The sequence below is a fragment of the Cricetulus griseus genome (genome assembly GCF_003668045.3).
Source record: "Cricetulus griseus strain 17A/GY chromosome 1 unlocalized genomic scaffold, alternate assembly CriGri-PICRH-1.0 chr1_0, whole genome shotgun sequence".
Classification (NCBI taxonomy): domain Eukaryota; kingdom Metazoa; phylum Chordata; class Mammalia; order Rodentia; family Cricetidae; genus Cricetulus; species Cricetulus griseus.
Genome location: NW_023276806.1, coordinates 257,580,600 through 257,641,547, shown reverse-complemented (window position 1 = coordinate 257,641,547; position 60,948 = coordinate 257,580,600). Strand labels below are relative to the sequence as shown.

The 60,948-nt window shown below is 50.8% G+C and overlaps 2 protein-coding genes across 3 annotated transcripts; both read right to left on the bottom strand.

The window, feature by feature from the left end:
• Positions 1-516: 516 nt before the first annotated feature.
• Rab44 (RAB44, member RAS oncogene family) lies at positions 517-19,683 on the bottom strand. The gene is made up of 12 exons (XM_035451949.1): positions 19,603-19,683; positions 17,092-17,266; positions 15,674-15,820; positions 15,174-15,264; positions 14,614-14,709; positions 13,600-13,787; positions 11,463-12,892; positions 6,341-6,422; positions 5,749-5,863; positions 4,827-4,928; positions 2,872-2,948; positions 517-1,679 (listed from the first exon to the last, which is right to left on the bottom strand). The coding sequence occupies exons 1-12, from the start codon at positions 19,670-19,672 to the stop codon at positions 1,589-1,591; spliced, it is 2,664 nt and encodes an 887-aa protein (XP_035307840.1). The 5' UTR covers positions 19,673-19,683; the 3' UTR covers positions 517-1,588.
• An 18,630-nt stretch (positions 19,684-38,313) lies between these two features.
• On the bottom strand, positions 38,314-54,599 carry Cdkn1a (cyclin dependent kinase inhibitor 1A). 2 transcript variants are annotated; one of them, XM_035451019.1, is made up of 4 exons: positions 54,360-54,599; positions 49,897-49,993; positions 40,292-40,747; positions 38,314-39,631 (listed from the first exon to the last, which is right to left on the bottom strand). In XM_035451019.1, the coding sequence occupies exons 2-4, from the start codon at positions 49,919-49,921 to the stop codon at positions 39,582-39,584; spliced, it is 531 nt and encodes a 176-aa protein (XP_035306910.1). In that variant the 5' UTR covers positions 49,922-49,993; positions 54,360-54,599; the 3' UTR covers positions 38,314-39,581. The 2 variants fall into 2 exon arrangements, with proteins under 2 accessions (XP_035306910.1, XP_027250250.1); XM_027394449.2 differs by lacking the exons at positions 49,897-49,993; positions 54,360-54,599 and adding an exon at positions 45,603-45,694.
• Between the last annotated feature and the right edge of the window lie 6,349 nt (positions 54,600-60,948).

The following is a 60,948-nucleotide window of genomic DNA, read 5'->3' as shown; positions in this document are numbered from 1 at the left end:
AGGAGTCATGTTCTGCTACTGGCCTCATTAGTTTCCTGGAGCATTAGTACAGCAGGACCTGCCCCTCCCCTCATAAGTGTGTGAGGGGATGTCTGGAAGGAGAAGGCAGTGAGGTAAGGGAGAGCCAGTGAAGAGCTCTGGAGAAGCAAGCCTGGTGTCTGGGGTCATTGCATCCAGGCTGGAGTGGAATGGGTACCTAAGGGCATCTGACCCCATTTTTGGAGGCATCAGATGCTGGAACCTTCTGGACCTGATCAGGCATCACCAGCTGCCCTGTGTGCCAGCTCCCTGCCTCTGAGGCCTTCCTAAATGGTCAAAGAAGGTGCTGGGGAAGCATGGGACTGTGGCCAACAGGTGAGAATGAAGCAATGTCCCTGCCTCTTGCCAGGACTCCCCACCACCCCCACTCTCCACTTGGCCATTTGCACTGGTTCTCTACAACACTGAGGCTTCCTCAAGTTCAACACCCTGTCTCCAAAGAGGTACAAAGCGTCAATCCCACCCCTGGTTCCCATGCTCACACAACTGCAGAGCTGGGCAGAGATGCCCCAACTCAGAGGTCATCCCTGACCCACCAGACCCTGGAACCAGCGTTCCACCAAGTTTCCAAGCTGCAGTCCACACCCCACTAATCATAGGCATCCAGTGGCCACTGAAGACCCCAAGCTGCAGGGGAAGAAGCAGGATCCCGGTGCAACCCTCCATGGGAGTGGCAGAGAGCTCAGGGCATATCAGGGCTGTCAGGATGACACTGGTCTCAGGATTGGATTCTGCAAGGAAGAAACCTGCCTCTGAGAGGGGAAACCGAGGCAGACACAGGAGTAGTGGGAACTGACAGAAAGTGTGAATTCAGAGTTGGCACCAGATTCTCTGCAAGGTTTACTTCCTCTTCCAGATCAGATTCCGACTGTACAAGGCATCCCTAAGCACTGAAGAAAATTCAAAACTACTCAAAAGGAAAATAGCATCCCCATGTGTGTCCTGTGTCCCAGTTAGTTTTTATGATCAATGTAACACAATCTAGAGTCACCAGGAAAGAGGGAAATTGAAATGAAGAATGGCATTTGCCAGGCTGGCCCACGGTGGGCCTGTCTGTGGGGTGCAGTCTTGCTTGATGATTGATTCAGGAGGGCTCAGTCCACTGTGGGCAGCACCATTCCCTAGGCAGGTGGGCCTGGGGTGTATATAAAAGCCGGCTAAGCATTAGGCAGTGTGTGAGCCAGCAAGCGGTGTTCCTCCACGGTTTCCACTTCAGTTCCTGCCCTGACTTCTGTCAATGATGGACAGTGACCTGGAAGCATAAGCCAAAAGAACCCCTCTCCTCCTCTGAGCTGCTTTTGGTCAGTATTTGTTGCAGCAGAAATGAAACTAGAATACCCTGGTGTCTTGTCACCAGGTGAATGAAAGATCTGGGGATACTTTCCTTGGATGGAGTTTCTAGACTTGTCCTGCCACCCACTCCAGCCATGTTTGCTTGGTGGAGTAGAGGTGACACTGTCTCCTGCAGGGCTTCTCTGCCAGGGCTGTGTCCAGGAAGCAGAATGGAAATCAGAGGAAGGGACAGTCGGTGATGGGACCAGACTGGTGATCATCGGCAGCAGCCGGCTCTCTTGGGTGGCTGCTGGTGGGTCACTTCCACCATCGAGGCCTTCAGGCGATCCTCCTGCATCTTAAGTGACCTGTATGACAATGTCCCCAAGTCACTTCTCCCTCTGCAGGAGCAGCATGAAGAGCTGTGGGGTAGTTGAGGTTTGGGTCTGGGAGGCTCCACCCCTTTGTGAAAAGATGGGGCTGTGGGACTGTGACCTTCTGTCTCTCTTTCTAACCCACTGGGTGCCTGTCTATCTCTCTCTCTCTCTCTCTCTCTCTCTCTCTCTCTCTCTCACACACACACACACACACACACACACACTGTCTCTCACACACACACTCACACACACATACACACTCTCACACACACACACACACACAATTTCTCACACTCTGTCTCTGTCTCTCTGTCTCTCACACACACACTCTCTCTGTCTCTCTCACACACACATACACACACACTCTCACACACACACAATTTCTCACACACTCTGTCTCTCTGTCTTTCTCTGTCTTTCTCTCTCTCTCTCTCTTTCTCTCTCTCTCTCACACACACACACACACACACACACACACACACACACACGAGCAAATCCAACAGGAATAAAGAAATCACATTCCAGGGCTTGAGTCTGAGACCTGGGCCATGGATGGACACTCTGTGTCACAGGAGGGAGGTACATGTACCTAGGAAGCCTAGACTCAAGGTCAAGAGCAAACCTGGGGCTGGGAATGTACTCGAGATTATCTCCTGTAGGCACCACACGGCTAATCACATGCCAGGCACGCTGGTGGACTCCGATGCCCTTCCTGGCATCTGTCTCAGCTGTTCATTGAGCACACAGTGGGTGCAAGGCCCCATATATAAAAAGGGCTGAACAGACAGATGGACTCCTCCCAGAGAGCAAGAAACATATAAAATTAGTTAGTCCAGAAGGGCACAGGCTCAAGACAGAGGCACAGGGAAAGTAGCAGGATGTCATGAGAGACAGATAGACAAAGAGTCAGAGAAATGGGAGACAGAGACAGAGGAAAGGAAGGCTCCACAGGGCAGAATGGCAGTGCAGACAGTGTGCACTATTGGGGGCATTTGGCATTCACCCTAAGTCACGAAGTCACCAGAAGGCCGGGGCAGGAACCTTATTGACAAGAGAAGGAGGTGAGAGAGGGTATGAGGACAGTGCATGGGTCTGTGACCAGGGTCTTCCTTGGCCACTTCCTGGAGAGGGGCAGAGCAGGGCGGGGCTGCCCTGGAGCATTCTGGGTATGAGAAGCACTCACCGAGCCAGGTTCATCAGGGGCTCCAGGATGTTGTGACCCAGGACAGCGCTGCACTCACCAAAGGAGACCCCCAGCTCCTGCAGTCACACAGAGTGGCTGAGAGGCCAGCTCCAGCCCTGCCAACCCCTCACCAGCCACCCTCATTCCCCAGCTGGACCTCTTTCCACCAACCACTGCAGGACACGGGGTGCCATCCTGGAGACTTCCCCCAGACTTGGAGTAGGAGATGGACCTACTGCTTGACTTAGAGAAACACATGGGAACTTTTTTTTTAATGCTCAGGATTTTGTTTGTATGTTTTTCTAAAATATACGAACTATATCCCCACATGAGGTCCTGGGTTCAATTGTCAACAACACAAAAGCAAAGCAAAACAGTGAATTTGGAGAGATGGCTCAGAGGTTAAGAGCACTGGCTGCTCTTCCGGAGGTCTTGCGTTTAATTCCCAGCAACCACATGGTGGCTCAAAACCATCCATAATGAGATCTGATACCTCTTCTGACATGAGGTCATACATGCAGTTACAGCACTCGTACACATAAAATAAATCAATATAAAAAATAATAAATGCCTATAACCTAGCACTCCAGAGGTGGAGGCAGGAGGATCAGGAATTCAAGATCAGTCTCAGCTATGCAGCAAGTTTGAGGCCAGCCTGAGCTACATGAGACCTTGTCTCAAAAAAGTCAAGAGGCTAGGGAGATGGCCGAGCAGGGAAAGGCACTTCCTGCTGAGGTGCACAATGATTCAGAGACAACTTTCAGGAGTGCGTTCCCTTCTTCTACCATGTGCGTTCCAGGGATCTAACCCGGATCATCAGGCTTGGTGGCCGGCACTTCTACCCGTGCCATCTTGTTTCTTTTCTTTATCTCCCCCCCCCTTTCGCTTCCCTCTTCTTCTTTTATGACCCAGTGTCACCAATTCATCTTGAGGCCACAAGTCCTTAGGCTTCAGCCTCATTTCCCTTCCTATAAGTCAAGGGATTTTGCTGACTTGAAGCTGGGGAGCAGGTTGAGGGGCCACTGAGATACCACAGGAAGAACATCCAGGTTCCAGGTTCTGACTAGAACCCCGCATCCATCTGTCCTGACGGGAGCCACACGGAGACATTCAGAATTATCTTGGGTCCCACAGGACACACACAGGACCCTTCATGGTAAACACTGGCCTCTCACACGAGCCTCCCATGTATAACTGCCAAGCTCTGCCAACTGTCCATCATAAACAACACTGTGAGGAGCAGCCTCCTGCCAGTCTGAGTGGATGCCCTAGGAGGGGTCAACTCTGGATTTCCCAAGGACTGCTAATTCTTGATTCTCTGACAGCATAAATTTTCAGAGAAGGAACTCTTAGAGGTGACAGACTACTGTTCTAGAGAGGGGATGATCTGCCAACTGGAGCCACAGTGGCAAAGGGCGGGACCGGGAGTGACTCTCTCCCTAGGTTTTAACTTTTTAAGAAATTACACACACACACACACACACACACACACACACACACACACACACATATTTGCTTTTCTATAATGTGGTTAGAACTCATTTATAAATAATAGCATCTCTCGTCTGGCAGCATAGCTTTTGAAGTCGTCTTCCCAAGGAGAATGTTTGAGTCTTAAAATAGAATAAACGAGAAGGGAGTATGTTAATTAGAGACCAGAGATAAAATTAAGATTTGATTGGGGATTTCAGTGACGCTTTTAAAACTGCTTTCACTCTGAAGATGTTTTTCACGTGGGTTGGAAACGAGTGGGAATCTGCTAATTTCACGCAGGGTTCAAGGTGGCGCCTGCCGGCACAGCCTGGGTTTGAGCCCATGGCGCATCTACAGGGACTGACTGACTGGTCAGCCCTTGAGGATGGGGGAGGCAAGAACAGGAGGGCGGGAAACTCTGTGTCCCCGTTCCCCCCCCCACCACCCTGTGTCATGCCAAACATTGCTGTCCTGGTACTCACCTGAGCCAGTCTTCTCCCGGCTTCGGTGGGCACTTGCCTCTCCTCCTCGCAGTCCATCTTGTTTCCCAGAAGGACCATGGCCACCATGTCTGCACCTGCATCCTGCACACAGGACATGTGTGCTCAGCCATCCTCGGTGGATGCCAGGCCCAAGATAGAAGCTTCTAGAAGTTTCTAGAAGCCATCAGGCATCCTGTCACCTGGACCCTCTCTTCTCCTTTCGGCTTACAAGACACTTTGCCTACTTTCACGGCTAACCTTGTGGGCACCTCCCCCCTGGAAGTCTTTCTGGGTTGTTCCTGCCCACTCTTCACGACTGTGTGTCTCTGATTGCCTAGGCTGCCTCAACACTTGTGTCTGGTTGCTTTTCTTTTCTTTATGTGTATGTATGTCTGTGCATATGTGTGTCATGTGTGTGTACAGGTGGCCACAGAGATCAGAAGAGGGGGGTCAGATCCCTTGGAGCTGGAGTTACCAACAGTTGTGAGAAATCCAACGTGAATGTGGGGAGCCCATTGCCCATCCTCTGGAAGAGCAACAGGACTGCTAGTCTCTCTAGCCCCGTAAGAGCTTTTCAAGTCATCATCATCATTAGAGTTTCCAGCTACTGACTGCTCTCTTCCAGGTGCCAGAAGCGGTTGTTCCAGTAAATCTTCCCAGCTCCCCACGAGAGAGACAGAGGTTCTGGGAGGTTAAGCCATGTGTCCAAAGCCACTGAGTGGGGGATGAAGTGGACAGACCCAACTTAGCCTCATGTGGGGCTCATGCCCTGCAAAATCCCAGCATAGAGATTAGGTATGTGGGACCTGGAGCTAGACACCGTTAATGTGAATTCCCACCCAGGAGACCTCCTTAAGGGATGCATAAACAGTTCGCTTTGGGACTAAAACTGTGGCCAGACTGCAGCCCCAAACACACTCACCTGCAGACAGTCCAGCCAGTAGCGCACATGGGTGAAGCTCTCTCGGGAAGTGACATCATACATGAGCACCACTCCCTCCGCCTTTCGTAGCAGCTGTCGTGTGAGGCTGTGGTACCTGCCCAAAGGGTCTGCATGAGGCCACCATATCCAGAACCTGCCCACCCCTCAGTCCTAACCTGGGGGTGGATTTGATGTATTTGGGGTCATTTAGATATTCTCCCATGTGTTCTGACATCTGGGTCTCTGCTTCGTGGATGAGTTTATCTGTAGAACAAGATTCCAGAAATGCACTGCAGAGTGGAACCTACATGGCCTTTACATTTCCCTTACTGTGGTCCGTGTGTTAGATGGAAGTCCTGCTGTCTAGAAGGTTGGTCAGGGGAGAATGGCTCCTCATCACCCTAGGCCTGTGCAGAGTGCTGGCACCTGAGCTCACAGCCCCTCCTTCCTGATTCCCTGAGTCTGGATCTCAGGGTCTCATTGCTTCAGTGGGTAGACCTTGTCCCCATCACCCAGGATGTAGGCCACTCTTTCCTCCCACACTCTGAGCACAGCTCCAGTCCCTGACCACTGGCGGGGACAGTCTGGATACCTCTCTTGTCCAGCTGTGTCCCACAGCTGCAGTGCGAAGGTTTTGTTGTCTACCATCAGGGTTTTGACACGAAAATCCACTCCTAGGACACACAGAAAAAGACAAGAGGCCTTGTACTCTCCTCCCAGGACAGCCAGCCCCAGATGCCCCAGATGTGTGCCCACTCCCAACCCCAGCCTTAGAAGGATGGAGCCAATGCTGGGCTCCTCTCTGCTCTCCAAAGGTCCCCACAACCAAGTGTCACACTTCCAAGCAGCCTTCCCAAGCTGGAGAAGGGACCCATGGAGTCACGCTGTGTGCTCTGGGACTCCCAGGGCAAGTCATCTCCCATCTTTGAGCCCCCCTTTCTCATCAGCAAGGTAGTATTTAAAAGACCCATAATGGCTGCTATGGAGGGTGAAATGGCCTGGGCCTAAAGGCTCCTGGGGGTTTCTGCTAGGTCACCAAGGTGACTGCGTTTGTCATCCCTCCACAGGCTGAGTCCCACAGTCCCGCCCTTCCCTGTAGTCACAGCTGCAGAGCCAGTTAGACCCTGGGATATGGAGTTGATAATGAGAGTCTGAGCCCCTTCCAGCCTCCCTACCTGTCCAAGAAGCCCTCTGGATGAGAGAGAAGCAAGAAGGGGAGGGGGGGAGCTGGAGAGATGGCTCAGCGTTTAAGAGTCCTTACTGCTATCGCAGAGGATCTGTTCAGGCCCCAGCCCCCACAGTAGGCAGTTTACACAAGCACCTGTAACCCCAGTTCTAGGGTATTCAACCCCTCTCTTAGCCTCCATAGGCACCCGTACAGAGATGTGCATATCCGCATATAGACACCCAAAAATAATGAAATGAATCTTTTTCTTAAAGGGAAGGGGATGATTTGTTCCAGTCCCCACCCCCCTTCCTTTGGTGCCCACTGCAGCCTGGCAGCTCCTGACACCCACAATTTGGGTGAGAGGTTTCCATGGTGACCCCTGTTAAGTACATGCTTCTGCCCCCTAGTGGTGGCTTGCCCCCAGCCCCAGTCTCCTCCAAGAAGACTGACCCTGCAAGGCAGCTCATGAGTAGCAAGTGATTTTTCTCTACAGCCTTCCTGAGGCTCTTAGGAGCCCAGGACTGCAGGGTCCTGAGCCTGCCACATTCAACTGCACACCCACCAGGCCATTCACCAGTGGCTCTCAGTCACTCTGTCCCCTCCCCTCTTGATTTCTGCCCCCTCATCTACCCATCCCATGTGCCCCAAAACTCCATTCAGCTAAGCCACGGAGTCTTTGTTGGACACTTCTGGTTCAAGGGCGCAGCCCACATTCTAGCAGCAATCCAGGGCAGAGCCAGGCACACAGGGGTCAAGCCTTCCCCGTAGGGCCTAAGCTTTCAAAGTGGGCTTTGCCCTGAGCTTGAACCTTGGGGCCAAGTGAGGGCAAGAAACCTAACTAGGATTTAGTCCTCTACCACAGCAGGGACAAATTGAGAATCACACGTGGAGATCTGTGTCTCCACCCCTGCCCTCAAATGCATTGGGCAAGTTTTCTGATTTCCCGAGAGGGGCTGGGATGGAGTGGACACCTGACTGGCTATGCAAGCATGCGCTGTCTGAACTGTGTGGAACTGACACAGCTTCATGGGGCTGGGGAGATGGCTCGGGGCTTCAGCACTTGCCATGCAAGCCTGCAGACCACAGAGCAAACATCCAGAAAGCCACGTAAATGCTGGGTGGGCATGGCAGCCTGCCCGCCATCCAGTCTCAGAAGTCAGAGATGGGACTTCCCAGAGCATGCTGGCTAGTGAGACCAGACATATCGGGTAGCTCAGAGCTTAAATGAGAGACTCTTCCTCAATGAATAAGATGGAAGAGCGACCTCGGACATTTCCCCAAATCAGATTTGTGCCTCCACATGCACGCATGAACACACACATACATAACACGCACACACATACATAACACACGCACACATACGAAACACATGCTGTAACCCCAGCCTCAGGTGGTGGGGACAAAGTCAGATCTCTGGATCTCATTGTGTCTTACCCACTTCCAGTGAGAACCTGTCCATTAACATCAGAGCTTAAATCTACTAAAACTCTCAATAAATTCTGACTCTGATTCATATTGCCTCCTATGGCAAAGTCAGGAATCCCAGCCTCACCTGAGGGAAGGTTGCAGAACGAGCCCTAGTCTCCAGCCCATTTCCATAGAGGCTGACAGGTCTTTCTGCTGCATGATAAGAAGGGGGGATGTGACAGTTTTGAGTATGGACTTGACACACTAGAATCACACAGCCATGAAGCACTGTCTAGAATAGGTTGAACTGTGGGCATGCCTATGAGGGATGTTCTTACCAGGGTAAACTAAGATGGGAAGACCCACCCTGAATGCGGGTGGCATCGTTTCACAGTCAGGGCTCTGGGCTCAATGAAAAGGAGACAGTGAGCTAACCCCCAGCAGGAATGTGTTAAGTCATTTTTCTCCTGACTGTGAATGGGGTTTTTTGTTTGGTTGGTTTTGTTTGGTTTTGGTTTTTCAAGACAGGGTTTCTCTGTATTGCTTTGGAGCCTGTCCTGGAACTCATTTTGTAGACCAGGCTGGCCTCGAACTCACAGAGATCCACCTGCCTCTGCCTCCCGAGTGTTGGGATTCAAGGCGTGCACCACCAATGCCCGGCTCTGATTGTGAGTATAATGTATCCAGCTGCTTCAAGCTTGGATGCACTGATGTCCCTACAACAATGGAGTAAAATAAATCCTTCTCCCATAAGTGTCTTTGGTCAGGTTGTCCATCATTACCATAGAAACCAAGATAAAGAGGGATGTTGTCAGGGATAAGACATGAGCAGAAGATGCCAGAGACAAGTGGGCGCTCAGCAAACAGTAGCTTAAGTTATTAATAATGGTGGCCGCATAGACCCTGTGGTCCACCTAACAGTAGCTCAGGTCTTCTTTGGGTCCCTCTCTTTTTAAGGACACTGAGTCTTTAACGTAGCACCCTGGTTACTTTTCATTGTCAACTAGAACAATCTGGAGTCACCCAGGAAGAGGGAACCCCAACTGAAGAACTGCCTCCATCAGACTGGCCGTGTCTGTAAGTCTTACAGTGTAAGACAATGTCTTGCAAATCAATGAGGGAGGGCCCAGCCCACCATGGGTGTCACCATCCCTAGACAGGTAGGCCTGGACTGTATAAGACAGTTAGCTGGGCATAAGCCAGTAAGCAAGTAGTCCTCCATGGTTTCTGCTCCAGGTCCCTGCCTTGAATTTGTGCCCCATTGTCCCTTAGTGATCGGCTGTGACCTGGAAGTACGGGTTGAAATAAACCCTTTGCTTCTCTAAGTTTCTTTTGATCATGAGGTTATCTCACCGATGGAGGTCAAACTAGGATATCTGGGAAGGATTCTTGGGCAGAGAAACCCTAGAGCCTGCCAGAGGCCACCCTGCAGCAGATGTTAGGCCATCTGCTTGGCCCTGGTCCTAATTAGCCTGTACCCTGGACTGACATGAAGACACACCACTTCCCCTTGGTCCCTCTTACAGGAGCCACTGAAATATCATGCTAAAATGTTTATTTATGAGAACAGTCCAGGAGTAACATGGACTGAGCACATCATGCATGCCAGGCATTATTCTTGACACGTGTGAGCTCACACCTGCGGCTGGAAGTGGGGGCTCCTCCCATGTCCACTGTCATATAAAGATGTGGGGACCAGAGGGAACTGGACCTGGGCTGCCCCCTTGCAAAGGTCCATGAATTTATGGCTTGGTGCCCAGCCTACTGCTATTGGGAGGCAGAAGAATTAAGCAGTGAGGCCTGAGGGCTGGAGAGATGGCTCCTCCATTAAGAGCAGCAGCTGCTCCTCCAGAGGACATAATCTCGGTTCCCAGCACCCACCACAGTGTGTAACTCCAGTTGAAGGTGATCTCACACCCTCTACTGACCTCTGAGGGCATCAGGCATCCATGTGGTGCAGACAGAACACCCACACACATAAAAAATTTTTAATTAAAAAAAAAAAGAAGTGAAAAAAAAAGAAAGAAGTGAGAGCATTTGGGAGACAGAGGCAGGCAGATCTCTATGAGTTCAAGGCCAAGCTGGTCTAGTGAGTTCTAGGATAACAGCCATGGCTATATAGAGAGACTCCTGTTTCAAAAAAAAAAAAAAAAAAAAGGGAGGCCTGGCTGGCACTGAAGTCTTCTGGTCTTTAGGTATATGTCTAATGTGGATTATGGGACCTGGGCTCTCTTTTCTTCTCTACCCCCAACTCCCACCCATTGTGATAGGGTCTCATGTAGCCCAGGCTGACCTCAAGTTTGCTAAGTAGCCAAAGATGACCTTGAACTTCTGCTCCTCCGGTCTCTACCTCCTGAGTGCTAAGATCACAGGCTTGTAGGACCATGCTCTGTTTACTGGATGCTGCAATCGCAGCCCTGGCTTCACACACTAGACCAGCATTTCACCTCTTTGGCTCCCTCTTTCTCTCTCACTCCCCTGTAGCACCGTGAGCAGTTTGGCTCCAGCATATGTCTCCTCCATAACACACTGCACTGCCACAGACCCAAAGGCCACAGGACCAACGGTGAACCAAAACCTCCCAAACTGAGCCAAAATAAACCTTCTATAAGCCTTAGGGCTTTGTGACACAAAGCTGACAGAGGAGTCAAGCAAGGCGTCCAAGTTCACAGCCACAGTAAGTGCTAGGTCTAGAATTTAAACCCAGGCCCCTGAGGGTCCTATCTTGCCACATTCTGAATATACTCATGTAAGATACCCAGCTTGTGTTTCCTGCCAGGACATGCAGACAGACCTGGGGCATGTTGTGAGCATGTCCATGCTCTACAGGGAACTGCCTACCACATGGGCCAAGACTAGCCTGTTTTCATCCTCCGCTAACACCAGGACCTAAATTGCACAGTGTTTGCTCCTGTGGCACCTATAAGCTAGCCAGATCAATGCAGCGAGAGCAAATTACCTGTAATTAGAGATGATTAGTGAAATGCTAAGATTTTGCCCATATAAAATAATGCCTCATGAAGGCCCGTGGCCAAGGCAGAACCTGCCGCGTCTGGGATGGCTTGCTCAGGGACTGCTTTAGCATGCTGGCCCTGGCCTAGGACCTCTCCTTCAGTGCTAGCTCCCCAGGGGGCCTTACCTACGGTGGCTGTCAGCCCAGTGGCAAAGGCATCATGATGCAACAGGTGTAGAAATGAGGTCTTGCCCACATTGGAGTCCCCCAAGAAGATGACATGGTAGAGGTAGTCGGGGTCAGCCTGAGGCTTGCCAGCAGTGAGGTCCCCAAGGGAAGTCAGTTCAGCCTCCCCCGAGTCTGTTCCTGGGTCCTCCGGCCTGCTCTCTGCCCCTGGTTCCATGGGCTGAGGGGTGCCAGGCTTTCTCTCCACCTGAACAGGCATGGACATGGGCCTGGGCTGGGCTTCCGGTTCAGCCAAGGTGAGGAGGGCTTGTGTGGTCTCTGGGGCTCTTACTGCAAGCCCAGCCTCAGGCCCCATAAGGGGAGAGCCTCTAAGAGGAGACATTTTACTAGGAGCAGGAGCCTGTGATATGTCAGGCAGGGGATCATCTTGCTGGGGTGACTCTGGGTTCCTGGCTTCCAGGCCATGAGCCTCATGGGCCTGTTCTGACCCCACGTCCCCCTGGCCTCTCTCTCCTGAGTTTCCTTCCACAGGCCTGTGCTGCTCTTCAGGACTCTGGAGGAGGTGGGTAGACAGGCTGTCCAGCCTGAGGACCTGGCCATGGGCTTCTTGGAAACCCCTAGGCTGACTCTCCTGTCTAGTCAGCTGTGCCTCACCCTCCACTGGCATCTCTGTGGGTACCTGGCAGTTAGTGGAGTCCCCCAAATCCACAGGCTCCAGGCTTGGACAGGGCTCTGTGGCCCCCTCGGGGAGGGTCATGGCTCCCTGGGACTGTAAGCCCAGCTTCGGGTCCTTCGTCAGGACCTCTCTTTCCATAGGCAGCTTGGCTGGATCAGGTCCAGGCCAGAGGCTCTTGTCACTCAGATTTAGGGCCTGGGACTCTTTTCTGGACCCAGGTGGGGACTGAGGAGGAGGAGAGAGGCCCTGAGGAGGAGGCTCAGCTTCAGAAGCCAGCCGCACTCTGAAAGCTGCCGACTCCACACTCCCGGACTCCCCAACCTGGGCTCCTGGCAAGCTCCAGAGGAAGGGGGACTTGGGTCTAGCTTCCAGGTCAGGGGTGACCACAGGCTGCTTAGAACTGCCACCCTGTCCATCCTGCCCCTCCACTCCATTCCTATCTTTGACACTGGGAGGCACCCGGGCGGGGCTTCCTGGGCCTGGGTCTGGATCTGAGGCTGGCTCCTGAGCAAACTGTAAAGCCCCTATATTGGAAATGGAGATCTGCCTAACAATTCGGGGAGTCTGGGGGCCTGAGGTGCTAGTCGGGGTTGGGGGTGGGCTCCAGCAGAGCTGCAGGGCTTGGTGGGACCGGTCTCCAAAGCTGTTCAGAAGCTGGTCCCAGTCGTCATTGTCCCCAAACAGCTCAGGCAGTGGGGCCTCCTCAGTGGGGACAGCCTGAAGGTCTGGGGCCGTCTTATTTTCTCTGGGGACACTGGGAAGGAATCGGGGGAGTGAAGGTCAGGGAGGTAGCAGTTAGTGGAGTCCCCCAAATCCTGATAGCATAACTTTTCCTGTGTCTGGCTCTCCTCCAGGGCTTGCTGAAAGTCCCTTCCATCCCATTCCGTACCTCAAAACCCACATGAAACTTCACCTCCTCCAGGAAGCCTGCCCTGACCAGGTAAGCCTTCTTGCCTCTGAGCTGTTACAAACAGAGCAAGTACCTGCCTGGGACCTGTGTGTGTGGGAGTGTGAATGAGAGTGTGTGTGTGTGTGTGAGTGACTGTATGTGTGTGTGTTGTGTGACTGTATGTGTGTGTGTGGCTGTATATGACTGTGTGTGTGATTGTGTGTGTTTGTATATGTGTGTGTGACTGTGTATATATATGACTGTGTATGACTGTGTGTGTAATGTGTGTATGTATGATTATATGTGTATGTGTGTATGACTGTGTGTATGTGTGTGTGATTGTGTGTTATGTATGTGTGTATGTATGATTATATATGTACGTGTGTGTGATTGTGTGATTATGTGTGTGTGTGTGTGTGTGTGTGTGTGACTTTGTGTTAGTGTGTGTGATTTTGTGTCTGTGTGTCTGTGTGTCTTTGTGCTGAGATCTAACTAGCTCCATGCAGAATGGGCTTTCCTGGCTCCCAGAAGCCACTGCTCTCTACCCAAGTCCGGAGAGGGCAGCTACTTACCTTGGTTCTTCCTCTACCTGCCAGGACACTCGGCCCCTGGCAGTGTTCAGATGTCCCCTTGTGACCTGCAGCTGTCCCCGCACCTCTTCTAGCTGCCCAGCCAGGTCGCGCTCAGCCTCCCGAAGCTGCAGGTTCTCCCGGCTGGCCTCCTGCTGGCTGCTGCTGAGGTGGAGGAGCTGTACCTCCAGCTGTGGAGGGTGGAAGAGAGGAGAGGGTTGAGATATTCCTCTAGGGTGGCAAAGAGCCTCCAAATCCTTGGTGAGGCAAGGACATTCTGCCCCCTGCCCCCACTGCCCAGCTCCTGAAGACCATGCTGGGAGGGGAGGTCACCCTGTGGGGAGGGGGGAGGAGTAGTGGGGAGGACACCATGATCAGAGGATGGGAGGTCCTCACTGCCCCCTCCCCAGGCCACGCCCTGCAGTTGCTGCTGCTCCTGATTCCATCTGGACTGCAGGGGCTTCTGACCCAACAGTGCCTCAGAGGTTCCCACAGGGAAAGAACACAGTCACAGCAAGACCTGTAGCATACAGACGATACATTGGCCTCAGATGACAATGGAGCCCTGTGAGTTCCTGTTGCCCTTCTGGGTCTCACATGGTCCAGGCTAGCTTTGAACTCCTGATTCTCCTACCCCCACCTCCAAGAGCTGGAGTTACAGACCAGTGCCCCCATACCCAGCCTGTCCAAAGCTTTTCCTCTTCCAGTTGTCCCCATACGCAACGTCATTTGGCATGTGAGGCCTCAGAAATGCCGTGGGGACAGACACCTCCTTCTCACAGATGCTGAAAACCTGAGGCTATGGAAGCTCTAGGCTCATTTCCCTGGGTCTGCCTGGCTCTTTATGGGACCTGATCTGACCCATGGCAGTGTCCCCAGGGCACTGGGGAGAGAGCCCTGATCTGGCAAGGAACAGCCCAGGGAGTTCTTGGCTGCCTGTGGCTTCAGGGGACCTGTCCAGCTGGGAACAGTGAGAAGGCTGTCTGGGCTCTGGGCTCCCCAGAAAGCCTTACTCACCTCTCTCTGGCCCTCTGCCAGCCGCTGAACCTCTTGCTCCTTGGCCTTCAGAGCCTCCTGCATGTGGGTGCTGAGGGCCATGCCCCGGGAGTCGCTCTGCAGAGAAAACGGGTCAGCCCTGCTCTGCAGACTCCAGAGTCAGCTCGGCTGGGCTTGCCCTCCCCACCTCACTTCCACCCTGGCCTGGGGTCCAAGGGCTGAACAGTATCGACAAAGAGGACTTTGGGGTTCCCCACTTGGGCCTGAACTCTCACAAGGACACTGAAGCCCAGAAAATAGAAATCAGTCCAGGCGAACATTGACACCTCGAAGAGATGGAACACATGCCTGGCAGGCTCGTCCCATCTCTGGGGAGCTGCAGGGCAGGGGGCTCCCCGTGGCCTCTGCTGCCCTGCTACTTCTTAGCCACTGCTTAGTCTGGAGAGGCTACTTCTTAGGCACTGCTTACTCTGGAGAAGCTACTTCTTAGGCACTGCTTAGTCTGGAGAGGCTACTTCTTAGGCACTGCTTAGTCTGGAGAGGCATTTATCGAGGGCAGGGCTGCAGCCCAAGGCACTCACCTGGGCCTGCAACTGCTGCTTCTCCCTGCGGATCTGCTCCTCTGTCTCCTCATAGAGCTGTCTCACCTTGTGGAGATGGTCAGAGTGTCGCCTACAGTGGCAGGAGGTGGGCACCAGACAGCCCCTCAGGACCTCTGGAACTCCATGCCTGGAGTCCTTCTACCTTGCTTACCCTCAATGGTCTCAGACCCCTATTATGTATGTCACTCTGGGTCTATGACACTGGTTATAACCTCTATTGGTGTCCCCAACCCCCACCATATTTATGGTCCCCATTGTCCGGACTCTCTACCCCTACCACCCTCAGTCACCATCCTGGCCCCATGACTCAGGCCCTCATGACAGGGCTGTGGCCCTGACAGTGACAGGGTCACGAAACAGGCCCCCGGAGTTTCTTCCTCCTCCAACTTAATTCTGCCGATGTAGTCACTCCAGAAGGGAGTAGAATCTCATTTAGGATTTCACAGTGTGTAAGGAACACCTGCCATGTCCCCACTCACTTCCTCAGTGTCCACTCCAGTGCCTCCCGGTCAGCCCGAGCCTCCTGCAGGCGACTGCTCATCTTAGCCAGGAAGCCCTCCAGATTGCCTGCCAGCTGGGGCTCCTCCTGCCGCAGTTCCCCCCACAGTTTCCAGAGCTCAGCCTGCCTGGAGTATGGGAACCTCCAAAGGTTAGATACAAGAGGGCCAGGAAGTGGGGGGCTTTCTGTATCCCAGGCTAGCTTCAGACTTGCTAGGAAGCAAAGGATGACCTTGAACTCCTGATTCTCGTGCCTCCACCTCCCAAACACTGGGATTACTGTGCCCTCTGTTATGTGGTACTGGGGTTGGAACCCACATATGGAGTTAGTTATATATTCTAGGCAAGCATTCTACCAACTGAGCCATATCCCCATCCTTAGTTCTAGTGACAACACTCCCAGAGACTTGGGGACCTGAGAGACAAAATACTACAAAGCTTAACTCAAGTAAGTGCCACCTCTTCCTGAGACATTTCTATATGTGAGCTGGCCCTTCTTGAAGCCCCGCCCCGTACCATTTGTTTCCTTGTGAATCAGCAGTTAATGGGGGTGGGGTGGGTAGACTTGGGAGTCAGCAGCTCAAGACTTCCATCCACTCCTCCCTTCTCCCGTTTTGGAGTTGTGTGGTTTCTGCCTTTACCCTCCCTGTGCTCGCTGGGAAAATACGAAGGCCAATACTTGCCAAGCAAGATTGTTTGGGGAATGAGAGACATGCCAAGCGTGGGTGCCAGCCCTGGGCCCTGCCCACGGTAGGCACTCAGTACACACCACTTTCACATGGACTTAATTAAGTCATGAAGACAGAGGCCCAGAGGGGGGTAAGGGAACAGGGCCAAGCTGCCAAGTGGGTAAATGGCTCCCTGCTCCACCTGCTCTGCCAGCCTACGCCCCAGGTCCCTCCCAGCCTGTCCCACAGCAGCAACCCCACCCTCTGAACCAGATGGGAGCAATCTCATCCCTCAGGCCTGAGGGTGGAGGAGCTAGTGACTGACTGACCAGGAGGGAGTCCCTGGCTGGCTCTAGCAGGCCTTGAGGCTATGGCAACTCAGGAAGGGCCTCTCTTCTCAACACATAAGAAAGCCCCCATACACCCAAGGCCTGAGCCCAAGACACACACACACACACACACACACACACACACAGAGCAGGAATTGGCCTCCTGTCTCCAAACCCACCCAGCCCAGAGCACTACCATGTCTGAAGTCACCCCACTGAGGAACCCTTAGGTAGTCTAAAAGTGATGCTCCAAACAGCTGATCTTTCTAGGGAATGGAGAGAGGGAACCCTCTAGGCACGCTGTAGCAAGGAACAGACTTCACATACTATCAAGTGGCCAAGCTTGGATCTGCACCCAGCCCTACCCTGAGCCCTCACCCCTACCAACTGGCAGGGCCTTACTCAGAAAGGGAGTGGTCAGTCCCCATCTGCCCTACAAGAGCCAGGAAGGCCTCCTTCTCCTCGGCATCAGCCTCCTCGAGGGCAGGCAACTTGAAGGTCACAGATACCGGTTGGGAGAGCACCAGCCGCTTTCTGCGGAGCCTGCGGGTGCTGGGGCTGGAGCCAAAGACACTTTCTGTGTGACAAAGGGGGAGAGGGGAGAGATGAGGCTCTGGTTTCCTTTGAACCCCACCCCCATATTTAAACAGGGGCACATTCATGCATGCCTCAGATCATGGGAGTCTCATGAAATGGAAGTGTCCATTTCCCACATCACCTGAGGCCCAGGGATGCCAAGAGACTCTCTGGAAGTCCCAGGGCAGCTCCAGGGTAGCACACAGGTTTCATCCACTCAGGAAGTATGCATTGAGCAGTCACTTCGAGCTGGTGACAGACTTCACCCACATCCCAGGCCTTGGGGAGGTGACATTCTAGCTCAAGGGTTAAAAAGGACAAGTCTCGTGTGTCTGTGTGTCTGTGTGTGTCTCTGTGTGTGTGTGTGTGTGTGGTGTGTGTGATTGTGGGTGTGTCTCTGCATGTGTCTGTGTGTGTGTGTGTGTGTGGTGTGTGTCTGTGTGTGTGGTGTGTGTGTGTGTGTGGTGTGTGTCTCTGTGTGTGATTGTGTGTGTGAGTGTGTGTGTGTGCTGTGTGTGGTGTATGTGTGATTGTGTGTGTATGTGTGTGTGTGTGTTGTGTGTGGTGTGTGATTGTGTGTGTGAGTGTGTGATTGTGTGTGTGAGTGTGTGTGTATGTGTGTGTGTGTGTTGTGGTGTGTGTTGTGGTGTGTGTTTGTGTGTGTGTGTGGTCTGTGTGTGTGTGTGTGGTGTGTGTCTCTGTGTGTGATTGTGTGTGTGTATGTGTGTGTGTGTGTGTGGTGTGTGTGTGGTTTGTGTCTCTGTGTGTGTGTGTGTGTGAACACACATGTGCAGCACAGTGTGCCTGTGGAGGTCAGAGGACAGCTTTCAGGAGTCCCTTCTCTCCTCTCTCAAGTGGGTTCTGGGGATTGAACTCAGATCATCAGGCTTGACATCAATCACCCCCTAAGCCATCTTGCAGGCCTTTTTTCTTATTCTTTTTCATAAAACAAATCTGTTAAGTGACCTCAGAAATAAAGTGGGGGAGGGGCTGCAGAGATGGCTCAGTGGTTAAGACCAGTGGCTGCTCTTCCAGAGGACCCGGGTTCAATTCCCAGCACCCACATGGCAGCTCACAATTGTCTGTAACTCCAGTTCCAGGGGATCTGAAACCTTCACACCAATGCACATAAAATAAATTTAAATAAATTATTTTTTAAGGAATAAACTAGAACCCAGGAGGCAGAGTTAGGAGGATTTCTGTGAGTTCAAGGCTAACCTCATCTATATAGGGAGGTCCAGACCAGCCAAGGCTACACAATGAGATCTTATTTCAAAATAAGATGAAACAAATAATAATAATAAAATAAACAAACCAGTGGTTTCCACTGCGATGGAAGTGGGGGCTATGTTAGAAGGAGAGGGAGCCCAGGAGTGTCCTGAGGAGATGACAGAAACCCTGAGATGTGACTTGCATGCAGGGCCTGGAGTGGATTTCTAGAGGACACTTTGGGCAGAGAGAACCCCACCATACACGCCAGAGTGAGGAGCTAGTCTGGTACTGCAGGGGGACAGATGGTGGTGGGTGAGCTTGAGAGGCTGGTAGGATCTTTATGGTATGTCCCAGAACGGGACAGCGGGAAAGCCACAGGGAGGGAGCAGGATTGGCTTCTTCCTGAAGATGACGCTTGGGGACTCTGTGCACACAGCACCACCCACCCCCAGTTCCAGGCTGGTTCCTCCACTCCACTCCCAGCTTCCCAATCACCAAAACATGGGCGACCCCAGACTGTGAAGACTGATACCTGGCCCCTCTGCTATGCCCTACACCCTAAGCTTTCAAGCCCTGCAGCCTCGGGAACCCAGTGGACCACATGATTGCTCAAGGCTGAGGTATCTTGTTGAGACTCTGAGAGGAGGCCGTCTCCCCTGCTCTAGGCCAAAATGCCTGCCCCACCCACTGAAAGGCTCATTGGGGGAGATGCCCTGATTTCGGGGTCCCTTCTGAGTGGCAAGTGATGGGAATATTACTCCTACCCCCACACTGGTGCCTCCACCTACTCTCTGTCGCCCAGATACCACCCTCTGGGACCTGGAGCCTGGAGTTGATTTGACTGAGGCTGGAAATCGACCTCCTGGGCACTGGCGGGGGGGGGGGGACGAGTGGGGGGGCGGACGGTTGAAGCCCCACAGTCTCCCATTAAAGCCAGGAAGCAAACAGTTCCAGAAACTGTTTTTCCTCTATATGAGAATACCAGGCAGGATCCTAGGGGAGCAGCTGGTAGCTCTCAGGTGTAGTGAGGGCCCCCCGCCCCGCCCCGCGCCCCCCCCCCCCGCCTGTCACACAGCCCAACGCTGTGCTAGAAGCCTCGGGGGCCCTCCCAAGACAGACACATACTGAGTCCAGAGCTGAATTCGTCCAGCGACAGGCGGCCCCTGTTCTCCACATCTAGCCAGTCAAATATCATCTGCAGTTCCTCGCTCCCCAGGAAGCTGAGCTTGGCCCCCTGGAAGGAAGGGATGAGTCAGTTGGGCTGTGCACAGGAGAGGAGGTGTCTGTCTTCAGCCACCCTGCTTTCCTTCTTCCCCAGGCAGGGTCACTCAGGGCCTGCCCTGTGGCAGTTCCCCACAGGGCACTAGGCATCCTTAAGTAGGGCCCTGAGCAAGCTTCATGTCACCTCCCTATCGCCACCCAAAATCTGCACCTGTGTGTCCCCCCTTGATGTGTGTTGGGGGACATTTGAATGGCATCGGGCATTTGTTTGATTGATTGATTGTTTTGGGGACGTGGAAATGGGGTCTTTCTATTATGTAGCCCTGGATGTACTGGAACTCACTATGTAGGTACACCAGGTTAGCCTCAAACTCAGAGATCCTCCTGCTTCTACTTCCAGGCCCTGGGATCAAAGATGTACAGTGCCAGACAGTGGTGGTGCACACCTTTAATCCCAGCACTAGGGAGGCAGAGGCAGGTGGATCTCTATGAGTTCCAGGCCAGCCTGGTCTACAGAGTGAGTTCCAGGACACTCAGGGTTACACAGAGAAACTGTCTCAAAAGAGGGGGGGAAGGAAGAAAGAAAGGAAGGAAGGGAGGGAGGGAGGGAGGGAGGGAGGGAAGGAAGGAAGGAAGGAAGGAAGGAAGGAAGGAAGGAAGGAAGGAAGGAAGGAAGGAAGGAAGAAAAGTTTTAAAAATTGCTGTTATGAGCAGGAGAGATGGCTTTGGTAGCTAAGAGCCTAGGTCAATGTTTCAGAGAACCCAAACTGGGTTCCTAGCAGTCAGGCAGCTTACAACAGCCCTGTAACTCTAGCTCCCAAGGATCCAACTCTCTCTCTGCAGGTACCAGGGCTCACAGACACAGCTGTGCATGTGTTTGTGGAGTCCAGAGAACAGTGTTAGCCATTGCTCCTCAAGCACCATCCAACTATTCATTTTTGTTTGAGAGTCCCTGACTGTCCTGTGGCTCTCCAATTAGGCTTGGTTGGCTGGCAAGCCCTGGCGGCCTGCTCTCTGGTTCTGGGAGTACAAGCGTGTCTCCATAAATGCTTGATTCGTGAGTCTATTTTATAGGCCTATATCCTCAGATATTGTAGAATATTTCTCAAGTGAAAGGAGCCAAGTGGAAAAGTTTAGGAAGCCCTGCCCTAGACCACAGAGTGTAGCTAATTCACCTCACAGAACTGATTAAGGCAGAGTCACGTGTGAACTTGCAGATTCTGCACAGGAACATGGTAGATAATTTCTGTCTGATGAGACAGATAACTCCATGATTTATGGCCTGTTGGACTTTCACTAGCTGAAAAAAAAAAAAACTCAGCAATCTGACTCTAATCTGTCTTTGTTAAATTGCCCAACTTTTTAAAGTGCTCTTTGAACCATGCATAACACTAATTAACACGTTAAATAAAATCTCTGAGGGTTTGGGATGTGGCTTGGTAATAGAGCACTCATCTAGCATGGAAGGAAAAAGCGCTCCCACTTTGACACGAGCCTGTTTTGTGTTTGCCTATAGGTCATGATTTTTACTTTCTGAACAATTACCCTCTCATTATCCTAGAGGGTGCAGGGCCTGAGAAGTCAGCACTCTGTTGCTAGAGCTGAGAGAAGTTTCTTTCTCTGACTTTTTAGTGTTGTTTGGTTGTGTGTGTGTGTGTTGTTGTTGTTGTTTTGGGGAGGGGGGTTGGCTTTTTTTTTTTTTTTTTTTTTTGGACAGGGTTTCTCTGTGTAGCCCTGGCTATCCTGGAACTTGCTCTGTAGACCAGGCTGGCCTTGAACATTTTAAATGACTTCTGATCCTTGACTTGGTTTCTCCGTTAGGACCTTGTTCTAAGCAATCTGTGTGCCCTGGACTTCCCTGTTTATGGCTTACACTCCACATTGCAGTGCCCGACCCTTCAGTCTTTGGGAAACTGAATCAAAACACATGGGGAGGCATTGGAATCTCTCTGCCCTTCATAGGAGATTCACAAACCAACGAAAACTTGTCCTGACTCTCCTTACATGCCAGAACATTCTAGGACTTTTGCACAGGTTCAAAGGAGTCTGCCTTCCTATGCTACCAGGATAGAACTGGAAAAATCAATCATGCAACCCAGTACCTCCTTGGGTGTCATTTTTCTGTAAAGGTCCTTTCATAACCAGCTGTGACAAACTGGCTCTCAGGGATAGTCCGGAGCCTGAGCTGTGAAACCCTCTCAGGAGACTAGGGCAGTGAAATAAGGAAAAGTCATTTCCAGGCAGGAAAACTGGTCAGATCTACAAGGGTCACTAGCTGGAGAGAGAGGTTACATTTGTAGTTTGACATGGGATGAAGATTGAAAAACTATCCCAGCATTGGCACTCAAAGGCCCACATTCCAGGTGTCCCTTAAGTCCTCGGGAAGCTGGATGACTAATCTGGATCAATTAGACTGGATTTAGAGTCACCTGGGAGATGCCTCTGGTTATTTCTGTGAGGGACTTTCCAAAGAAGGTTAGCCAGGGGAGGCGACCCACCTAGAATGTGGGTGGTACTGTCCCATGGGCCAGGGTTTTGGCCTGAATAAAAAGAAGAAAGCAGCCAGTGGGACAGTAGTGGTGCACGCCTTTAATCCCAGCACTCTGGAGGCAGAGACAGGCAGATCTCTGTGAGTTCGAGGCCAACCTGGTCTACAGAGTGAGTTCCAGGATAACCAGGGCTACCTGGAGGACCCTGTCTAGGAAAAAAAAGGGAAGAAGAAGAGGAGGAGGAAGAAGAAAGGAAGCTGAGTACCAAGTGTTCCTGCCTCTGCTTCCTGTCTGTGAACACAATATGACCATCTGCCTGGAATCCTGCCTTCCCCACCATGATGGACTGTGAGCCACAATAAACCCTTTTTCTCTTAAGTTGCTTCTGTTGGGTCTCATTTCAGGTTCTCACTGCTACAGCAAAGAAAAAAAGGAATTAAAACAGCTGGTCAAGCTGGGCGTTGGTGGCACACGCCTTTAATTCCAGCACTCGGGAGGCTGAGGCAGGTGGATCTCTGTGAGTTCGAGACCAGCCTGGTCTACAAGAGCTAGTTCCAGGACAGCCTCCAAAGCCACAGGGAAACCCTGTCTCGAAAAACCAAAAAAAAAAAAAAAAAAAAAAAAAAAAAAACCCAGCTGGTCATCCAACAAAAACAACTGGCAACACCAGGAGGCTTTAAAAGCTCCACCTACGATGCCATGTGGAAATTTCTAGACAGAAGCTAGTTTTGGTCTAAGTGTTGATTTTGCAGCTTAAACCTAAGGAGGCTCGTGTGTTTACACCCTGGCTTCACCTATAGCAATAACTAAAGTCAATCCAACCATCTCTTCTACATCAAGAAATATGGAAATTATTTATAACCACAAGAAAAATGATCTGAAACTTGAGAATAAGACAAAAAGGTAAGATCATCTGTAATTATATAGAGTTAGAGGCTGGCCACACACTGTCCAGACCAGGGGAGTGGACTGGTCATCTCATTGTTTTTCTTTTGTTTCTGAGACAAGGTCTCATTATGAAGCCCTGGCTAGCCTGGAGCTCAGTATGTAGATGGCCTCCTTGATGAAAAGGTCTAGACTCAGGCTCTGTGTGATGTAAAGTGATCTCTGAATCTAAGCATCCTCCTGGTAGGCAGGATGACTACCTCGTGGCCAGAGTCGTATGTCTAGGGAAGCTGACATGAGCAAGACTCCAGAGGGTCCCTCTGCAGCTTACTCTGACCTGCCTGCATCAGAACAGAGATTCCTGGACCATTGAGCTGGCTATAGATTGTGCAGAGCTCCAGGGTTGCAGCTTTTTGCTTCATCACCCCTATTGGGTGGGACCTTAGATGATACAGATGCTTCTGGGTCATTCCAGTTCCTCTAAGTCCTCACCCCTGCCACTGTCAGAAACCCCAACAAAAACTCATTGGTTCAACCAAGTTGACCTTGGTCTGGCGTGGAGTCCCTGCTTGGAGCTAGTAGCACTGTGTGTGTGTGTGTGTGTGTGTGTGTGTGTGTGTGTGTGTTTTGCACCTCCCCAGAAAAAGTCTCTCACATACTACCAAGCAAGCATGATGATCTGGTTTGATCTCAGGAGCCTTGTAAAAGCAGGCTAGATTTGGGTGTCTCATCTGTAATCCCAGCTCTTCTACTCCTAGATGGGAGATCAAAACCAGAAAATTGGCCAGAAGCTTGAATAGCACAGTGGCAGAAGCAAGAGAGACCCTACGCCTACCACGACCATACCTGTGCACGAACACACACATATACACAAACACACATATATACAAACATACCCATTCACAAACACACACACACAAACAAACACAAACAAATACAATTATGCATAAACATACACACATGCACAAACACACACCCACAAACAAACACACACACACAAATACACTTATGCATAAACACACACACATATACAAACACACACACATATACAAACACACCCACGAAAACTCAAACACACACACACACAAACACACCAATGCATGAACACACACATATACAAACATACACCCATGCACAAACACACACACACAACATACACACACAATCTTATTTTTTAAAATCCCAGATTTACTGAAGTCACTCATTAATTTAAGAGTTTCATCTAGGAAATATGAAGTCAGTTTCTGGCAAGGATTTACAAGCTTTTGGACATTAGCCATTTTTTTTTCCAAATTGAACTCAGCAATCTTACCCTAACGCCTTCCTGTCAAACTGCTTATGAGTATCCGAGCTCAAGGGCTCTGGGCACTAGTCATGGCATTTTACTGTAATCCCAAGTTAATTAATAATAAATTAGATAAGATCTGTTTTGGCTGGTGAGATGGCCGCCCAGGTAAAAGTGCTTGCCTCGAAGCCTGACAACCTGAGTTTAACCCTGGTGGAAGGAAGGAACCAGTTCACACAGGTTGTCCTCCAACCTCCACACACGCACGGTGGCGTGCATACCCTCCGTCCACCTGTACATACACACAGATAAATAAATGTGCTCGATATGTAGCCAAGGATGACTTCAAACTTCTGACCCTCCTGCCTCCATCTCCTGAGTGCTGGGATCACAAGTGTGAGCCACCACACCCAGTTCATCCTGTGCTAAAACTGAACTTGGGGCCTTGTGCATGCTAGGCAAGCACTCTACCAACTGAGCCACACCCCCAGTCTCTATATTTTAACAGTGAAAGGGGGTGTGGAGTGACACCCAGAAGTAGCATCAGACCCATCAAGAGAGCAACCCGCACGGGCCCTTTTGCAGCAAATGAGAAGAAATCATTGGCCACCTTGGTCTGGGCCACAGGCTTTCAGGCTTTTAGTGGAATCCACGGCTATGGCCACTCTTAGGCTCACACTCATCAGCCTACTTTGGTTCCTAGTTCTCTGATGCTCCCCAAAATGAACATCCAGCTCTAAACACCTCAGTCAGGTGGGGTGGAGCCTGCCTGTCATCCCAGCACTGAGGAGTCCGAGGCAGGAGGGCTGAGAGTTAGAGGCCACCCTGGGATACATAGAGAGGCCTGTCTCAAAAATCTGTCTCAACATCAGGGCAGTGGTGGTGCACGCATTTAATCCCAGTACTTGGCAGGCAGAGACAGGTGGATCTCTGTGAGTTCGAGGCCAGCCTGGTTTACAGAGTGAGTTCCAGAACATCCAGGGCTGCATAGAGAGACCCAGCTCAACAACAATAATAATGTCTTTAAGAACCACTCACACAGCACCATTTGTGAAGTGACTTCTATGGCATGAAGTTCTCTCCTCTGTTAAAATGAAAATGTTTCTGGGAAAGGGTGAGCCTCATCAGTCACCTGCGTGTTGGTGTGATGTAAACAATTCTTAACGTTTTCTGACAGTGCAGAGGGTGCCGAGGGGAAACTAAGCCCTGACTAAATAGGAAAACTGGCGAATCTGCACAAAAGGGATTCCAGGCTGATGGAACCTCATACTCACCGCCAGGTCCTCTCGGGTGACAAAGCCCCTCTCTTTGGCACCACAGTCCCGGAAGAAAGACTGCAGCTCTTCATCAGCCTGAGAGGGCCAGGACTCAGGCTCCGGGGCCACAGGGGCATCCTGACCATCCGCCGGCTCTCGTATCTGCCTCCGGCGACTGGACGCCAACCTCCGGCCCTTTCTGGACCCTCCCTTTCCATTCTCCATGGTGCCTTGGACCTGGGAACAGAGGCTAAGTAAGAGGGTAACAGGCCACAACACAGAAAGCCCCAGCTCTGCGCCCTGTCTGCTGAGAACAGTCAACATTTCCATCCTTCCATGGCTGATAGACAGCCCCTCATGGCCTGGTGCATGATCTCAACACATCTATCCGCTCAGGCCCCTGCCCTGTGGAAGATCCCCTCAGCCTGGAACACTCCTTCCGAGCTGATCTTGGATCCTCCCGTGGGTCTCTATACCGGTCTCAAAGTCTCTACTAATGGCTACGTGGAAGAACACCTGACAGGGAAGGTCCTGCCCCCTAACCCCGAGGAGACCTGGAGTCCTTGGGAGGCAGAAGAGCTCCCTGACATCTCTTGCTGTTGCTCCTTCCAGCTCCGGTCCTCACCTCCAATGGTCTTCACTCCAACAGAGTGACTGACTGATCTTGTTCTCCACCGTCATCTCATCCCTCATCCCTCAGCCTCATCCCTCCATCGTTCCCTCTTCTCAACACAGTGTGTGTATGCAATATGTATGTATGTGTATGTGTGCATATGTGTCTATGTGTGTCAATGTGTGCATATGTATGTATGTGTGTGTATGTTTGTATGTGTGCATATGTGTCTATGTGTGTCAATGTGTGCATATGTATGCATGTGTGTATGTGTGTGTATGTTTGTATGTGTGCATATGTGTCTATGTGTGTCAATGTGTGCATATGTATGCATGTGTGTATGTGTGTGTATGTTTGTATGTGTGCATATGTGTCTATGTGTGTCAATGTGTGCATATGTATGTATGTGTGTGTATGTTTGTATGTGTGCATATGTGTCTATGTGTGTCAATGTGTGCATATGTATGCATGTGTGTATGTGTGTGTATGTGTGTATGTGTGCATATGTATGTGTGTGTGTGTATATGTGTGTGTGTGTATGTGTGTTCAGAAACCAAAGGAGGACACAAGATACCTTGCTCCCACTGCCTTATTTCATGGTCTTTCTCACTGAACCTAAAACTTGCTGTTTTTCAGCTAGGTTGCCAGCCCCAGTGATCTTCTGTTACTGCCTGCCCTGCTCCTGTGTTAGGGTTACAGGCACATGTGGCCAAGCCTGGCTTTTATATGAGACCTGGGGATTTGAACCTCTGGTCCTTATGCTTGTGCAACAAGTCCTCTTATCCACTGATCCTGGGCTCTCATTTCTTTCTTTGACACAAATGGAAGTATCTCTTCATGACAGGATCCTGTCATGAAGGTTTATAGGAACCACTGTGGACCCGCTGATGGTTCCCTGAACACCAAATTTCCTCCTATCCCAGTTCCCTTCATCCCAAAGTACCACCCACATCCAGCTAACCAGTATCTCCCATCCCACCACATAGGCCCTCTCTGCAGGCCCTCCATGCTTTGGGTTGGAGGTGAAGACCAGGCCCCTTGCACTGTGTGCAGTGGGGGACCCTGCTGCCTAGGGTGTTGGGATAGAGTCTCCAGGAGGCTGGTGACATTTGAGGAAGAGAGCAGCATTTGCAGAGGGGTGGGAGGGAGAAGCAGGTGGCATCTGAGCCCAAGATGGGAGGGTACCTCTGTGGGAATCAAAAGTCACAGTCAGGCTGGGAGGAGAGCAGAAGGTCTGCTGTAGGAATGGTGGCCCAGCCAGGGGACAGGGAACGGTGGCAGGGCCTCCCGAGACAAACATCCCACACAATAGTGCAGAGTTCAGCAAAGAAAGCCCTTGCCTGTCTAGGCCCCAACTTTAATGGAGTCATTGTTTCTGGGGTAGACATCAGAATGAACAGCTGTTTTCTAGGAGCACTTTGGCCTTGAAGGCTCACTGTGGTGAACAGTAAAGAATCTGTGGAGAGCAGTGATTGTTTTCCATGATCTGTAAAATTGTTTCACTGAAGGGAGCGTTGCAGCCAAGCTGTGACTTTGGTCACAGGATGTCTCTGGCACACCTGAGGCTCCTATGAGGAGACACTTTGTGTAACAATCAGTAAATATGCCTTTGTATGACTGGTTGAGGTCCAGTTCATCAGAAGAGGCTGGACCTTCCTGATGTCTCTTAGGCCTTAAAATTTCATCTTGGAGTGCCTTCCTTCTTCAAACGACCCAGCTACATGGTACACCCCAACACTCTTTATCCCCAAGTGTACCCTGCAGGCAGAAGTACTTTCCTCCCTGCCAAAGGAACATTGGCAGCACACACCGGCACTGACAAAGAGAAAAACGAAAGTAAGCAAAGACCCATGTAAGAGACTCAAGGGAAGAGAACTTGAAGATAACATATGATTCTTCCGTGGATTTTTCTAGCCAAAGAGAGAAGGGAAAGAAGGATTTGCAGCCAGATGCAGAGGTACACACCTGTAATCTCATCACTCAAGAGGCTGGAGCTGAGGAGACGGCTAGTGCATGAGAGGATCATGTGCAAGCATGAGGGCCCAGGTTCAAATACTTGGAGCCACACAAAAGGACTGTGCAAGCCTTCAACCCAAGGATGGGGGAGGAAATAGTTGGACATTGGAAGCATGCTGGCCAGCTAGCCTATCTGAAACGGTGAGCTTCTAGTTCAAGCCGGATTCCTTTCCTTAAGGCAGAGAGAAATAAAGGAATACACAAGACATCGTACTGTGGCCCATGCTTGTGTGTACATGAATACACACATTTGTGTGCATGCAACATACACACACACACACACACATGAAGCAGGAAGACCACTGTAAGTTTGAAGCCAGCCTAGACTACATAGACAGACCCTACTTCAAAAGACATAAGAAGCTGGAAGATATTCAAAAGATGAAAACTCTGGTGTGATGGCCCAGCAGATAAAGGCACTTGCCACCAAGCATGATGACCAGAGTGTGAGCCCCAGAATCCCCCTGGTAAAAGAAGAAAACTGACCCTCTAGGTCGCTCACTTAGACACACACACACACACACACACACACACACGATAAAAAGAACTATCAGACTAACATCTACACCAGAACCACGTGAGAATTAAACATGACAATTAACGTTGAAACCACCCCACTCCCAGCTAGGTGTTCCTCTTCTGGTTCCACTTTATCTTAATTTTCATTCTCAGGAATGTCTTTTGCTCATTTATTCTAAATTCAAATCTCCTTTTACTGAACTGTAAACAGTACTTGGCATACAGCTGGCACTTAGCAATCATTTGTTGGTTCTGATGAAGCACTGTGCCTGGCCCTCAGGGACTGCAGGGTAAAGGCAGCAAGGACAACGATGGTGACTGGTGATGTCATCGATGAGGGTGAGGTTCAAAGTGGTCCAGCAGTTGGGGTCTGTATAGATCCAACCAAAAGCTGAGGGAACTGTCTCATCCGGGGTGGACCTCCCCAAGGCAATTTCTGGAGCCATGACTCTGCAATTGGGGAGGGGACACAGATGGCAGGGAAGCAGCCCTGGGAGGGACAAAGATTTCACAGTCATCCAGATGTAGTCCTGGGCAGCAAGGGCTGGACCCGAGCTCAGAAAGTCAGGGCAGTTTTGCAGTACTTCCTCCTAGCTGACTAGCACACAGAAACAGCTAGATAAGGCTCCCCGCAAGACCTTCGGAACCCATGCTGGGGAGAGTCCTCATGAGAAACCTAAGCGTTGCCAGCCAGTATCTCGCAGCCAGAGAAGGTGAATCCCAAAATAAGCCCCTGGACTGTGGGGGTCTACACTCACCCGTGTTCCCAGCAATCAGGCCCCTGGCATTTCATGGGAAATTAGCACGTGGGGTCACCTCACTCAGCTCCATCAGGCAGGGACCTCAGTGTCTAGACCATTAGGAGGTCCAGGGAAGGGAGTCAACCTGTCCCCTGCAGCCAGTGAGGCCTCCAGTGTCAGAGCACTGGTCACCATCGATCAGGACATGTCTGGCAGTCACTGCCTCCTATTCCCTTACAGTGTACACTAAGTCAGTCTGGGTCCCTATTTTAGGGGCAGGAGCAGCCACTGAGAGACAGTGGGGACCTCCTTTGGTGAGCCCATAAATGTGTGCTTGCTCTCTCTCTCTCTCTCTCTCTCTCTCTCTCTCTCTCTCTCTCTTTCTCTCTCCTTCCTCAGTTATCATCCATCTCCCCTCATACTCGGCTCTCAGATAAAACCCTTTACCCTCTTCCTTTGGTGACTACGAAGGACCCTTTTATAGTCACCCAGAACCAGAATTCTTAGGGTCAGCTGCAGGGTGCTCTCTGTCCATGCCCATCTCTGCCCTAGTCTCCTGCACACCCTGCTCAATGAGAGACCCTCACTGTTAGTAAAACACACACAGCCCCTCAGCACCCAGGTGTCTCCCACATTTCTTCCCTGAGACACCACCCAGAGCCTGAAGAAAACTCAGCAGCCAGCCAGCAAGCCCTGCTGCCAGCCACCTTCGGGTTGGCTCCATGATGGCACAGCATGGATTTTAGCTAGAGGAGCAGAGCTCTGAGGCCTCCCATCAAGATTTAAGAGTGAAGGAGCAGGGGACACTGTAAGACCACAGCCTGCCAACTGCCAGAGCTGTAGGGCCTCTTGCCCGCCCCCCATCCTGTCTCAGAGGACTGAGAAACAGAGTCAGTTCAGCGTGAAACTTGCCCTAGGAAAGTCAACCATAGTCACAGCCAACGGGCCTAGTCCTGTGGCCTTCTCCCCACCTTCGCTCACTAACTGCTAGAGAAACCGTGAGTCCAAGAAGCCAGAAGACCTGTCCGGTGTCACAAGCCCACAATCGGCTTCTCACTCACTGGAGATGACACCCACAGCCTGGGCCTCTGTTACACAGTCTGAGATACCAAAGCTCAGCTCTGCGCTCCTGTCACAGAAGTTAGGTAGGAACGGGGCAGTATAATCCCAGCATGCCAGAGGTGAGGCAGGAAGATGAAGTGTTCAAAGTCATCTTTGACTACATAGTGAGTTCAAGGCCAGCCTGATCTATATAAGACCCCATCTCAAAAAAAAAAAAAAAAAAAAAAAAAAAAAAAGACAGTGTTGGGCAGTATATGCCTTTAATCCCAGCATTTAGGAGGCAGAGGTAAGCAGATCTCTGTGAGTCCAAGGACAGCCAGGGCTACATAGGAGACCCTGTCTCAGAGGAAGGGAGGAAGAGAGGGAGGGAGGGAGGGTAGGAGGGAGGGAGGGAAGGAGGGAGGAAGGAGGGAAGGAAGGGACTACATGGGCCCTTACCACCACTACTACCACCACCAGCCACCCACCCCACCCACCCTCTACCACCCCTCCAAGCAGCAGTACTCCACTGGGGCATCTCCCACCTCTCAGAGGCTGCTGTTTGCAGTCCGGTGCTCCTGGACTCACGCTGTGAGTAGGTGACTGTCTGCTGCCCACAGAGCCCACGCAGTCTGCAACTGTCAACAGTCTTGTCTCTTGCTCAATCGACCCTTTCCGTTCCCTGGCTGCCCATCTCCTGCTATCATCTAGGGAACTCCCCAAAGAAAGGGGCCCTGGTTGCATTCTCTGTCTTGCCTGATGCCCGGGGTTCTGGCATGTTCCACACAAGGCCAGAACTTGGGCTTCAGTTTCCTGCCAGAGTGTCCTCAGCCCAGGAGGAGAGTCCAGAGAAGCCACTGAGGCTGCAACTGGTGCAGAAAAAGCCGCAGGGGGACAATACCCCTCCTTACCTTGGGTTCTCACTTAAGGACAGCCTATTTGACTAGGAGAGGAGGCTTATATCAAACTCCTTTCTTAGCAAACAGACTAAGCTAATATCAAAATACATTGCAGAGCCACAATCATGACAACAGTGTGGTACTGGAGCATGAAGACAGGTGAATGAAGCTGTGGGAAGGATGGGAATGAGACAGGCTGGGTGCTGCACTACTGTCACCCCAGTACTCAGAATCTGAGTAGGGCAGGAGATCTGAGTTCAAAGCCAGCCTGAGATACATGGTTAGGCTATGTCTCAGGGATAAAAAAAATGAATAGGAAATGCAAAGAAGACAGCAATAGATTCGACTATCTGTAAGAAATTCATGAGTGATAAAGACATCATTTCAAATAAATGAAGAAATTATGTGTTGAATTAGCCATTGGGAGACTGGGTTAGGACCCCCAAAAGCCAGAGCCTTCTAATTCTAAAACTTTCCCAGGTGGATTTTAAGTTTCAGTCATTTTTTAAAAATTGCTACACTTATTAGCTGGGTGTTGGTGGCACACGCCTTTAATCCAGTACTTGGGAGTCAGAGGCAGGAGGATCTATGTGAGTTCAAGGTCATTCTGGTCTGCAAAGCAAGTTCCATGACAGCCAGGGCTACACAGAGAAACCCTGTCTTGAAAAAAAAAAAAAGGAAAAAATTACACTTACTAATTTATTTTGTGTATACAAATATTTGAGTGTGAATGTATATATGGATGGAGGGGAAGGAAGGGGTGTGTGTTTGCGTGTGTGTGTGTGTGTGTGTGTGTGTGTGTGTGTGTGTGTGTGTAGGTGTGTAGGTGTGTATGTGGGTGTGTGTAGGTGTATATATATGTGTGTGTGTTGTGGGGTATATATATGTGTGTGTGTAGGTATATATGTGTGTAGGTATCTGTGTCTATGTGTGTGTAGATGTGTGTATGTCACAGCTTATATGTTGAAGTCAGATGATGACTGATAACTTGTGGGAGTCAGTTCTCCCCTTCTACCATGTGGTCCCAGGTCATTGGGTACATGCACTGTACCGATGGTGTGCCAACCACAGCCCACTTGTGCAGTCAGAGGGCAACCTGAGGAGTCACTTCTCGCCCTCCACCAGGTGGTAGAAGACCTCGTGCAAGCCAGGCAATAAAGATTAAAACTAAGAAATAATAAATGTTTTCAAAATCCAATGTTTCTGGACTTGGGAATAAAATCATATAGAATGGAATTGATGGACAGAGACAAAAGGCCTTGAGACCATTTTTTTTGGGGGGGTGGGTTTCGAGACAGGGTTTCTCTGTGGCTTTGGAGGCTGTCCTGGAACTAGCTCTTGTAGACCAGTCTGGTCTCAAACTCACAGAGATCCACCTGCCTCTGCCTCCTGAGTGCTGAGATTAAAGGCATGCACCACCACCGCCTGGCTGCCTTGAGACCATTTTTAACTGAGCATCATAGCTGCTTGGCTTCACATCAGAGTCCGGTATACCCTGACACAGATACCATCTGCTCTGGGGTAGAGAGAGCACCCAGGGTTTCTGCCTCTGGCTGTCAGTTCCAAAATATGTCAAGCAGGAGCTTGGGTGGATAGCAGGGCCACAGAAGAGGGGACAAGATAGCATCCGGCAGTCTTTTCCGGAACATTGAGAAAGCCTGAGTTATGTCAAAGATTTCAAAGTGGCACAGTTGGTGCCCATGAGTCCCTACTTGGAAATGCCACCACTTCCCCTTTCAGGTGTATCAAGCAGGCTGTGTGACCTGCAGACCTCATGATAGACCTTAGCGCTCTGACACTCCCTAAGGAAGTGACTTTGGGCCTGGGACTTCAGGTTGTGGCCATGGGGATTTTTGGCTTTTTGTTTTTTTCATCTGTGAAATAGGGTTATAACCTTGAAGGTTGGTTGAAATGTGAAAAAAAACAAAAACAAACAAAAAAAAAAACACCTGAGACAGCTAGGCAGGAGGATCGGGGCTCATGGCCAGCCAACTGGAAAGCTGTCTGGCCACACGGCTGTGCATAACCATCTGAAATACCTGTTCAAGGAGGTTGACACCTCCTTCTGACCTCTGTTGGCACCAGGTGCAGGCACATGGATATACATGTAGACAAACACTCAAATACATAAAATTTTAAAACCAAGTTATATATTTAATATTGTTATATTTATTTTGTCCTAGTTAGGGTTTCTGTTGCTATGATGAAACACCATGACCAAAAGCAAGTTGGGGAAGAAAGAGTCTATTCGGCTTATGCTTCCACAGTTCATCATTGACCATGTTCAAAGTCAGGGCAGGAACTCACACAGGACAGGAACCTGGAGGCAGGAGCTGATGCAGAGGCCATGGAGGGTGCTGCTTACTGGCTTGCTACTCATGGCATGCTCAACCTGCTTTCTTATAGAAACCCAGGACGACCTGCCTAGGCATGGCACCACCCACAATGGGCTGTGTGGTGGTTGAATAGATATGATTCCCCATAAACTCGTGTATTTGAATGCTTGGCCCATAGGGAATGGCCCTGTTAGGATGTACAGCCTTATTGGAGTAGGTGTGACCTTGTTAGAGGAAGTGTGTCACTGTGGGGGTGGGCTTTGAGGTCTCCTATATGCTCAAGTGTAACAGTTGCATCTGCTGCCTGCAGATCAAGGTGTAGAACTCTCAGCTCCTTCTGCACCATGTCTGCCTGCATGCCACCATGCTTCTTGCCATGAAGATAATGGACTAAACTTCTGAAACTGTGAGCCATCTCCAATTAAATCTTTTCCTGTTTGTTTGTTTGTTCATTTTTGTTGTAGTAGTTTTGGTTTGGTTTGGGGTTTTTTGTTTGTTTGGTTGGTTGGTTTTTCAAGACAGGTTTCTCTCTGTAACAGTCCTAGCTGTCCTAGAACTCACTTTGTAGATAAGGCTGGTCTCAAACTCATAGAGATCTGCCTGCCTCTGCCTCTTGAGTGCTGGGATTAAAAGCATTCACCACCACCACCGGGCAAATGTTTTCTTTTATAAGAGTTGCTATGGTCATGGTCTCTCTTCACAGCAATAGAAAACCTAACTAAAACAGAAGTTGGTACCAGGGATTGGGGTAATGTTGTGATAAGCCTGACCATGATTTTCTTTGGAGGAATTTGGTCTTTGGGTCTTTGTGTTAGGAAACTAGTGGAATGCTTTAAGCACTGCTTAATGGCCATACTAGTAGGAGCATGGAAGACAGTGGTGCTGAGGGTGATTTGAACTGTGGGGGCCTAGTTCTGGAGGTTTCAGATGAGAAGAATTTTAGTATGTGGTCTAGAGACTGTTCTTGTCATATTTTGGTAGAGAATGTGGTTGTTTTGTGCCTTGATCCAAAAAGTTTGCTTGAAGGTAAATTGAAGAGTTTTGTATTAATTGCACTGGCAGAGGAAATCTCAAAACAGCCTAGTATTGACTTTGTTGTGTGGTTATTAGTGTTCATTCATATACAGATCTATAATAAAAGGGAGCAAGCTCAAAAAGGAAAAATACAAAATGTACAACTTGAGGAGAAAAGGAAGTGGAATGGAGATAAACAGATTAAGAAATGGAATAAGCTGGGCGTTGGTGGCGCACGCCTTTAATCCCAGCACTCGGGAGGCAGAGGCAGGCAGATCTCTGTGAGTTCGAGGCCAGCCTGGTCTCCAGAGCAAGTGCCAGGATAGGCTCTAAAGCTGCACAGAGAAACCCTGTCCCGAAAAAACAAAACAAAACAAAAAAAAATGGAATAAAAGGAATGGTAACATTGAGCAAGATCCTACCCAACTAAGTTTCTAACCTGTAAAGAAAAATTTAAAACCCTATGTAGTGGGACATACATTTAATCCCAGCACTTGGAAAGCAGAGGCAGGCAGGTCTCTGGATTTGAGGCCTGCCTGGTCTACAGATCAAGTTTCAGGACAGCTAAGCTTAGCCAATGAAGGAAACCATGGAAAACAGAAAGCTAATGAAGTATAATTAAACCAGGGGCCCATGTTCCAGCCCTAGCAAGCAGCACAACTTGGCAGCTCTGGGCCATATGGTTATTGAGGTTTACAAAGTGAAGTCAGAAATAGGTTAATAAAATGGTAGTTTATTGGGGAAAAGTACTCACGCAAAGGAGCCAGTGACCAGGTTTGCACTGGAGCAGCACAGACTCTGAAATGCTTTCCAGTCAGCCCAGGCAGGCAAAAGAGCCACGTGCACGCCTCTCTCCTTCTTAAACCCTTGTTAAGTAACTCTGACCACGTCCAAGCTGGCATGGTCAGCGGTACCTCTAATCAGGGTTTCTCCCTACATCTGGTTCTGGCTTTAGAATCAAAGATAGAAAAAAGGGTTGTAGAATCTCCCTCCAAGACTAAGGAGAGCCACTGAGGCCAAATGTGTGGCAGCATGGAGGCCTAGAGAGGCCATTGTATGAAACTGTGAAGGTGAAGCCTGGATTGTTTTGGAGACCCCAAAATGTTAGAGATGCCAAGCCATTGGGATACCTGCCAAGGAGAGCTGCTAATGAGTGGAACCAGCCCACGAGAAGGAAGTGTGCTGCAGTCAGCAAAGCTGAAGGAAGTTGGAGCTCTGAAGAGGGCCTTGACATCAGTCATGGAGATGCAGAGTTTGGAGTTTGCTCAGCTGGTTTTGATCTTGCTTTGGTCCAGTGTTTCCTCCCTATGCTCCCTTTCCTCTGTTTTGGAACATTAATGTATATCCTGGGCCATTATATGTTGGAAGTACGTGATCTGGTTTCTTTTTTTGTTTGTTTTTCCTTTTTTTGATTTTATAGGGGGTTACAATTAAGAAATTGAATTTTGAATTTTGAACTTTCAAATATTGTTGAGACTGTGATAGACTCTGGGGACTTTTGAAGTTGAACTAAATACATTCTATATTATGTTATGGCAATAAGCCTATGGGAGCCAGAGAGTGGAATATGGTGTTTGAATAGTTATGACCCCACAGGCTCCCGTGTTTGAATGTTTGGCCCATAGGAAGTGGCATTATTAGGAAGTGAGACGTTGTTGGGGTGGGTGTGGCCTTCTTGGAGGAAGTGTGGGGAGTGGGCTTTGAAGTCTCATTTATGCTCAAGATAAGCCCAGTGTGACAGACAGCTGCTTCTGTTGCCTGTGGATCCAGATGTAGACCTCTCAGCTCCTTCTCCAGCACCATGTCTGCCTGCGTGCCTCCATGTCCCACCATGAAGGCAATGGACTAAACCTCTGAAACTGTAGGCCAGCCCCCATTAAATGTTTTCCTTTGTAAGAGTTGCCATGATCATGGTGTCTCTTCACAGCAATAGACACCCTAAGAACGGATGGACATCTCCCCACTGATCACTAATTAAGAAAATGCTTGGCAGCAGTTCTCAATGTGTGGGTTGCAACCCTTTAAGGGGTTGCCTATGGCCATTGGAAAACTGTTGGGCCCCAGCTCCCACGGGGTCTCCGTGAGTTGATAACCACAGATGCATCCTGTTTTCTAGTCCTGGATTATAGCCTGGGCCTTGCCCCACTGGCATTAAAAACACCAGCTCTTACACCTGGAGTTTATCCATTATGCTGTAAGTGTATATAAGGTTGTTCCCTCCCTGCAAAAAAAGACAGACGCACATAGCACAAGCGGGCACATAGCACAAGCGGCTGGAGGGCTCTGCTTTTAAGTGAATCTCCAGACTTTCTCCGGATACTTGGACTTAGTCGTGGCTCAAATGCCACAAGTGGAGGTTCCACTAGACTTAGTTGTAGTGCAGGCACCACAGAAAACACAGATATTTCATCATGCTTCATAAAAACAAAATCAGTTATGAAGTGACAATAAAAATAACTTTGTGGCTGGGGGGTCACCACAACACGAGGAACTGTTATCAAAGGGTCACAGCATTAGGAAGGCTGAGAACCACTGATATGAAGACTTGCCTACAGCCTGATCTACAGAGGTATTTTCTTAATTGAAGCTCTCTCCTCTCGGAAGATTTTATCTTGTGTCACATTGACATAAAACTCTCCAGCACATGGTGTGTGTGTGTGTGTGTGTGTGTGTGTGTGTGTGTGTGTGTGTGAGAGAGGAGAGAGAGAGAGAGAGAGAGAGAGAGAGAGAGAGAGAGAGAGAGAGCACGCATGTATACACACATACATGTGGCATTCAGACAACTTCTAGTATACGGGACAACCCGTATAAGCCAGACACTCCTTCATGGTACGGGTCCTAGGGACCAAACTCAAATGATCAGGTCTGGTCACAAGTGTCACCCTGCTGGCTCAGAAAATTATTTTAATTCCAAAGGCAGCTGGCTTGATGATAAGGCCACGAGTTCAAGCCCCGTCTAAGCACCTTATCAAGGGACATAGTGTGTGAAAAAGGACTAAAATTCATTATGCACATGTATGAAGCTGTTGAGGAATAAGAAACTAAATTATTAAAAATGAAATTGAAATCTTTCTGGGTCCAGTGAGATAGCACAGTGGGTAAAGATACTTGCCCCCAACCCTGACTACCTGAATTTGATACAGAACTGCCACAAGAGATGCCCGCTGCAGCACATATGGTTTTAAAAACCATTTCTGCAAAATTGAATTGAAGATGAGAACATTTTTTCCCAAAATGGAAAAAAATCCTACAAACCTGTCTCAAAATGATAAGCAAAGGGGCAGGACTATAGCTTGAGGTGGAGTGAGCTCTTGCCTATCATGCTCAAGGATCTAGGTTCAATTCCTATCACTGGGAGAAAAAATATTGCATGAATGCACACTTGTAGACACACACAGAGACCACAAAGACAGATAGACAAGATACACACACACACACACACACACACACACACACACACACACACACGCTCAAACAGCCAGTCCCAAACACTCCCGCATTTGTTCTAATGACAAGTCATTGTAAGTCATCAAGAAATATTTATTGAGCACCTGCTTTGGAGTATGGGGTGGGACTGAGAACAGGGCAGGACGTGGCCCCTGCTCTTGGGAGGTTTACAGTCTGAGTAGAAACGGGGAGGAGGCCAAAATACATGTGGGGGGAGGGGCTAGGGGCAAACAGTGTAGGCCAGGATGTTACAGAAACAGGGGTGTTTGGGGTCAGTAAGTGCTTCTACACCCACGGGGATTCGGTCCTGGGTAAGGGTCAGCCACTGCTCTCAGTCTCCTGTTAAGTTTGCTTAGCTCTCCAGGCACCGTCTTGGCTTGGCTCCTTGTACATAAGCTGCTCAAAGTACTGTGAGAGAGGTCACTGATGACTTCAGCAGCTGTCGTCCCCACCACACACTGGGACCACTGGGATGCTCACTGCTCTGGGAGGCCTATCTCACCACCAGGGACACACCCTAGAGCCACAAGGAGGGTGGTTGCCATGGTGCTAACTTAGGTAGAACCAGGGAACCCTATTTAGTGTACCTTCCAGGTGCCCAGAGATGCCTCCTGCTGACCTGGGAGTATTGGGGGTCGGGGAAGGGTCTGGAGTGGGGAGAGCAGCAGAGGGCCAGATGAACCCTCAAAAACAGAGGGGCAGCTAACAGAGAGACCCACAGAGGAGGCAGGCTCCCCGGGGGTGGCAAAGGGGACCCAGAGTGTGGGGCATTCCCTGTCTTCACAGGTCTGAGCCAGTGTCAAGGGTCAGGATATTACAGCTGTGTCCTAACCAGGCTAAGCCTCATCCCTGTTCTAGGCTGTAACCACTTGTCGCCTTAGAGGTGACAAGGAGACCCCAAAGTTCCACTCAGTTGGCCCCCCTTCAAAGTGCTATTCAGGGTCACCCCATGAGACAGGAGGCAGGGAACCAGGCCATTTAGGGAGTATCTCACCCAGACAGGGAATGGGGGTGGGAGTGGAGGAGGGTGTAGTTGGCACGAAGCCAGTCCGACCTTCCCTCCAGGATAGGGAACACAGTTTGGGTTAAGAAAGGGCTTAAATAATAGTCTACGTAATAAAAATCCCCAGCACTAAGGGTCCTACCATCCTACTATTTTAGTTCTTTTAAATAAGTCTAAGGTTGGAGGCTGGGGGAGGGCAGGCAGAGTATATACAGGATACGCTTAAATTAAAACACAAATAATAATTAAGACACACAGAGTGAAGGAAGGGCTAAGGCAGAAGGTGGGGAGGGGGCCTCCTGGCCCACTGCAGAAGAGGGTGAGGCCTCCTGTGGGCACATTAGGGCTTCCTCTTGCAAAAGACCAGCCGGCGCTTAGAATGATAGAAATCTGTGAAGAGAGAAACAAATGTCAGGCCAGAGGCAAAGGGACAGGTGGCTACACTGGGGGCGGGGCTGGGAGAGCCCAGGCAACTACACCTTCCTACAGTCAGAGGGCCTCCTGAGTCTGCCCACAACAATGGGAGTTGGACCCCCTAGAGCTGGAGTTCTGCGAGGTTGAATTGAACTCAGGTCCTCGGAAAGAGCAGTAAGTGCTGGCTGAGGCATCTCTCCAGCCACACTCTTCTTTACTTGTTTGGCAGCATGGGGATGGAACCTGTGCTGTGGACGTGGCAGGCCAGCAGTCTATTGCAAAGGCACACCCCCAGCACTTCCCTGCTGGGTTCTAGGTCAGTGCTCTACTGCCAAACCCCACCCTACCCTGAGCCTTCCCGTCAATGCGGAGAAAATGCCTGGATCACGTGAAGGTCAGCTGTTATTATTATCACCTCTCAGCCCCGGCTCCCCCACCTACCAAGGAAGGCAAGAATGGCTTAGTGCTGGGGAATGACTGGAATGTTCTCTGCTAAGGCTTTGTTCTAGAGCCGAGTTACCACGGGCCCTGAGGATTAGTGCCCGATCAGTATCAACTTAGCGGGGCTTGGCTGCAGACTTGTGGGACCCTCAGCGGATCTCCTGCAGGACCCCTTCTCCCGGTACCTGTCCCTACCTGTCAGGCTCGTCTGCCTCCGTTTGCGACCCTGAGAGGTTCCGGGTCCACCGGGGGTGTCCTCAGGCCGCTCAGGGCCGTGAGACACCAGAGTGCAGGACAGCGACAGGGCCACATGGTCGTCGGGGGCTGACCCCTGCAGCAAGGCAGAGGAGGTGCTGGGCCGCTTGTCCCCTCCCAGGTCGTCACGGCCACCGCGGGACCCAGGGCTCAGGTAGAGCTTGGGCAGCCCTAGGTCCCAAACGCGCTCCCAAACATAGTTGCCCTCCAGCGGCGTCTCGGTGACGAAGTCGAAGTTCCACCGTTCTCGGGCCTCCTGGAGGCAGCCGGCCATGAGCGCATCACAATCGCGGCTCAACTGCTCACTGTCCACGGGACCGAAGAGACGGCGGCACACCTTGCTCCTGTGTGGCACGGGTCGGACGTCATCGGGACCCGACATGGTGGCGCCTGCGGCTGAAACACAAGACGACCCCGGTCACTATGGAAACCGCACCATAAGTCACAATCTTCCCGCTCCCTCTTGTTCCGGGTGCTTTCCCACCGCCTTGTAGAACCCCGCCGCACCCAGAGACCCAAAGTTGAGTTCAGCCAGCCCTGCACCTCGAGGTCACAGCTACATCCAGAGACCGATGCATTGCAGAAGTAGGGTCACAGTCCTGTTTACAACAGGGCTACTACTAACAGCTAAAATCAATGTCTTGTGCCAAAGTGTCGTCCTTCGTGGGTGTGAACACCCCAAATACTTGTGAATTGCCAAGGTCCAATGGTTTCCCAAACACACCCCACCCCCTAAGCCACTGGCAGCTGGACCAGGCCTCGGTCCCATATCCTACTGCCCTTGGGGGGTAATTCTGTCCAGCCAATCTGGACCGGTAATTCTGCCCTGCACTTTGGGATAAACTGTAGCAATGGCGCTGCTATTTAGCACCACAGTTAAAAAGTGACTCTGTGGCCCGGCATTGATGGTGCACACCTTTAATCCCAGCACTCAGGAGGCAGAGGCAGGTGGATCTATGTGAGTTCAAGGCCAGCCTGGTCTCCAGAGCGAGTGCCAGGATAGGCTCCAAAGCTACAGAGAGAAACCCTATCTCAAAAAAAAAAAAAAAAAAAAATTGACTCTGGCCTCAGTTTCTTAGCCAGCATAGCTGTGGCAGCATGCTGGGGTAGCTGGTAGAGCTGAGAACACTGAAACCAGACTGCCTCGATCAGAATCAAGGCTTTGCTGGGTGACCCCAAATATGTATCTTAACATCTCTGGGCTCTATTTGAGGGCAGATTCGAGGAGGAACTAAATTAGTGTAGGCGACCCTTGGACGAAGAAGCAGTAGCTTGATTCTCTGGCCCCATTCTGACAGAGCTGCCTCCTCACCCCCACACACATTGTTCCCCCTCCCCCTGCAAGTGTGCATCTCCTCCTCAGACCACAGTTGACAGGTGCTACCTCCTGGAGACCTTTCCTAAGGATGCCAGGAGGCAGCAGCCTCAGGGAGAGGAGAGGCTGAAGGGGTGGAGTAGGGCTCCATCTCTCTCCCAGACTAAGCCACATCCTGCCAGGTGGATCATATAATCTGCAGTCTAGACACCACCCAAACCTGCCTACAGCCTGTGCCCAAGGAACCCGTTTTACAGGCACAGGAAACCAGAGGCGGCTGGTTGAGGGATGGAGGGATACCCAAGGGACCCAAACAGCTCCTGCCTTCTCTGGCCTGACTCCAATAGTAGGGGATGCAGGTCCTAAGGAGGACTGGGTTCTCCTGGGCACCCGTCTGGCCCTCCAGCCTTTGAGCTTGCAAGGTCTACGCAGCAGCCCCCTAGGCTCTCTCACCACATACACTCTGAGCCCCTCAAGACCTCAGGATGAGTTTGCCTGGAGCTGGAAGTGACAGACACTCAGATCGGAGTAAGGTAGGAAGACAGAGAGATGAAGAGACTCACCCACAAGGGTCTGGGGCTCAGCTGGTACAGCCTGGGCCTATCAAGCAAGACACTCTCTGTGAAACTGGGTGTGGTGGCACACCCTGTAATCACAGAGAAAGCAGAGGTTCAAGGTCAACCTTGGCTACTACACAGGGAAGGAGGCCAGCATTGTAGGCTAGAGACTCTTTCAGATTATAAATAAGCAAAATACACCCCCAACCCCAAAACACAGGACTACAGCACTTGGGAGGCAGAGGCAAGAGGATCTCTGTGAGTTCAAGGCCAGCCTGATCTCAAAAACAAACAAACAGAACACAGGACTAAGACAGATGCCCACCGGCCCGAAGGGGTTTACATGGTGCTGTGCAAAGGGACCTCAGATGGCCTCTGACTACAGGCAGAGTTTGGGGACATTTTCTAGTACAAAGGCAGCTGTAAGTGGTTTACCACTGCCAGTCTTCATTTTAAAAGGCTATATTCAGGGGGTTGGAAAGATGGCTCAGAGGTTAAGAGCACTGACTGTTCTTCCAGAGGTCCTGAGTTCAATTCCCAGCAACCACATGGTGGCTCACAACCCTCCGTAATGAGATCTGGTGCCCTCTTCTGGTGTGCAGATACACATGGAAGCAGAATGTTGTATACATAATAAATAAATAAAATCTTTAAAAAAATAAAATAAAAGGCTATATTCATTAATTCCTTCTCTCTGTCTTCCCCCACCCCCTTTGATGTATTTGAGGCAGGGGCCCACCATGTAGGCGAAGCTGGCCTAAGCTCAGTCATCTTCCTGCATCAGCCTCCCCTGAGATTGCAGACATGAGCCACCACACCTGTTGTTAATAGATGGCACTACTGCTTCCATTTTAGGCAGAGCTAACCAAGGCACAGACGTTAAGGTGTCCGAAGTCACAATGCACACAAGTTGCATAGCCAGGATTTGAACCCAAACCCATTTGCTCTACCACTAAACCATTCTCTGGTCATTCTGAGGGTCCTAACCATCAGAACCACCTGGGAAGGTTTTTGTTTTGCTGTGTTTTTGTTGTTGTTATTTTAAAATATTGATGGAGCTTCTTGTTATTGGGCATGCCTTTAATTCCACTAATCCAGCAGGTGGACTTCTGTGAGTTCCCGGACAGCCCAGGGCCATATAGTAAAACACACACACACACACACACACACACACACACACACACACAGAGCGGGGAGAGACTGACTGGTGGAAACAGGGTTATTTCCCCAGACTAGCAGAAGTTTGATGCCCTTCCTGGAGAGCAACTCATGCGGAGGGGCCAGAGAGGGGAAAAGGACAGAACACCACCGGTCTCAGTGCTCCTTGGGCACGAGGAAGAGCCCGGCTAACGCTCTGTCGAGAATCTGGATCGTCTCTATCTTCTAGAAGCCAAAAAAAAGGGGGTGCAGAATCCCAACAGGGGCACGCTCCCCACGTTGGCTCTCCAGGGCCACGCCTCTCACAAAGTCCGCTCGCACACCCTGTTCAGAACCACTTCTACCAGAAAGCCCTCATTTTACAGAGACAACGTCTTCCTTCACTGGCCACCGTACATATTTCAATTCCCTAAACACAATCCAGTAAGTGAGGGCCTCTCTTTACGCCTCAGTGCGGGTGGCAGCGGCCGGTGGCACCACCCGCACACAGCCGGCCTTGCTGCCCCCACCGCGACCGGGAGGGGGCGCTGCGCTCCCGGGAAATAGCGCGCGGTGGGCGGCGCGTGGGCTGAGCAAGGCCTGGTGAGTCAGTTTCCTGCCCGGCGCTGCGCCCGCCAAAACTGCATGGGCACCGGAGCTGCACGTCACCCTGGGGTGGGGAGGGGAGAGGAAAGGAGGGGGACCTGGGCCGCAAAACACGTCACGATGAGCCCGGGCTTCCTAAACTCCCGCCTATGTTGGGAAACCAGCGCGCGCGCGCGCACACACATACACACGCACACGCACGCGCGCTCACACACACACACACACACACACACACCAAAGAAAGTGCTCTCAGCTCTGGCCCCCTCCACCTTGATCTCCACGCCCAAAGCACGCGATGAGTCAGATCCCTGGAAAATAAAAATAGACGAGGGCGAGGACAACAAAAACCGCTCGAGTGTCCTCGCTGAAACGCGACGTAGGGGAATGGGAAGAGAGGAAGCTCCCCGCGCACCCCCAAACCCCAAACCCAAGCCTGAGTCTTTGCCGCGGGATCAGGGCAAGGTGTGGCCCTCGTCCCCACGGACTCCAAGAGGGATGGATGCGCCCTACTGGGCGCACTCAACCTGACCCGGCCCGTCATCTCCCCACACCGGGTGTGGACTGCTCGGGGGTCCCAGCCCCGGGGCGTCCGATACACGGTACCCCGCAAGCCTCTCCGCGGGGGTCCCCGCTGCTGCTCCACAGCGTGGGCTCCTCTCGCGCCCGCGGCCGCAGGTCCCCGGCGCGGTGGGCGCGGTGGGTGGGACCCTTTGCGCTTCCCAGACTGGTAGTGTAGACAGGGCCCGCCCAGACTCCCTGTCCCCGAGGGCGCGCCACCGAGAGCGGACCGGACACCGCGTCCAGGACCTCCCCGTGCCCCGGGTTCCCTGGGAACATACTGTGCCCGCCAAATAGGTCACTGTGCCGCGCGGGGGAGGGGACAGGGCAGGGACCAGGCTGTGCCCGGGCAGGGAAGGGGGCTTCTGGGCTGCCACTGGTCCGTCCCCAGCTGGGGCGCGGTTCTGATCTCAACCCGGTGCTCGGGGTCTCCTTGTCACAGTGAGTCACCTCCTCTCCTGCCCTGTCCTCCAGGACGTGCCCAGGCACGTCCCCGCGGGCGGAGGACACAGCCCGCGCTGACCTCAGCGCCCAGCGGGGCAGCGACGACGACCACGACGCAGCAGGACACCTGGACCACACCGACCCGGGACCGGGCGGCACCCGCGGGATGGGAGAACCAACCTGTACCGGTCCCCAGCTGGACTCCCCGCAACTTGTCCCCGCCGCCCCGGACCTCTCTGGGGACACCGGCTTCGTTCTGACGCCGTTGGGGAGCCGCACCTGGAGTCCCGAAAAGCACGGGCAGCAAGAAGCGAGCTCCGAGCAGGGTGTCCCCGTGAGCCGTGGCCCGGGCCGAGTTTCCAATAATTGGAAGTGACAGCCATCCCCGGTCCTGAAACTCGGGTTCTGTCTGCCGAGTTTGCCACACAGTCCGATCCTCGCCACACTCCGATACACCAAGTCGGTGGCCGCCACGGACGCGCCCAGACACACAGTCGTCATCCACCTGCCGAGACCACAGCTGTGAACCCGGCGGACACACACACACACACAGCGACACACCCATCGCCACAGGCAACCGCACACGAACACTTCTGGGGACACGCGAAGCTGGTCCCTGCCACGACGCCCTCACCTCTGAGTGTCTCGATCTCGCGGCCGATCTGCGCCTGGCTCCGAGTCCCCCTGACTGTGATAGTGCTCACACCTCTCGGCTGGCGCGGTTGGCTCGGCTTTTATAAGAAAGCATCGGCTCCGCCCCGTCCCGGCCCGGCCCGCCTTGGAGGCAGGGCCAGCCGCTCCCTCACCCATCCCCGCGACGTGCTGGCTCGCCCTCCCCTCCGGGAATCTCAGCCCGCGCCTGACTCCGCTCCAGACGGCCCGAACCCCGCGCGCGGCAAGAGGGCGTGGTGGCGCGGCCTCCCCTCCCCCCACGCCTGGTCGCTTGCTGGTCTCCTACCCCACCAACGTAGCCACACACGTCTATCAGCACCACTGCTGTCAAGGCTGAATGTTCACCAGTCTGTCCCTGGCCGACTCTGGGAAGGATTTACATGATGTTAGTAAATTAAAAACCTGGGGCTGAGGAGGTGGGTCAGTAGGTACAGGACTTGCTCTGCTTGCGGGAAGTCCTAGGTGGGATCCCCAGTACCTGATAAAGTGGGCAAGAGTGTTCACCTCTGTAATAACAGCGCTGGGGAGGTGGAGACGCGAAGATCAGGAGTTCAAGGTCATTGTCCACAGCTACTAAGCCAAATGGAGGCCAGCCTGAGATATGTGACACTGTTTCTAATATTAATTAGTTAATTGATTGATTGATTGATTGATCAACATTCAAGCTGAGTGTGATGGCAAAGGACTGGAATCCAAGCACTTGCAAGACTGGGGTAGGAAGAGTGTGATTGGTTCAAGGCCAGCCTGGGCTTCACAGTGAGACCTTCTCAAAACAATGAAATCCACAGATAATAAAAATGATGAGCCTTTCTTTGAAATTCCCAGGAATCTCACTATTCCTGGAGATCTTCCCTCAGTAGGCCCCCTTTCCGGGAAGCAACTGCAGCACCCAGACACCCCAACAGAGTGTCTTGGATTCCGAACGCTATCTAATCCTCTTCATCTCAGAGATGAGGGAAACAGGCCGGCTGCAAAAGTCAATGATGCCCAAGATTTGCAATCACTGCCTCAGAACCTAAGGACGTTGGGTCCAGTTCCCAGAGACAGGCACCGGTTACCATGGAAGACAGCGGCTCTCCCTCCTGTTCCCCTCAGCAGAAGCCAGTGTGTAGGCATTTTTTTCACACAGTCAACACACACTGTGATGGGGAAACTAAGGCTCAGAGAGGCCCAAGACCTGATTCCGACAACATGGCCAAGATATGGCCCCTGCTTGGTCTCTGGAGCGCTGTCCAGAGCTCTCTGCTTACTGGTGTCTATTTCTGGGTCCAAAATGAGATGTCATCAATAAAGGACAATTCTAGATATATCTACTGATGTTCCTGACAGACCAGTGAGGTGTCACCAATTCCCACCCACCCCTTGTTTTATTTTGCCTCCTAATCAGTTTTATTTTGTCCTGTTTTGGGTTTGTTTGTTTTTTTTAAGACTTTATTTACAACATTCTACTTCCATGTATATCTGCACACCAGAAGAAGGCACCAGATCTCATAATGGATGGTTGTGAGCCACCATGTGGTTGCTGGGAATTGAACTCAGGACCTCTGGAAGAGCAGTCAGTGCTCTTAACCTCTGAGCCATCTCTCCAGCCCCCTGTTTTGGGGTTTTGAAACAATATTTTGCTATGTAACCTAAGGTAGCCTCAAAACCAAGGCAATTCTCCTACCTTAACCTTCTTCCTGAGGGTCTGAACACCACCCAGCCTTTGTGGGTTTTCATTATTTGGTCCAGCCTGGTCACATAGGCTGCCTAGCAAGACCCCCATCTCAACTGGGCAGAATACATATCTGTAATCCCAGCATGTGGGTAGCAGGGAGATTTGGATCTCAAGGCCAGCCTGTGCTACATGAGACCCCATCACAACCAATCAGATCTGGGGATGTAGCTCAGTAGAGTGCTTGCCTAACAGTTATGAAGCCCTGAGTTCAAGTCCCACTACAGCATTAACTGGATGCTATGGCATGTGCCTGTAAACCCAGCCCTCAGGAGGCAGGGTGGCCATCCCCAGAGACTACATAGCAAGTCTGAGGCTGGCCTAGGTTACAAGAGACCCTGCCTCAAAAACAAAAGCAGACCCCTCTCTCAAAACAAATGAACAGAAACAAACAAAAAAAATGGAACGCAGAGAATGGAGCCTTAATCTCAAGAGAAATCCCAGTTGAGAGACAGAAGCCTACTTTGGAGTAAGTGCTCACATCTCCTGGTTTGGGATGCTAGAAATCACTGCCCAGACATGCCCCGTCTTCCTCTTCTGATTTAGCTGACCTAAGGAGGACAGACCTCCTCCTCTATGGCGGGGGAGGGGAGTCTGGGAAGGGCGTGGGGCACCCTTCCAACCCCCTCCACAGCCTGGCTCTGGGCTGAAGCCAGGACTAGAGTCAGTCCTCGGGACCACTCCCACAACACACCAGCTCCTGAACCATCTCCTCCCTGCACCCAGGTCGTCCCAGGGCTGGACTGTCATGGGCCAGGACAGGATGTCCAACTGCTCAAATCCCTTTGGCCTCCAGGCATTTCAGATAGACGTGACATTGTCTGCCTGTTTACTTTGGGAGAAAACAGTTTTAATAAAGGCTTGTAGTGAATTGCTGAGCGCTGTGACCTCCTGTGCCTTTGTCCTGTTGACGTTGGGAAGATTTTTAAAATAACTTCTGGCTTCCCGGGGCACCACAGAAGTACTCAACAAATATTTACTAAGTCTAAGGCTGCTCGGGCTTTCTAACAAACAAGAGTTAGCCTTGCACTTGAATGTATAGTCAGGCACACGGCTGGAAGACCCCTTCAGCCCCTAAGGGGACAAAGGGACAAAGTCCCATGCACAGTACCTGACCCCCCAGGCACAGGCAGACACAGGCACAAAAGCCCTCTTCACTGGATACACAAAATAAATGCCATCTTCCTGTCTGCTGCCAGGGACTCTGGCTTGCAGGGTGGGGCATCCCTAGGCTGTCTGGGGTCTCTGTGTCCTTCCATGCCCCTCCTCAGCCCACAGCAGGCTGTTGTGTGCCCTCACATCCCGATGCCCCTGCACAAAGCAGCCCCACCTCTCCAGTTCCAGGGCTGGACATGTCAAGGCATGTTCCTGAAGGCCAGAAAGCTAGTCCCGACCCACCACAGGCTGCTGCTCCGATCTGTTGCTAGTCTCAGAGAGAGGACAGCCAGGGATAGAACCTTGCAGGACCCTCTGGGACTGGTAAGAAATGTGGGACTAGGGCTTAAGGAGGGTGTAAGGAAGGCTCCACGTTAGTGGCTGGAGCTAACCAGGAAGAGAGAGGAAGTGTGGGGACCGTATCTCCATTTCTCAGAAAAGGCCTGGGGAGTCCCGAACAAAGACAGTCAGATTTCAGAAGAAATCACCTCCACACAGACTCCCAAGAAATGCGACCCCAGAACAAAGACAGAACAGAAAATAGCCTAAGCACCAGTGTCAGAGGAGAGCGTATCAGATCCCTGAGAAATCCAAAGCAGTACTGATGCCTCTGAAACATAGCCAGCCTCCCCAGTCTCCACAGCTGAGCTCTAGCATTGGAAATGTGTTCCACCAGGGCTCGGTAGGTAAAGTTGCTGGCTTTGCAAGTGCAGAACCTGAGCTCAGTCCCCTGCACACACAAGATAGGCTCAGGCCTAGCCATAGGCTCTTATAATCCCCACGCCGAGGAGCAGGAGACAGGAGGATTGCTGGGACTCCCTGGCCAGCTGCCTAGTCTAGTCAGTGAGCTCCAGGCTAATATCAGACTCAATAAACAAGGTGGCATCAGGTGGTGTCAGCTCAAGCCTTTAATCCCAGCACTTGGGAGGCAGAGACAGGCAGATCTCTATGAGTCTCAGGCCAGCCTGGTCTACTGAACAAGTTCCAGGACAGACTCCAAAAGTACAGAGAAACCCTGTTTGGAAAAACCAAAAAGAATCAAAGTGGCAGGCAGGTCAGCCAGCGGGATAGTTCTGTGACTCTCTTAGACTTTCTGTTGCTGTGAGGAAACACTAACGGAAAGCAACCTGGAAAGGAATAGGTTTGTTTCATCTTATACTTCCAGGTCACAGCCCATCACTGAGGAAAACCAGGGCAGGAACCTGGAGGCCTGAGCTGTATCTGGGACAACGAAGGAACACTGATTACCAGCTTGCTACCCAGGGCTCACTCACTCAGCTTGCATTTTTATACAACTCAGGATCACTTGCCCAGGGGTGGCACCACCCATAGTGAACTGGGCCCTCCCACATCAACCATTAACCAAGAAAATGCCCCACAGACTTGCCTTCAAGCCAACCTTTGGAGGCCATTCCTCAATGGAGGCTTCTTCGGCCTCCTCAACGGAGGCTCCTTTGTCCCAGGTGACTCCAGTTTGTGTCAAGCTGACAAAAAACAAAACAAAACAAAAAAACCTTATCACAGGTTACTTTCGATTGTTTATCCCAAATTAGTCACTGGACACTCTTCGCTCTGCTCCACACAGTCTTTCAGGGCTTCATGCTGACACCATCAGACTGTGAGCCCTTGCTTTTGCCCTAATGTGTAATGGGCAAGAAAGCTGGGGGTGATTTCATTGGTTGGAGCCAGTCATGTGATCTCATCTAATCTGCAGTGGGAGGTCTTGTGTGGCACAATGACGGCTTTATTTGTTTGTTTAGTTTTGGTTTTCCGAGACAAGGTTTCTCTCTGTAGCCTTGGCTGTACTGGAACTCATGTTGTAGACCAGGCTGGCCTTGTACTAAGAGTTTTGCCTGCCTCTACCTTCCAAGTGCTGGGATTAAAGGCATGCACCCCTATTGCCCAGCCAATGATTACCTTAAATGGCTAGATATAAGAGTCCAGCTCAGGATGGTAAATATGGACTCATAGTCCGTTCTACTTTCTAGTTTGGACAGTAAAGGCTTATTCTGGACAGTATTGTTTCTGTAAATAAATGAATCTGTGTATGATTAAATGAACAGAGGCCTTGAAGCTAAAAATGGGCTGCTCTTAAACATTCATGGGCTTCAGATGGAGGATGCCAGGCCCCACAGGTACAAAGAAGAATAAAACACAATCTCTCCATGGGACTTACTTCCAGGGCACAGAGGTGGAAACAGAGCATGGGGGTGGGTAGGAGGGAGGCAGGACAGTAGAGCCTGATGACAGGCTTGCTCTCTAGGATACCAGGGAGCAAGGGGTAGTGTGAATAAGAATGGGCCCATAAACTCAGATGTTCCCCAGTTGGGGGAACCGTTTGGGAAGGATTAGGAGGTGAGGCCTTGTTGGAGGAGGCATCTACTGTGTGCCAGCTTTGAGGTTTTGAAGAGTGCACACCATTCCCTGTTAGCTCTCTCTGTCTGTCTCATGATTTCATCTCAAAATATGAGCTCTCAGCTACTGCTCCAGGGCCATGCCTGCCTGCCTGATGCCATGATTCCTGCCATGATGGGCCTGGACTCACCCTCTGAAAGCTGTAAACCCCTAAACTTTTCTACTGTAGGCTGCCTTGGCCAAGATGTCTTATCACAGGCGTGCAGGGTGGGGCCTGAAGGGTTCAGAGGAGTTTGACAGACGGTAGATGAGAGAGGTGGAGAAAGTTAGTCAAGAAGCCTGAGTCCGGGAAGAAGGAAAGATATGTACACAGGTGGGGAGGCAAGGAGTGTCATGCCCTTCACTCCTCACCTCTGTTAGTCCCTAAAGGGTTTCCCAAAGCTCTGGTTCCCTTCAGAGGTTGCTGGAAGCAGCTGACAGTAGAGCTGAGTCCCTCTTCAGGGCTTGCCTCAGAGAAGAACATGTTCTGCCAGAGCCTGTCTGCATCAACAGTGCACCCAGATGACTGATGGGATGGCAAAGTCTGGACTGCCGAACCAGCTGCAGTGCTCCAGCAAGGACCAGCTGAGCCTCTCTTGGGCCTCTGGTATCTGTCAGTGCCCATCTCACTGCCTAACCCGATTGTCCTTATACCCAGAGAGATGTGCGTGCCATAAATGCAACACTCACCCAACACCCCACACCCCCACCCACCCAACCCCTGGCGCCCAAATCCAGCCAGTCAGAAGCTTAAGTAACTAGTGAGTCCAAGGAACCCTTTCTCTGGGAGTATCAGTACACTAGTAACAGTAGTAACGTTTGTGGAAAGATTTCTGTGTGCCTGACTTGGCTCTTTACCTGTACAACCTTAGTTATTGAAGACTAGAATTTATGCCAGAAAAAAAATCAACTTCTTTTTTCTTTCTTGTATATTGTATGTATGTGTTCATCTGTGTAGGTAAGGGTGCGTATGTATACGTGTGGTGTGTCACACCAGAAAATCCAACCCTGCTTGTCATTCCTCAGATGTTGTCCGCTCTGCCATGTGTTTCTCCTGTGTCTGTTTGAGACAGAGTCTCTCTATGTAGCCCAGCTATCCTAGGACTCACTCTGTAGACCAGGCTGGCCTCAAACTCATGAAGATCTACCTGCCTCTGCCTCCCAAGTGCTGGGATTAAAGGTATGTGCCACTGTGCCTGGCTTCAGCTTGTGCTTCTTAAAAAATATGTATGCACATGTTATACTTTATTTATTTTGTGTGAGTGAGTGTGTGTGCACATGCATGTGGGTGCATGTGTTTCATGGGGCCCCGGGGATGTCAGAGAAATCAGTCTTCTCCTACCAGGTGGGCCCGGGGATGGAACTCAGTCGGGTTTGATGGCAAATGCCTTTACCTGCTGTGCTGGCCAGTTCCTGCCTCTGCTTCCTGAGTGCTGAGGTTAAAAGTGAGCACCACTACACTGGGCCCTCGCTATGTCCTTCTTCATCCTTGCTTGTTGTGATGTAAGAATCAAACCCACACCAATGGGTTTTAATGTGGTTTGTTAGGTAAAAACACAAATTTAAATGCAGCTCAATCATTTTTGTTTTTAAAATATCTAATTATAGACTGAAGATGTAGCTCAGTCAATAGAGTTTGTCTAGCATGTACAAAGCCCTGGGACCCATGCCAACACTGTATAAACTGGGTGTGGCAGCACACACCTGTCATCCAGCACCAGGAGATTGAAGCAGGAGGTTCAGAAGTTCAAGGTCTTGGGGCTAGATTGCTTAGCAGTTAAGAGTATATAGTGGTCTTGCAGAGGACCCAGAATCTACATTTGGTAGCTCACAGCCACCTGGAACTCTAGATCCAGGGGATCTGATGCCCCCTTCTGGCTTCCTCAGGCACTTGCACTCACATGCACAAACCTCACACTCATATACACATAACTATAAACTAAATCTTTAAAAGAAAGAGGGAGCTGGAGAGATGGCTCAGAGGTTAAAAGCAACGACTGTTCTTCCAGAGGTTCTGAGTTCAATTCCCAGCAACCACATGGTGGCTCACAACATTCCGTTATGAGATCTGGTGTCCTCTTCTGGTGTGCAGATATACATGGAAGCAGAATGTTGTATACATAATAAATAAAATCTTTTTTAAAAAGAAAGAAGTTTAAAGTCATCCTCAGTTATAAATTGAATTGGATGACATCCTGAGCTACATGAGATCCTGTTTCAACAAAACAAACAGCCTTCAAGATACCCCTCCCTCAAGCTCAACTTTCTGGATGGTCCCCAAGAGAGGACTTGGCATTCTTTACTATTTCTGTTCTTTGTTAAAGCCCGTCCCAAGACAAGCCCCAGCATACACCATCAAAGTGCTAAGGATTTGGGGTTCGGAGCCTCTGATTGCACAGTGGGGCAATGGCCTCAGAAGTTCAGAACCATGGCCCCCCCTCCACCCAGCACAGGTAGGCAGATGACAGGAAACAAGGCCCTGGGAGCTGCTAGCTTTGGCTGGAATGACTCTGGCAGGGGTCAGGGTGAGTCCGGGTCTTTACTGTGGCCCCTTCCATCAGCTGCTCATCTTTGTCTTTGCCCTAAGGTGTCTCTGGGTTCCTCTGGGGTTATATTGGCACCAGAACCACCCCGGAATGTAGCAGCAGCTCCTCTAAGCCCCAGTGACAGTGGCCGCACTATGGTTGCAGAGCCAGGAGTCACCAGTGTGATGTCCTCTGTTGATCTTCTGTGGCTTCTTAGAGACCTGCACTTGTAGAGAGGGGACCATGTGTCCTCCTGGAAACATTTGAGAGCTTAGGAGAGGGCTGAGGAAGAGCTGGCAGGGTGGGTGGGGCATGGAGGGGGCATGAAGGGGACATGGAGCGAGGCCTGGCACTGTGAAACAGACAGACTATGAAATGTGACAAGGGTGTGCTTGGGGCACACACCTATAACCCCAGGCAGGAAGATCATGTCTTTGAGACCAGCTTAGGCCACATAAGATCTGTTTAAACTGAACCAAGTGTGGCAACACACCCCTGATATTCAGGGGAAGAAGCAGGAGGACTGCCATAAGTTTGAGGCCCACTCATTCTACGTGAGACCAACTGAAACTAAGATAGAACAGAGCCAGTTACTTCACTGAGGTAAAGATTTGAGGGAGAAGGAGATCATCTCTCACACTCGTGAATCCAGGAAAGGTGTTCTAGGTGGCCGGTGCTCTCCATGCAGTGAGTCAGAGGTCCAGGCCCTTTCTGTCCTATAGCTTCCCAATCTTGAGGGCCTGGAGGTCTATTCCCTGGGCTGGAGGAAGGAGAAGGCTCTAAAGAGGATGTGTGCACTTTGTCAACTGGCTCAGGAGTACTCAAATTGCCTTCTCTAGACCAGACCATAGATGGGAAGCTGACAGATGGCCGTGTATGGCTGCAGAGGTCTCTGTAGTCCCTGGCTGGGGACACAGTTGATGTGACTTACTTCTTGCGGAGTCTCTATGAGCAGATGGGATGTCCTCCTGCCTAGGAAGTCATCCTAGGCTTTTCCCGCTGAGGCACAGACCGAGAGAACACTGCAGAGGCGCCTAGGAAATGGGTTCTCACATATGTGGACCATCCAGCACCACAAGAAATGAAACCATGAGGTCCACACAGGGACAAAGGAACAGTGCACACTGCCTCCACACACAGCAGGACCCCACTTCCTCCTTCTGGTACACAGCTTTCAAAGGAAAGGAAAAAAAAAAAAAAAAAAAAAAAAAACAGCATCAAAGCCGAAGGAGTTACCGGCCCACATGCAGGAAATCCCTTATTTGGCAAATCTCCTGAATCCCCTGGGGACCTAGGAGACAGCTTGCTAGGAAGCCCCCCAGAATTTCTTATAGGGGGTGCATTGTGCTCAGCCTAGATCTGGAAGGGTGGGGGTTCACTCCCTGAGACCTCAAGAAAGGTCCAATCTCCCTCTCTGTATTTCAACTGGCTGGAAATGGCTCCATCAGCCGCCCATCCTCCCTAACCTAGGGTTTCTGAACAGAGGGGAAGAGGGTGGAAAGGGACTTGCCTTTGGGAGAATACTCACGTTGTCAGGCCGGAGTCTGAAGCAGGGGGATGGAAGGTTCAAGGCCTGTAGAGTGAATTCAGGGTCAACCTGAGGTTTCAGTAAATGAAACTTCATGCAAAGAGCAAAACCAAAGAATTAGGGGATGAAGCTTGGTGGTCGAGCCCCTGCCTAGCATGCCAGGGATCAATGCCCATGGACTGAAGCAAAGAGAAAAGGAGAAGAACAAAACAAAACCCTCAGGGCTTAGGAAAAAAACAGCTGCCTGTGGCCTGCTCTCTCTGTCTCCCTCCTTCCCTCTCTCTCTCTACCCCCTTTCTGCTCTCCCTGTCTCTCCTCTCTGCTCTCTCCTTCTCTCTGCTCTCTCCTTCTCTCTGCTCTCTCCCCATCTCTGTTCTCTCCCTTTTCTCTGCTCTCTCCCTTTCTCTGCTCTCTCCCTGTTCTTTTCTCTCCCTCTCTCTGCTTGCCCCCTCTCTCTCCCTCTCCCTCTCCCTCTCCCTCTCTCTCTCTTTCTCCCTCTCTCTCTCTCTCTCTCTCTCTCTCTCTCTCTCTCTCTCTCTGCTCCTGTTTCACTCATGGACAAGTCCAGTCCACTGGCCATGTTCCCTCTACTACTCTCTCTCTCTGCTCCGGTCTCTTCCAGATGCCTCTGACTTTTCTCTCCTCATAACTACATTAAAAAAAATACCTCCCCTTAGCCATACCATAGAGCAGACACACCATCAGTTTATACGCCACCAAGCCTAAGGACCTGAGTTTGGCTCCCAAAACCCACACACATGAAGAAGGAGAAAAACAACCCCTGAAAGTTGTTCTCTGACCTCCACATGAGAACCTGGCATGTGTGCCTGCATATACATTCATGGCCATGACAAAAAGAAAAAAATTTTCTTAAAAATGCAAGAAAAATCTCAGGTTCTTTGTGCACAGAGAGTCTCACTGGAAGAGAATAGATACTGGGACAAGTGATGCCTCTGGAGAGAAGAGGTGGTCTCCTTCCTGTAGTGCCCACCCCCAAGACCTCAGCACCCAGGGCTTCACACATGAAGTGCTAGACACACATGCAGGCAAAGCACCTACACAAATAAAAATAAATATTAAAAAAATTAATATTTTATTTTTATTCTTTTTTTTCTTTTTTTTTTTTTTTTTTGGTTTTCGAGACAGGGTTTCTCTGTGTAGCTTTGGAGCCTATCCTGGCACTCGCTCTGGAGACCAGGCTGGCCTCAAACTCACAGAGATCCAACTGCCTCTGCCTCCCGAGTGCTAGGATTAAAGGCGTGTGCCACCAGTGCCCAGCTGTCTGTTATTATTTTTTTTAACCCGCATTATTTCTCGTGTGTGGACATGTACCAGTACAGGGGCACATTAGTGGAAGACAGAGGACGAAGACCAGCAGTTGGGTGCTTCCTTCCACCATGTAGGCTCTGAGAACCAAACTCCAGCTGTCAGGCTTGGCAGCAAGCTCCTTAACCCACTGAGCCCTCTAGCCAGTCCTTAATATCTTTTTACATAACAATTAACACAATTGAAAACTACACTCCATGGCCAGATGTGACCCTGCAAGCCTATAGACCCAGCACTTGGGTGATAGAGGCAAGGAAGGTCACAAGTTCAAGGACATCCTTCTCTGCATAGCAATTGTGGGGCCAGCCTGGGCTGCATGAGCCCCTGTCTCAACAAACCAAGAAATGTAAAATATGATTGGGTGAAGGATGACTAGCTAGCACCATGAGCAGGGGACCTGAAAATGTCTCCTGTTAATTACAAGCCCACTTTTCATCCCCAGTGCCTGATTTAATCCCACAGAACAGAGCCCCCATCTAGCCTCCAGAAGTTCTTCTCTCCCACCTTTGGGAGAATAGAAGCTGTCCCTTGCACAGGGGTGGGGGGAGGGGAGAGAGGTGGTGACTTGGGCAGGAGGCAGGCTTGCTTCCCGGGCAGTCTGACCCACACTCCCCACGCCCAGTTCTGGGTTGCCTCAGCACCACAGCTCTCTTCGGTCCTTGCCCGGGCTTGCCTTTGGTTGCATCATCTCCCAGCTTTGCCAGGGGTGCAGGAGTGAGCCACCCACTCATCGCTGGAAAAACCAGCTAATTATAACACCAGAGACGCAAGGCAGGAGCATGTGGACAACTTCAGCTGGGCTGGCCTGCTCACACTTGCTTTCCAGTGGTGTTCCTGATACTTTTTTTTTCCTCTCAAAATAATAACAGTAACAACCACAGTGGGTTGTGGTGACATTGCCTGCCATCCCAGCACTCAGAGAACTTAGGCAGGAGGGTCCGGAGTTCAAGACCATCCTCAGCTTCGTAGGAAGTTTGAGACCAGCCTGGACTGCATGAGACCCTGTCAAAAACAGAACTAGGAGTTGGGGATATAAGCTTAGCTGGCATTCAGGAAACCCTGGGTTCTACCCTCAGCACTACAGAAACCAGGTATGGTAAGCAATCCCTGAACTCCAGAGTGGGGGGGCTGGATGACATTCAAGGTTGTTTCATCAACCAGGTACTACTCTTTGGCCCTTTGGCCTGGGCTTGCAGGAGACCCTGTGTCAGAAAATGAAACCCAACAATACTAATGACCACATAAAGCAAAACAAAAACAAGTTGCTCTGGGGCTTTGTGACTTTCTGCAAAAGGAAGAGCTCCCCCCCCACAGGTCTTAGGAAATGCAAGCCAGGAGCTTGATGACACCCCCCCTCCCCAGCCCCCACCCCATCCTCCCCACTCAGAGCTGTTAGGCTGAGCTGCTCCAGGCCAGGACACACTGGAGTCGGCAGGCTCTCGGGAAGACAAACACTGCTTTGACACCATCAATAGCAGCTGTTCCCTCATTTCTTTTTCCAAATATCTTTAAAATTCTATTTGTAGTAAAGTCCAAAGTGCAGTTTCATTTCTCCTTAATTTCCTGTATTTATTTTGTTGAGTCCATAATACATTCCCAGGAGCCACAGTTAAAAAGATGAAAAAGGGTGCTGGTGAAAAGTCTTTCCGGACCCCAGACAGATCCCCAGCCCTCAAGCCAACGTTTCCTTCCCAGAGGCAGTGGCCTGGGTCTCCTTCAGAGACAGTGCCCGGGCTGAAACCCTTGACCAGCAGGTGGCTTGCAGAACCCATGTTAGATGCATCATGGATTTGTTATTTATGTTGTTATTATTTATTTATTTCTTCATTGGGCAAGCAGGTGTGAAGGTCAGAGGTCAGTTGGCCAGAGTCAGTTCTCTTCTCCACCAACCATGTAGGCCCCAGGGGTCCAACTCAGGGTTGGCAGCAAGCACCTTTACCTGCTGAACTATCTTGTTCATCCCCACAAAAGCTATTTTTGGAAATAGCTATTCCAGCAGGGAGTGGTTGCAACCAGCACTGGGAACTGAGGTAGAATTTTACAAGTTCAAGGCCAGCTTAGGTTACATTGTGAGACCCTGATTCCAAAGGGGGAAATCCAAGCAAAACAAAACAACAGAAGGTGGCTGGAGAGATGGCTGAGCAGGGAAGAGCAGGTTGTTCTTATAGAGGACCCAGATTCCTAGCACCCACATGGGGGCTTACAGTCATCTATTAACCCCAGTTAATAGTAGGGGATCTGGATCCCTCCTCTGGGCCACATACTCATACATGTATGCAAACACTCATACACATAAAATAAAAGTAAATAAATCTGCCAGGATGGCACAGGCTTTAATCCCAACACTCGGGAGTCAGAGGCAGGTGGATCTGTGTGAGTTCAAGGCCAGCCTGGTCTACAGAATGAGTTCCAAGATAGCCAAGACTACAGAGAAACCCTGTCTCAAAAAAAAAAAATCCTAAATAAATAAATAAATCTTAAACAAACAAACAAACCAATTAGAATTCTACCATAGAGGGCTGGAGAGATGGTTCAGCGGTTAAGAGCACTGACTGCTCTTCCAGAGGTCCTGAGTTCAATTCCCGGCAACCACATGGTGGCTCACAACCACCTTGAATGAGATCTGGTACCCTTTGCTGGCATGCAGGCAGAAGACTGTATACATAATAAATAAATAAAAAACTTTTTTTTTAAAAAAAAAAGGTCATTTAAAAAAAAATTCCACCATAGAGGATATAGAAGCAAGAGGATCAGAAACTCCAGGTTCACCTTAGCTATACAGTGATTTTTGAGGCTAGCACATATAAGATGCTGTCTCAAAAAAAAAAAGGAAGGAAGAAAGAAAGAGAAAACGTTTGTTCGTGTTACCCTATTTGTCAGTTTCCTGAGAGACCTACTACTGATCTATTTTGAGAACCAGCCCTCTTGATTGTGGCCTGGCAAGTCCGTAATTTTCAGGGCAGGCTGGTGGTACTGGGCTCTTGGCTCAGAAGGCGCCTGAAAGCCGACTTCCTTCCTCTGCTGGCAATCGTCCTCGTTTTTCTCTTTCGGTCGTTTTTCTCTGTCCTTTAAGAAACTGGGCACGAGCCACACACTGTGGAGGGGAACCAGCTTGCTGCCGTGCAAATGGGCAGTGTGACCCACAGGCCCTGTGTGACCTCATGGCCCCAAACTGGCAGCATCATTTGGGGAGGGAGGCTCTGGCCAGAGGAATTGGATGACTGGAGGCTGGCCCTGGAACGTCGCCCTGGAAGGTCTACCTTGCGCTCCACTTCCTTTATCCCATGAGATAATGAACCGTGCTCCCTGTGCCGTGCTCCTCCACAAACACATAGGGCGCCGGGTCGTTCGTGGACTGAGCCCTCTAAAACCCTGAGCCTCCTCTTTCGTGTCTCCCAAGTGTTAGTCGCCTCAACAATAAGCATAACTCTAATCCGGACTGGAGAGATGGCTCAGCGGTTAAGAGCACTGGCTGCTCTCCCAGAGGCCCTGAGTTCAATTCCCAGCACCCACATGGTGGCTCCTAACCACTTTAAAAAAATGACTCTAGGCCGGGCGGTGCTCAGTGAGTTCAAGGCCAGCCTGGTCTACAGAGCTAGTTCCAGGACAGCCAGGGCTACACAGAGGAACCCTGTGTTGGGGAGGGGAATGACAAAACAAAACTACTGAGGTGGAATAAGGACCTGAGAGAGGAAAGAAATAGAAAACCCAGCCAGGCGGTAGTGGCTCACGCCTTTAATCCCAGCAAAAAAAAGAAACCAAAAGGAATAAAGAAAGACAACCCAGTCACCCAATTGTCACCTGCCAGTACCCTGTGCCCCCTCAGGCACCCACACACTGCCCCTACACAGGGCGCTCTCTGCCTCTCACTCCAACTTCCCATCCCCCAACATCAAAATAATGACGATAACGATAATTAGCACTAAAGTGGTTCACACTTGCTGAGCACTTTCCATTCACAAGGCTCCGTTCTAAGCATCCACGATCGCCTGGTTAATGTTCCCCTTACTCATCCCATGAAGGAGGTTCCGTGACTTTCATCCCCATTTTACAGATTAGGAAATTGAGGCAGAGATAGAGATGAAGTTATTTCCCAAGCCAGACAGAGACTGAACAAGGATTTGAACCCAGACAGGCTGGCTCCAGCAGCCAAGATCTTAACCACTAATGACAGCCTCAGCTGATGCCCAGGCTGCGATTACCCTGCTCCAGCTGTGCCCCTGAGAGCTCGCGCATGCTCAGCAGCTCAGGTGAGCTTTACAAGCGCGGGCGGTCTTTACACTTTACACATGAGACAGCCAAAACACAGAAGGGCCAAGCCGCTTGCCGGGTCACACAGCTACAGAGGACAGACCTGAACCTGAACAAAGTGACTGTAGCGCACGTGACCTTTGCACTGAGCTGCAGACCTGTGTGATGGTGGTGAGTTACTAGAGCCATCTGAGTGTGTGAGCCGTGGCTTGTGCTTCTCCACATCCTATGTTGTGGCCGAAGTGGAGAATTTGAGAAGGACTCAATTAATAGCCAATGAACCCTCTCCTAAATATTTTTATGATATTTAATGATATTCTATACACAGCTCAGAAGGTACACTGCCTGCCTAGCGTTCACCTAGCCCTCATAAACTGGGTGTGATGGTACAGGCCTCTAAATCCTAGCACTCTGG

Coding starts and splice junctions, on each gene's coding strand:
- Rab44 (XM_035451949.1), bottom strand. CDS start 19,672: ATGATATTTGACTGGCTAGATGTGGAGAACAGGGGCCGCCTGTCGCTG. Junction 12,893..13,599: donor CAGGTAGAGGAAGAACCAAG/GTAAGTAGCTGC, acceptor ATTCCTTCCCAG/TGTCCCCAGAGAAAATAAGA. Junction 6,423..11,462: donor TGGGCTGACAGCCACCGTAG/GTAAGGCCCCCT, acceptor TGTGTGTCCTAG/GAGTGGATTTTCGTGTCAAA.
- Cdkn1a (XM_035451019.1), bottom strand. CDS start 49,921: ATGGCCTCCAAAGGTTGGCTTGAAG. Junction 40,748..49,896: donor CTCCAAAGGTTGGCTTGAAG/GCAAGTCTGTGG, acceptor CTTGTGTTTCAG/CCGCAGGCGCCACCATGTCG. Junction 39,632..40,291: donor GAGGCAGACGAGCCTGACAG/GTAGGGACAGGT, acceptor CTCTCTTCACAG/ATTTCTATCATTCTAAGCGC.